Source organism: Salmo trutta, unplaced genomic scaffold (genome assembly GCF_901001165.1).
Source record: "Salmo trutta unplaced genomic scaffold, fSalTru1.1, whole genome shotgun sequence".
NCBI lineage: Eukaryota > Metazoa > Chordata > Actinopteri > Salmoniformes > Salmonidae > Salmo > Salmo trutta.
Window position 1 is genome coordinate 6,350,045 of NW_021822911.1, and position 72,089 is coordinate 6,422,133.

Genomic DNA, 72,089 nt, shown 5'->3' on the forward strand with positions numbered 1-72,089 from the left:
ACTACAAACCTCAGATTTCCTCACTTCCTGGTTGGATTTTTCTCCGGTTTTTGCCTGCCATATGAGTTCTGTTATACTCACAGACATCATTCAAACAGTTCTGGAAACCTCAGAGTGTTTTCTATCCAAATCTACTAATTATATGCATATCCTACATTCTGGGCCTGAGTAGCAGGCAGTTTACTATGGGCACGCTTTTCATCCGGACGTCAAAATACTGCCCCCTATCCCAAAGAAGTTAACTCTCCTCCAAACAAGCTTCAATGCCATACAACACTCCACCCGTGGCCTCCAACTGCTCTTAAACGCTAGTAGAACTAAATGTATGCTCTTAAACCGATCGCTGCCCGCATCCGCCCGTCCAGCATCACTACTCTGGACGTTTCTGACTTAGAATATGTGGACAACTATAAATACCTAGGTGTCTGGCTAGACTGTAAACTCTCCTTCTAGGCTAATATTAAGCATTTCCAATCGAAAATTTAATCTAGAATCGGCTTCCTATTTTGCAAAAAAAAAGCCTCTTTCACTCACGCTGCCAAACATACCCTCGTAAAACTGACTATCCTACCGATCCTTGACTTCGGCGATGTCATTTTCAAAATAGCCTCCAACACTCTACTCAGCAAACTGGATGCAGTCTATCACAGTGCCATCCGTTTTGTCACCAAAGCCCCATATACCACCCACCACTGCAACCTGTATGCTCTCGTCGGCTGGCCCTCGCTACATATTCGTCGCCAAACCCACTGGCTCCAGGTCATCTATAAGTCTTTGCTAGGCCGCCTTCACTCAGCTCACTGGTCACCATAGCAACACCCACCCATAGCACACACTCCAGGAGGTATATGTCACTGGTCATCCCCAAAGCCAACACCTACTTTGGCCGCATTTCCTTCCAGTTCTCTGCTGCCAATCACTGGAACAAATTGCAAAACTTTCTGAAGTTGGAGACTTATATCTATCTACCTCATTACCTTTAAGCATCAGCTATCTGATCAGCTTACCGATCGCTGCAGCTGTACACAGCCCATCTGTAAATAGCCCATCCAACTGCCTACCTCATCCCCATGTTTTTATTTACTTTTTCTGCTCTTTTGCACCCCAGTATTTCTACTTGCACATCATCTGCACATCTATCCCTCAAGTGTTAATTTGTTAAATTGTAATTACTCTGCTTCTATGGCCTATTTATTGCCTTTCCTCTGTACTCCATTTGCACACACTGTATATAGATTTTTCTGTCGTGTTATTGACTGTACGTTTGTTTATCCCACTTGTAACTCTGTGTTGTTTGTGTCGCACTGCTTTGCTTTATCTTGGCCAGGTCGCAGTTGTAAATGAGAACTTGTTCTCAACTGGCCTACCTGGGTAAATAAAGGTGAAATAAAAAAATAGAATCTTAACTTTATTGACAACACCCAAATGGAAACTGTCATTAACGCAGTTCTTCAATAATTACACATAATTCTTAATGCTTTAGCAAACATTTTATTAAACAGGACATTCAAAAATATCCTTACAATTATAATCCAAAGTAGTGTGAAATGAACTCCTAAGCAACCTGGAAATGGAGGTTACTCCCCTGAGTTTTCCCCTATTCACATTCAGAATACATTGTGAAAAACTAAAATCTTTGCTCACCATTTTTGTTCCAGACAGATATAGTACATCCGTAACTATCGTTTTCCTCATTAGCAGGGAGGAGTTTCTACAATCAAATTGCCCTCGTGCCGCAATTTTAGCAAACACAGAAAGGGGCCTATATTGGAGACCAAAAGTCGTCTGGCACACTGCTTAGAGTTTCAACAACATGAATAACTTATTTCTAGCCTACAATCATCGATTTCACTACTAATGTGAAAATAAGACAAAATATGACTTTTCTTGCTCATTTTAAGACAATTGTCAAATTATTTTAACATTCATTACAGACGTCAATTGTTGTCCAACATCATGGCTCCGCTGTTGGCATCACCTTTTACAGTGGGTTACCGCTGTTGTGGGCCTTTAATCATCTGTCTGACTTTGTTGTTCACACAGGAGAGATATGGGACTATCGTGGATCCTCTGGGGAGCCTCAACAACCTCATGATGCTGAAGAGGCAGAGAAGAGTCTCTCCACATTAGGACACCTCAATAAACACCTGCAGACATCCACAGGGAAGAGAACTCACTGCTGCTCTGACTGTGGGAAGAGATTCACCTCCCCATCAGGCATTAAAATTCATCAGAGAATCCACACAGGAGAGAAACCTTATAGCTGTGATCAATGTGGGAAGAGTTTTACTACATTTGGCCATCTGGTATCACACCAGAGAATACACACAGGAGAGAAACCTTATAGCTGTGACCAATGTGGGAAGAGTTTTGGTGGATCTGGAGTGCTGACAGTGCACCAGAGAACACACACAGGAGAGAAATCATATATCTGTGGTCAATGTGGGAAGAGGTTTGCTGCATCTAGAACTCTGACTCTACACCAGAGAACACACACAGGAGAGAAATCTTATAGCTGTGGTCAATGTGGGAAGAGTTTTGCTCTATCTCGCACTCTGACTCAACACCAGATAACACACACAGGAGAGAAACCCTATAGCTGTGGTGAATGTGGGAAGAGTTTTACTACGTCTAGCTGTCGGACTTTACACCAGCGGAGACACACAGGAGAGAAATCTTATAGCTGTGTTCAATGTGGGAAGAGATACTCTGATAAAAGACATCTGATCAAACATCAGAAAATTCATGAATGAGTTGTTTCATGATATCAATGATATAATCTCACAATGTAGAATGTTTTAACATTGTAGTTGGAGTATTTTAATGATGTCACAATGTAGAACCCTAAACGTTTGTCCCCTGTTCTATTGATTTCAACATGATATGGATATTAGCCTCAGGGCGAAAATCCAGGCTCTGAAATGGAAGAGTTACTATTTATGTGATTTAACAAAAAGTGACTAACAAAAAAAGAGTTGTGTTACACTTACCATGTTGGTTACGCACTGGAATCAAAATGCAACACTTCAAAATGTAGCTAGCTGTTTTCTACAAATTGTCCTTTAACCAGTGATGTACACATTATTCCCAGATTCTGGGTGGTTTTTGAGCTGTTACTTTTAACAGGACGTGCAACCTCATCTCCCTCCTCTTGCACAATTGATTTCAACATGATATCGATGAGTGATGACAAATAAGTGTTGTGTTCCTTTGTTTAGCGACCCCTACATTTAAATGCATCACTCCAAAATGTAGCTGACTGTCTTCTGCAGGTTGTCCTCTAACCAGAGAGGTAAACGATATCTCCCATTTCCATGTGTTTTTTTTAGATGTGTTAGTTTCAACATTACATACAACCTGATTTCCCCCCTAATCGATATCAGTGATTTATTGCTACTTGTCAAAACAACAGCGTTTCTGGTGCTTGTGCAGTTTATAAAGTGCTTGTTTAAAAAAATACAAGTAATATGATTATTGTGGCAGATGTTTGTGTATATTGCACATTTTATGTTTAGGTTTTCAATACATCACAAACCGTCTCAAAACTGTGTTTTGACATTGGGGCTATCCCACCTAGCAAAATGTCATTGAAAAGAATACTATGCCCGACGGCCAATAATCAATTTGTCTATAATCAATTTTATTAACAATCCTACATCACTCCAGTATTTCTTTACAACATTCAAATGCTAATTGTCTTTATTCCACTACTGAAGAAGCATGACTCAAATCACCTCATATTTCAAACATCCAGCCTGACAAAAGATACATGTTTTATTATTTCATGCCTCACCATTAAGTTAATTATTGCCAAGGACAACTTGGTTTCTGATTGTCTCAGATGTGGGCAGTCAAAAATATGTGTTTTCCGATCCAAAAACATGCCTATCGAGATATTGCAGGAGTTTGTGTTACGCCCCTGAAAAAGGGGAGAAATAATCACGAGAGTGATACGGTATTGTTTCCTCAACGAGAACTTTTACTGTAATGATCTTACCAAAGTAACACATTTTACACAAGTAACACATTTTACAAAACAACAGATCTACAGGAAAGAGCTAGTGTTGTAGGGTACAAGGCTTATTCACGTCACAACAGTATACACTGTAATTCACTGAAACATACACTCATTTCAATATAACTGTCAAGCACAAAGCTTTAACTCAGTAAACCATAACTCAATTTATCAACAGTCAATCAAGTGTTTGAAAAACCCTTATACACATAACACCGCAACATATCTTATTAGCAACGCACATGTTCATTCACATGTTCATTCACGATCGACATAAAATGGCAGCTACTCTCAGTACGAAGCTAGCCTTAGCTGCAACCGAGCAGGGCTCATATTACTCTGCAAACGTAACTCTAACTTTCTCAAGATGTTACCAAGACACACCTTAAACACTCTTGACATGTTAGCGAATTATTACATTTAAATGACTCAGTTTTATCATCAATATCGTACCTGAAAAAGGGGAGAAATAATCACGAGAGTGATACGGTATTGTTTCCTCAACGAGAACTTTTACTGTAATGAGGAAAAGACCGCGATTTCCCCGTGAACTTGAGTGGAGACCAGAGCAATCGGTCTCAGACTCATGGATTAAAGAGCATTTAGTAGATCACAGATTAACACTTTTCCCCTTCAATTAGGCACCACAAAATAAAGTAATCAATATAACGTTTACACATTCCTTTTACAATTCTTACCTTTTGTACACTTGATGGATTTTAACTTTAACACAATTATATGAATGTTATCCATCTCTATCAACTAATACAGAATGCATGATCTTTTTAACCTTAGATGTTTTAAGATCCTCGCATACTATGAACTTACTAATACTTTTTAATGTATAACAGGCTATTAGTATTTCCTTTAACCTGTCACACTCTCCCCGACAAAATAAATGTTGTCCCAACATTACCAACATTGTCTTCTTCAACAGTCTGTATGCACTGGACCTAGGAAATCCTCTTCTGTAAGGTCGTACTTGAGCAGAGGTCAAGGGTCACAGTTCAAATATAACTAACAAATTATTTTCACAGTCCATATCGGTTGACCAGCTGTATAAACAGTCCATAAGCAGTCTTTTCTCATACTATTGATCAACAGTCCATCACTTTTAATGATCTATATGCATAGTCTGCAAATTGTCTCTTGTGACAGTCTGAAATCAGTCAGTAGTCCATGGTCAAACATGTCAACTCTGTAGCCTCATGTTTGCTGAAGCCCATACATGTAAGGTGGCTGAAAGTAACATTGCTGTAGTGATGGCAGCCATGGAACCATTCCTGGTGCAGAGTAGACAGGGAACAACTGTGGCTGGATACTGTAGCAGGAAGGGATACCAAGATGATCATAGTTGATACGTCTTGGAGGGTGTCTCTCTCTTTGTGGCAGCTGGTAGGCCGGTTCCTCGGGTTCAGCAGCAGCAGTTAATGAAGGAAAGGCACTTGGTGGACGATCATCAGGCAAATTTTCATCAGGCAAGTTCATCTCCTCAACTGTTGTCTCCTCCAGCCGCTTTTCAACCAGAGGCTGTGCTGGTTGCGTATCAGGGACTGGCACGGCAACTGTCTGTTTCACTGGTGGGGGCCTGTGTTCCCACTCTCTCGCTAGTTCAGCATTCCTCCCCTCAGGTACTGTAGATGTGGGAACCTGTAGCGGCTCATGATGAAGGTCATATTCATCACCGCTGTCTTCATCAGAATCTAGAGGCTCTGATTCAGGCTGATGTCTCCTTTTTTTCTGACTTTTGTCATCTTTGGTCATTTCTGGTTGCGTCTCAAAAGGTAAGTGGTCACAGGACATGAGCAGGTTTCTGTGCAGGACCCTGGAGCGTCCCCTACCCTTTTCTGGTCTCAATTCATAAATCGGCAGGTCTGAACCCATTTGTTTCACTACTGTGTGAATTGTATCTTCCCAATAGTTACGGAGTTTTCCTGGTCCTCCTCTTGGTGTCAGGTTTTTAATCAGAACTCGCTCGCCAGGCTGTAGCACTGAACTCCTAACTTTAGCGTCATAGTACTTCTTACTTCTGTCAGCGGCTTTCTGAGCATTTTCATTTGCAATGGCGTATGCTTCTTCCATCCCTCGTTTCCAGTTCTCCACGTAGTCTCGCTGGTTACTGGAACCTGCCTCTGTGCACAATCCAAAGAGCATATCAACTGGAAGCCTGGGTGATCTCCCAAACAGAAGATAAAATGGTGAATAGCCAGTCATTTCGCAACGGGTGCAGTTATAGGCATAAACCAGTTTGTTCAGAGACTCCTTCCAATTTGACTTTTGTGTCTCAGTTAGTGTCTTTAACATTTGCAACACTGTTCTGTTCATGCGTTCCACTTGACCGTTCCCCATCGGGTGATAGGGCGTTGTTCTGGACCCCGCCATGCCACTGAGTTTCTTTAACTGATGGAACAACTGATTTTCAAATTCTCCCCCTTGGTCATGGTGGATGCGGGACGGGAACCCGAACTTCAGGGCAAAGTCATTGAAGATGAGATTTGCAGCAGTTTTACCTGACTTTGATGTGGTGGCGTAGGCTTGAGTGAAACGTGTAAAATGATCAACAATCACGAGGATGTACTCATATCCCCCTTTGCATCTGTCGAGATGAAGGAAGTCTATACATACCAGTTCAAATGGCTGTGTTGTCACAATGTTTGTCAGAGGAGCTCTTGTTTCATGGGCTGGCTTTTTCTGCTTGACACAGCAACAAGTTTTAGTCACATAGTGCTCGATGTCAGATTGCATATATGGCCAGAAGAAGCGGTCACGTACTAGTGATACAGTGCGATCAGTACCTTGGTGTCCCATGTTATTGTGCAACTCTTCCATCACTTTACCTTTGTACTGCTCTGGTAGAACTAACTGCTTGCGGGCTGTAGTGATTCTGTACAGAATGCCATCACTGTCTATTGTCAATTTGTCCCATTCCCTGAATAGGCATTTTGTCTTTGGACTGCATTCCTTTTGCTCTTTAACTGGCGGTTTGGAACCAGACAGTTTGAAATTGAGCACAGGACGGATGACCGGATCAGATTCTTGTGCTTCTCTTATCCCATCTTTTGGGATCGAGCTGATTGTTGCAGTGGTTGTCTCACCTTCAACTGATACTGACATAGATGCAGCTGAAAGTAACCAAGGTACCACAGCCTCTTTCTGTACCTCAACTGCTTGTATCGTGGCGGCAATGGTGTCTGGTGGAAGCTCCTCAGAACATTCTTCCATCAGTGACTCTACATCCAGTGGCATTCTTGACAAAGCATCGGCATCGCCGTTCTCTCTGCCTGGCCTGTACTTTATTGTAAAGTGGAAATCAGCCAATTCTGCAACCCACCTGGAAGTGGTTGCGTTCAGTTTTGCAGTAGACAGAATGTAGCTGAGCGGGTTGTTATCGCTGTATACAGTGAAGGTCGGAGCATAGTACAAATAATCACGGAACTTATCAGTGATTGCCCATTTCAGAGCTAGAAATTCTAGCTTGCCCGAGTGGTAGTGATAGTTCTTCTCAGCTGCTGTTAAGGTTCGAGAGCCATAAGCAATGACCCTAAGCTTCCCATCTTGCTTTTGATACAGAACTGCTCCCAAGCCTTGGTGCGACGCATCAGTGTGTACAACAAATGGCTGAGTGAAATCAGGGAAACCTAAGACTGGTGGGTGAAGCAAACACTCAATCAGCTGTTCAAGTGCCTGTTGATGCTGGTCAGTCCACAGGATTGGCTTGTTTGAGGGCACCACATGACTTGCTTTCTTTGTTTTTGTTTTCCGTGGGTGGTGAGGTAATTTCTCAGAATCTGCTTTCAGGAGGTCATACAGGCAGCTGGCCCTCCTAGAAAAGTCTTTGATGTACTGTCTGTAGTAAGTGAGCAAACCAAGCATTTTTCTGAGCTGGCCCACAGTCTCTGGTCTGATTTCTTTCAATGCTCTTACTGCTTCAAAATCGGCTGGGTCAACTCGGCTGCCCTCTGCAGACACTATTCTTCCCAAATAACGGACCTGGGGTTTAAAGAGATCACACTTACTTGGTTTGAGTTTAATGCCATACTCTCTGAGACGCTGCAAAACTTTTCGCACATCATTCACATGACTGTCGAATGTTTTACTGAAAACTAGCGTGTCGTCCAGATAAGGAATGCAGATGTTATCCCGGAGCCCTTCCAAACACTCCTCCATACACCGCTGAAAAGCTGCAGGAGCGTTCATGAGGCCGAATGGCATACGTATCCACTCATAGAGTCCCCATGGGGTCACAAATGCTGTCAGTGGTCTGCTTTCTTCAGAGATGAACCCCTGGTGATACGCTTTTCCCTGGTCTAAGAGGGAGAACCAGGAATTACCACCTAAACTGTCCATGATGTCTTGGACCCGAGGGATAGGCTGGCGGTCGGGATGTGTCTTTCTGTTCAGGTCTCTGTAATCTATACACAACCGGAGGGTCCCGTCCTTCTTCCGAACGCACACGACAGGTGAAGAATATGAAGAGTTTGACTTCCTAACCCAGCCCTGGGCTATGAGGTCATAAAGGTAACCCTTCATCTCCTGATACAGTGGCCTGGGCACTGACATGTATGTGCGCTTGACTGGTTCAGAGTCCTTTAGAGAAATAGTCATTTTCAATCGTTCAATACAGCCAATGTCATTGTCTGATCTGGAGAAGGAGTGGCACTCTTCTCTAAGCATTTGCCTAACAACTTCTCTCTGCTCTTCGGTGAGGTGATTTAAACCTACTGGTGGATCCCACTGTTCAGTAGCAGTACATGGGGTTTGTACACTGGTGTGATTCACTGTGGCTGGGGTGACAGTTTTTTCAAAGACTTGGGCAGGTAACACAGTCATAATGGTTTGTACTGTACCGATTATTGTGCGTCCTAGCAGGGCAATGTCGTGGTCAGTGGGGTTAGAGACATCAAGCATGACAACTGGAAAAACACCTTTCCTGACTCTGACTAGTGTGTCAAAGAACTCAAGGTCGTCTGGCCACTGCGGGTTCAGGTCTGGCTGGAAAAGCATTGTCATGTCCTCTTTGAAAGGCTGGGAAGCTATACGGCACTCAATCTGGATGCTACTGTGTTTTGGTACAGCAACCTTCTCTTTCTTGGTTTTCACTGCATATTCATCTGTCTGTTCTGCGCTAACAGCCTGTATAAAAGCTCTCACCTTGTTTCTTTTGAGGCTTGGGAAAGCTGTTTTTACTGCACTGTATCGTTTAGTCTTTTCAGTCATTGTCAGGATGTGCTCAATAACATTGAAACCTATGATGGGATGCGATAGGTGACAGCCTTTCATTACCAGCACTGGGATGATCAGTTCCTTTGTTTGGTCAGTTTCAGAGGCTAGCCGAAAAGTTGTTTCAATCCATCCCAGGTACGGCATTTCAGTCCCATTTGCTGCAGTCAACCTTAGACCATCAGGTGAGTCCAGGATTTCTGAAACATCTCTCAGCCTTGCGTTTGGGAGAGATTTCTCTTTCCATCGTTCATCGATGACCGATACCTGAGAACCTGTGTCCCATAGAGCTTGGAGGTGGTGGCGATTCAGGTGACACTCAATAAGGCACTGTCTGCCGACTAGCGAGGTGACCTTACGGGGGTGGCAACCTTGAGCTAGGGATGGTAAAGAGTGGGCATTTTCCTCTGTGCAGGAAAACCTTTCCCTGGTAGAGTCAATTTTCAGGTGAGTGCATTTTTCCCTATGTTTAGTCCAATGTTGGTTTTGACATACTTTGGAACAGTACAGTGTCTCTTTACATGATGAACATTGTTTCAGGTTCTCAAATGAATCTTCTCTGGCACAATTTGCACATTTCTGGGACTTTTTGGTAGCTATGGTTAACACTCGTCCCTCAGCGGTAACCCTTCCCCGTTTAAAGGGGTCTCTCTTGATGGTCTGACTCCCCGGATTTTACATCCAGCTTGGAAATGTTCTCCACTCCCACATCGGAAGCAGTGTGTGCAGCGTGCATCTGTTCTGGCCTGCTGGCAGACAAAACACCTCCTTGGAGCTTGAGCAGAGCGGTTGGTATACAGGTTAGGTGCATATTGCTGCTGCGCAGGGTCAGGTGCTTGGGGCTGACTGTAGTTGCTGTAATACTGCTGCTGGGAAACAGGTGGCTGGGGGTCCCTATCTGGCCTCCTAACTGGAGGTGGGGCATAGACACAAGGCGGGGACTGAAACATAGGCTGCCGTAATGTCTCCTTAATCTGAGCAATCTCTGCACTGAGACCTTTTAGAGAAGCTACACCTGTCTTAAGTTCAGCTAACTCTGTTAACAGTTCTGCGGGTATCTTAGCTTTGGCTTCCTTCACAGGACACTTTGCAGTTGGCGTATCTTCTAACTGGACTACACTTACAGTTGTAACAGGCTGTGGGGCATTAAACCGCTTTTTGTTTCGTCTTTCTATCTCATTAGCACAAGCAATGTTAAGCTTCTCTAGCAAAACCTCATCTGATGTTTCGCTATCTAGCAGGAGAGGCTGCATGTCTATCCTGATACTGTCACTCTGGAGACCTGTAAGGACTGTGTGTAAACACATGCGCTGGACTAGAGCAGGGTCATACTTAAGCCCTGATTCTGACTCCTGGGATGCAAACAGTACTTTCTGCCTCAAATCTAAGACGCGCATCAGGAAGCTTTGAGGGATCTCCTTGCTATGCTGTGCTTCTGAAGCTAGCTGTTTGTAAAGCTCTGTTGCACTCTTCTCTTGGAAGTGGGAACGCAGGATACATCTAAGTGTGGTAAGAGTTAGCTGGGGTTTACCTTCCAAGTAGCTGCGTAGCTGTGAGCCTGGAGAAATAGCCCTGACTACTGCGTCTACTATTTCTACCTCAGGATAGCCTCTGTTAAGTCCATTCTCGATCTGATGGGCAAGGCTGGAAAAAATCAGTTTATCTTTCTGGCCCGGTTCACCTATCTGACCAGAAATTTTAAACTCTTTGCGCCAATATGAGCTGGGCTGTGCACTGGGTGAGAGCGGCACGCTCACCTGAAGATTAGCATGGGGTTGGGGCTGACGCAGAGAATCACTGGCTTTGGCTGCAGTAATCTGCTCAGTTCCCACCCCTTGTTGTGGGGTTGCAGTTCTCAGTTCCTCTATTCTGTGATGTGTTCCGGCTGTTTCAATATCATGGTCAGTTTGCCCTGTTTTGTTATCTATGCCACTGATCATCTCTGTCATTTTGTCTTTAAGTAGCAACAATTCCGACATGCCGCCATCTTCTAACTCTGCAGCTTCCTCTCTTTCAAGGAACATCATAATGTGAGTCATCAATGATATGCGGGATTTGTCTTGAACATCTCTTCTCTGTTCACCTGAGATGTCAAGGAAATCACATATCTCTAGTAACTTGTCTTTAGTCAGGGTGCGCAATTCTCCTACTACCTCTTCCTGTAGTTCTTCCAAGGCGGTCGTCATGTTGACAGAACAGGAGGAACTTTTACTGTGCAGGAGTTGACTCTGAATTAGATGGTCCTTACTGTCTCTGATGGTCGATCAATGGCCTCAGCTGACACGTACTTAACCACCAACTTCCAGCTCTCCTCGAACAGCAACACTTTCCTCACTGCAGCCTGCCTGAGTTGTTATGTGGAGATTTAGCTGGCTCGGAATTCAGCGACCAGGATGTGGAAACTGGACATCTGAGCAGCAATCTCAGCGGAGCCTCCAAAAATGTTACGCCCCTGAAAAAGGGGAGAAATAATCACGAGAGTGATACGGTATTGTTTCCTCAACGAGAACTTTTACTGTAATGATCTTACCAAAGTAACACATTTTACACAAGTAACACATTTTACAAAACAACAGATCTACAGGAAAGAGCTAGTGTTGTAGGGTACAAGGCTTATTCACGTCACAACAGTATACACTGTAATTCACTGAAACATACACTCATTTCAATATAACTGTCAAGCACAAAGCTTTAACTCAGTAAACCATAACTCAATTTATCAACAGTCAATCAAGTGTTTGAAAAACCCTTATACACATAACACCGCAACATATCTTATTAGCAACGCACATGTTCATTCACATGTTCATTCACGATCGACATAAAATGGCAGCTACTCTCAGTACGAAGCTAGCCTTAGCTGCAACCGAGCAGGGCTCATATTACTCTGCAAACGTAACTCTAACTTTCTCAAGATGTTACCAAGACACACCTTAAACACTCTTGACATGTTAGCGAATTATTACATTTAAATGACTCAGTTTTATCATCAATATCGTACCTGAAAAAGGGGAGAAATAATCACGAGAGTGATACGGTATTGTTTCCTCAACGAGAACTTTTACTGTAATGAGGAAAAGACCGCGATTTCCCCGTGAACTTGAGTGGAGACCAGAGCAATCGGTCTCAGACTCATGGATTAAAGAGCATTTAGTAGATCACAGATTAACACTTTTCCCCTTCAATTAGGCACCACAAAATAAAGTAATCAATATAACGTTTACACATTCCTTTTACAATTCTTACCTTTTGTACACTTGATGGATTTTAACTTTAACACAATTATATGAATGTTATCCATCTCTATCAACTAATACAGAATGCATGATCTTTTTAACCTTAGATGTTTTAAGATCCTCGCATACTATGAACTTACTAATACTTTTTAATGTATAACAGGCTATTAGTATTTCCTTTAACCTGTCACATTTGCTCTTGAAATCAGACATCACTAATACAATTTGATTTGATTTTTGTTTGGGCTCGTTCCAAGGGGACGAGAGTTCTAGAAGCTAGTGAGTTTTAGGAAGACGAGAGTTCTAGAAGCTAGTGAGTTTTAGGATTCTATAGTAAGAAAAAGGAGAAAAATGCTATAATTGTATATTATTATTTAGAAATACGTGTTTTTTCTTGTTTTTAATTGTTGACAGCAAGTTGTTTTCTGTTGGTGGTGAGCAAACTTGTCCAACAAAAATATAGGATATATTTGTTGTCTTAAGTGGGAAGGTGTTACAGGCTTTGGTTTCCCCATTTATGTTTTGAAGTTGCTCGTTAGCACGTCTAGCTCGTTAGCTCGTTAGCACGTCTAGCTCGTTAGCACGTCTAGCTCGTTAGCACGTCTAGCTCGTTAGCACGTCTAGCTCGTTAGCACGTCTAGCTCGTTAGCTCGTTAGCACGTCTAGCTCGTTAGCCCGTCTAGCTCGTTAGCCCGTCTAGCTCGTTAGCACGTCTACCTCGTTAGCACGTCTAGCTCGTTAGCACGTAGGACGCACTGATTGGTGTCACCTCGTTAGTCAGTATGTGTTACACCTGTGCTGGCTTGTCCATCTCGTTAGTGGGAAGGTGTTTCACCTGAGCTGGTCCAGGTTCTATTTAAGAGTGTCTGGCCCAGTGCTCCAGTTGTCTTGATACATGTGGAGAGTCAACACCTTTAGTTGCTCCACCTTTTTGGTTTGCTTCCTGTCTTTAAGCTTGGTGTGGGTTTTTCTTTTGTTTTCCTCTTCTTGGCCAGATTTAGTGGGTCTCATGGTGGGTGTCTTTTAGGTCCCAGTTGTTGTTACTAGTCAACTTCCAGTGGACACCCCCATAGTGTCTTTCAGAACCCCTCCTAAAACCCCACCTGTTTAGTTGTGGTTCTTGTCAGTGACTCTTTGTTTGTTCCCCTCTTCTATTTTAGGGATATTTGCTGGGGATCTTAGCAACAAACTATGGACTAAAACATGCTTATATTTTGGGTTGGATATTGCATCCAATTCTTAGTATTTTAATCAATGGCATTTCATCAGAATGCTCATTAGTCTTTCAGTTGTTATTATTCTGTTTGTTGTGTACTAAATATTTGTTTTTTCCTGTGATTTGAACATATTGTAAAACAAATGAACCCAATGACTGACCAATTAACATATGTACAAAAGCAACACGTATCTTGGTCCATCTTAGTATGAAAAACAGTATAAATTCAGTATATCTTCCACTGTCAAAATGTATGATATGTACATTTATTATCCCTTTTTTTTAAATCAACAATACTTCAAAGGATTCAACTATTAAAAAACAAACAAAATTATCAAACAGCTCTGCTTATGTCATGTTCTGTGGCCTTGCTGTTCCATTTCTTGACTGCCCCTGTAACACAGAAACACATTTAGTCATATTATGTAAAACACTCAAAGTAATGGATATGGAGCATCTATGGCCTCAGTTACACCTGGCACCTAAATGTGACTTCTGTCATCCGATCACTCCAAGCTGCATTAGGTTCAGATCTACCAGGATGGGCCTTTGACATCGTCTGGATGCAGCCAGGCAACCAAATATGCATCAGCAATGTAAAGAGATGGGGGGAAAAGTACATTTGACACAAATGACCTTCATAATAACAAAGAACAAATGTGTGTGTCTGAGGGGAAATTAACTTTCAGACAGCCAAAAGGGGTGAGAAATTACACCAATATCAGTGGACAATTTGCACTAATGTAAATAAACATAGATGGAACATATTTAGTTCAACATCAGTTCACCGTCTCACCTCATACTGTATTTTAGCAATACAAACTGAAATGTGTGCAAATGATCTTTTCAGAAATGAATCAGGTCCATGGAATGGATATAGACAAAAATATAATTCAAGGACTATTAGAGGTAGAGAGGCGAGGCAGGGGTGAGGACATCATCCTGCTATTTTGACAGTCCCTGAAGGACAATACAGAAGAGGGATCTGCTCTTATTCCTTCCCTTTCTCTAATGTATTTTGTAATGAAATTAGCAAGTGTAGTAAGATCATTGCTTTACTTTACTAGGACTGGAGACCACAGCAGCGATTCTGCTCTTGCCCAACCTCTTCAATGAGGACACGAGTGGCCTTTATGTCCGTGACAAGGTATGTCTATACACCAATCATCTGTTTCTTCATAAACATAGGTGTGCATACTTATATAAAACTACAGCTGAACTTTTGTTCTGTTCTTTGTTAATTGTTTGTGTATTAATCTTTTCTTACTTTTGTTGACACAGATTTCACCGCTCTTCACTCCTTTACTGCACATCGGTGGAAATCCATTTCACCATGAGAGTGAAATCCCGCTGGCCTTTGATGGGGAGAACATCCAGGCCCTCGAGGACGTCCCCATGGGACTTGAGGCTCTGCTACGACTGGATTTTTATTTTCTGTATAATTTCCCCAAAATGTCAGAAAAACACTTATGTTGTTAAGTTACTGTGTTCTGGGGATCAGAGAAGTTGGGGTGAAGTTACCAGGGCCGGTCATAAAGATGGCGAACTTCCTAACATAACTAAGTGGATACGATATACACACTAAAGCTGAAAAATCTGTATTTAGCATCAAGTCTACAATATTGTTAGTTGACCTATGATTCATTTTTAATGTTGTTTTTATTGTACATCATTATTATTGTTGCAATATTGTAATGTGTTTTGTTTGGTAAATTGTTTTGTAAATATTAATTCATATTTGTGGTGCCACTAAATAAACAATGCATTATTTAAATCCATATTGTCAATATTGTTATTATTATTAAAATGCTTTTATAATGGAGGGAGCGTGGACAGGGAGTTAAAAAATGAACCCCAAAAGGTTCTTTGAGGAACCATGATAAGGGGTTCTTCAAAGAACTTATAGGGGTTCCCACAAAAGGTTCTTCAAATAACTTTTAGGGGTTCCCCCACAGTTCCAATTTCAAGAACCCCTAAAGGATACTCCAGAAATCTTTACTTTTTAGAGTGTATATTGATAAAAGTCACCTTGTCCGAGAGACATTTACATAGTTATACATATATAAACCAATTTGGGGTGAAATAGCGGCCACAACAGACAGACCTCATATCGACCATAATTCGACGTCCTTGGACGTCATGTGCTGACTGGGTATGATCAAAGTTATTCCATTTAGCTACACTTTGTAGTACATTTTAACACTATAATAAATGTTTCTGATGCCACATCGCCCGTTTTCAAAGGGAGTCGTTGGTTTTTAGGGGCAGTCGCTTTTTAGCTTTTTGTTTGAAAGTATTTCCTCAACTGCGATACCAACTCCAGTCAGCAGATGGCGATGTGCGTCTTTCAGGTGATTCTGCCACTGTGACGTATAATCTAGTGGACGGGACACTTCTTCAACATCAACAGCAAGTCAGCCACCTTGGTTCACTCTTACTTTATGGAAAAAGGTTTATTCAATAAATCTAGCAACTCCTCTCATACTGGGAACAACCTCCCCAGGCCTTAAGGGCAGTTTTATTTCAAATGTAGTACCTGGAAGGAGAATAGTTTCATAAGTCCAAAAAGCGTTTTATAGTTTCATCCTTACAGTAACCTAACCTAAAGTGGACACACTCCCATCAGTTTCAGACTTTGTAGACTGTTTAATAATGCTTAAACCTCATCTTTATCAAATGATCCATTAAAGATACCAACTCAACTTTTGTTCGTCTACATATGGGTTGTTTAAATTGTATCTAATTATATTCCCAATATTACTTTATCAAATCTCTAGTAATCGATTCTACACACATACAATTCATCATATATTCACAGAATCCATATAAAACGTAAGAAATTCTCAGGTACTCACGACAACCATTCCATTTGCTTTTTCAAGGACTCTCCATAGCTACGAAGCAGCTCTCCAAACATACTCACAGCAGAACAAAAAAATAAACTTTTTTTTCCCGGACAATGACCATGGGATCCTCAACGGTTCTCTAACCTCCCTGAGACCACGGCAAAATCAAGCCTCCCAGGAACTATAGACCTTCTGCTGCTTTCTAAAATATCATCCCGCTTATTATCCACATTACAATCATCTGATTAAGCATATTTCTATATGTTACTATCCAGACGACAGATTAAGACTCATTTCCAGTCACACAACTCTCATATCACAGTCACACAACTCTCATATCACAGTCACACAATGCTATTCCCAAACATACCTAATCAATTAGTTGTTTTTCAACAATATTTTAACCTGCAGGAGTATTTTCACATTTCTAATGGTTAGTTCCTAGGATAATGTAACTCATACATTTACATCTTTCAATACTTCTAAAATGGGGTACAGGTTTAAAACAATTGCAGATTTAAAATAATTACATGTTTAAAACAATTACAGGGGCACCTTACTATCTTATACTATATCATAGATGGTCTTAACTAGTAAACACAGATTCTAGATTTCATACAGCTCACAGATAGCTGCCTCGGCCCTGTTTACACCTCCAATGTGCCCCCCCCCCCACACAGGAATACACACTGAGTCTACGAGGCTTTTCTAAAAATTCCACTTGTTTCGCTCACCTCATTCTTTATTTTTAAACTACATTCAAGATGTGGTATCCGCTCGCTGCCTCTCAGATCCAATGTGGGTCCATCTGCTCCGCTCCCGAAGTGTGGTCTCCCTGAGATCCCAAGTTAGAGGGATCCCTCGTGCACCATTTACCCAGGTCACCAGGAGCGGTCACCAAGTCTAGATTCACATCCCCAAATGTGGTTGTTAATTTCTTTAATATCAAATGAGAAGAGAAACTTATCACACAAGTCAGAGTTATTCTTAAACTAAACCTTTATTCACTTATTAAGGGAGCAGGTCAATACAACAGACAAATATAAAGTGAATCAATTGGGTGCTCTACGATAATGATGGCTGGTCGACGAATCACCCCCAGATGATTCAGTGAGAGATGAATCACCCCCAGATGATTCGTTGAGAGATGAATCACCCCCAGATGATTCGTTGAGAGATGAATCACCCCCAGATGATTCGTTGAGAGATGAATCACCCCCAGATGATTCGTTGAGAGATGAATCACCCCCAGATGATTCGTTGAGAGATGAATCACCCCCAGATGATTCGTTGAGAGATGAATCACCCCCAGATGATTCATTGAGAGATGAATCACCCCCAGATGATTCATTGAGAGATGAATCACCCCCAGATGATTCATTGAGAGATGAATCACCCCCAGATGATTCGTTGAGAGATGAATCACCCCCAGATGATTCGTTGAGAGCCACGAGACAAAAGTACAAAGGTATTTTACAGCCAAGATACACCCCTTTCAACCTACATGACGAACAACAGATGTATAGAACAGGTCACAAGGTTAAGATTTGTATGAAAGATACTTATAATTCTCAGGAGACAGTATCTGCTGTAAAAACAGTACTCTTTGTGTAGAGACCAGGGTCTGGCCCTGGGGTCATCTCTCCCTGGTACCACACAGAACAGAAACATTAACTCATGCTCTGGAATGCGGTCTCTATATTTTATCACCCAAAAGACATTGTAAATCTCCTGTCAGTGTTTTCTCCCAGAGGCCCATCCTCAGTAGAACACACCGACACAATAGTTATAAGAACCCTCTATTCTGTTGCATAAAACCACCGTTTGATGCAATACAAGTATAATATCATAATCTTGCAATTTTGCTCTCACAGTGTCCACTGAAAGTTGACTAGTAACAACAACTGGGAGCTAAAAGACACCCACCATGAGACCCACTAAATCTGCTCAAGAAGAGGCAAACAAAAGAAAAACCCACACCAAACTTAAAGACAGGAAGTAAACCAAAAAGGTGGAGCAACTAAAGGTGTTGACTCTCCACGTGTATCAAGACAACTGGAGCACTGGGCCAGACACTCTTAAATAGAACCTGGACCAGCTCAGGTGAAACACCTTCCCACTAACGAGATGGACAAGCCAGCACAGGTGTAACACATACTGACTAACGAGGTGACACCAATCAGTGCACCCAAGACACATTTCAGTTGAATGCATTCAGTTGTACAACTGACTAGGTATCCCCCTTTCCCACGTGCTAAAGTCCAACCTCAAAACATAAATGGAAAAACCAAAGCCTGTAACACCTTCCCCCTTATGACAACAAATATATCCTATATTTTTGTTGGACTAGTTTGCTCACCACCAACAGAAAACAACTTCCATTTCACACTATAATCAACTTCAATGCTTCACCTTCACCAATATAAACATGGTGTCTACTGGCTGTCAACAATTAAAAACAAGAAAAAACATTTCTAGAACCTTATATTTTTCCTAGCTCTCGTCTTCCTAAAACTCACTAGCTTCTAGAACTCGCGTCCCCTTGGAACGAGCCCAAACAAAACTCATCTCCAATACGGAAAAACATGCAGTCAAAATAAATTGTGATCCATGGTAAAGCACTGGCTAAACGCAAAACACAAATCTTTTTGACTGCCCAGCCTTGGGACAATCAGCAACCAAGTTGTCCTTACCACGGACATGTCTGATTTCAAGAGGAAACTCCTGCAATATCCGTAGTAACTTTCCACCTCACTGCAGAGCTTCTCTCTCTTTCAGGGTTCACTAGATAGGCATGTTGTTGGATCGGGGTCCAGTCCCCAATGTCATGCTCTAGTACATTTGGGTTGGCACATCTGAGAATGAACCCTGATATTCTAAAAGCAGGGCAACAATGTCAATATAATTGTACCAAAAATTGACAGTTGGTTACATGAAATGTAAATATGAAATATTTGATTGCATAGTCATATTTTCAACATCTTTTCAATGACATTTTGCTAGGTGGGATAGCCCCAATGTCAAAACACAGTTTTAACTTGTGTAAATCAATAACCAATATGCAGAAACAGTTTGTGATATATTGAAAACCTAAACATAAAATGGACTATCTACATTTTACAATTACATTTTAGTCATTTAGCAGACGCTCTTATCCAGAGCGACTTACAGTAGTGAATGCATACATTTCATTCATTTTTTTTCATTTTTTTTTCATACTGGCCCCCGTGGGAATCGAACCCACAACCCTGGCGTTGCAAACACCATGTGTTGCAAACACCATGCTATACCAACTGAGCCACAAACATCTGCCACAATAATCTTATTACATACGTTTTTTAAAACAAGCACCTTGTAAATTGCACAAGCACCAAAAATGCTGTTGTTTTGACAAGTAGCAATAAATCACTGATATCGATTAGGGGGGAAATCAGGTTGTACGAGCTGTTGAAACTAACACAACTAAAAAAACACATGGAAATCGGAGATATCTGTTACTTCACTGGTTAGAGGACAACCTGCAGAAGACAGTCAGCTACATTTTGGAGTGATGAATTTAAATTTAGGCGTCGCTAAACAAAGGAACACAACACTTATTTGTCATAACTCATTGATATCATGTTGAAATCAATTGCAGGAGAGGGGAGATGAGGTTGCATGTCCTGTTAAAAGTAACAGCTCAAAAAACACACAGAATCTGGGAATAATGTGTACATCACTGGTTACAGGACAATTTGTAGAAAACAGCTAGCTACATTTTGAAGTGTTGCATTTTGATTCAAGTGGCTGGCCAAAGTAGTAAGTGTAACACAACTCTGTTTTTGTTAGTCACTTTTTGTTAAATCACATAAATAGTAACTCATCCATTTCAGAGCCTGGATTTTCCCCCTGAGGCTAATATCCATATCATGTTGAAATCAATAGAACAGGGGACAAAAGTTAAGTGTTCTACATTGTGACATCATTAAAATACTGCTACTACAATGTTAAAACATTCTACATTGTGACATTAATTCATTGATATCATGAAACAACTCGTTCATGTATGAACTTTTATCAGATTATCTCTAGTCACAGCTATGAGGTTTCTCTCCTGTGTGTGTTCTCTGGTGTAGAGTTAGATAGCTAGATGCAGCAAAACTCTTTCCACATTGATCACAGCTATAAGATTTCTCTCCTGTGTGTGTTCTCTGGTGCAATGTCAGATGGCCAGATTTAACAAAAGTCTTCCAACATTGATCACAGCCATAAGATTTCTCTCCTGTGTGTATTCTCTGGTGTAGAGTCAGACTGCTAGATGCAGCAAAACTCTTCCCACATTGACCACAGCTATAAGGTTTATTTCCTGTGTGTGTTATCTGGTGTAACTTCAGCTGGCCAGATTGAACAAAACTCTTCCCACATTGACCACAGCTATAAGGTTTCTCTCCTGTGTGTATTCTCTGGTGTACTGTCAGATCTGAAGATTGAACAAAACTCTTCCCACATTGCCCACAGCTATAAGGTTTATCGCCCGTGTGTATTCTCTGGTGTTTAGTCAGACCACTAGAGTCAGTAAAACTCTTCCCACATTGATCACAGCTACATGGTTTCTCTCCTGTGTGTATTCTCTGGTGCACTGTCAGATGGCCAGATCGAACAAAACTCTTCCCACATTGATCACAGCCATAAGGTTTCTCTTCTGTGTGTCTTCTCTGGTGTCGAGTCAGATGGCTAGATGAAGTAAAACTCTTCCCACATTGAGTACAGCTTAAAGATTTCTCTCCTGTGTGTGTTCTCTGATGAATTTTAATGCCTGCTGAGGAGGTGAATATCTTCCCACAGTCAGAGCAGCAGTGAGTTCTCTTCCCTGTGGATCTCTGCTGGTGTTTCTTGAGGTGTTCTGATCTGGAGAGACTCTTCTCTGCCTCGTCAGCATCATGAGGTTGTTGAGGCTCCCCAGAGGATCCACGACTGTCCCGCCTCTCTCCTGTGTGAACGACAAAGTCAGACAGATGGTTAAAGGCCCACAACAGCAGAAATCCATTGTTTATTTGAGGTAAAAGGTGATGCCCAGATCATACCCATGAAGTTGTACAACAATTGACGTCTTAAGTTATTTGACCATTAAGACAAGCAACAATCATATTTTGTCTTGTTTTCACAATAGTGGTAACTAGAAATAAGTTATTCATGTTGTTGAAACTCTAAGCAGTGTGCCAGACGACTTTTGGTCTCCAATACAGGCCCCTTTCTGTGTTTCAACTATAAGGGCGATGCGCACACAATTTGATTGTAGAAACTCCTCCATGCTAATGAGGAAACCACTAGTTATGGATGTAGTATATCTGGTAATGAGGAAACCACTAGTTATGGATGTAGTATATCTGGTAATGAGGAAACCACTAGTTATGGATGTAGTATATCTGCTAATGAGGAAACCACTAGTTATGGATGTAGTATATCTGGTAATGAGGAAACCACTAGTTATGGATGTAGTATATCTGGTAATGAGGAAACCACTAGTTATGGATGTAGTATATCTGGTAATGAGGAAACCACTAGTTATGGATGTAGTATATCTGGTAATGAGGAAACCACTAGTTATGGATGTAGTATATCTGGTAATGAGGAAACCACTAGTTATGGATGTAGTATATCTGCTAATGAGGAAACTACTAGTTATGGATGTAGTATATCTGCTAATGAGGAAACCACTAGTTATGGATGTAGTATATCTGCTAATGAGGAAACCACTAGTTATGGATGTAGTATATCTGCTAATGAGGAAACCACTAGTTATGGATGTAGTATATCTGGTAATGAGGAAACCACTAGTTATGGATGTAGTATATCTGGTAATGAGGAAACCACTAGTTATGGATGTAGTATATCTGGTAATGAGGAAACTACTAGTTATGGATGTAGTATATCTGGTAATGAGGAAACCACTAGTTATAGATGTAGTATATCTGGTAATGAGGAAACCGCTAGTTATGGATGTAGTATATCTGGTAATGAGGAAACCACTAGTTATGGATATAGTATATCTGGTAATGAGGAAACCACTAGTTATGGATGTAGTATATCTGGTAATGAGGAAACCACTAGTTATGGATGTAGTATATCTGCCTGGAGCAAAAATGGTGAGCAAAGATTTTAGTTTTTCACAATGTATTCTGAATGTGAATGGGGGAAAACTCAGGGGAGTAACCTCCATTTCCAGGTTGCTTATGAGTACATTTCACACTACTTTGGATTATAATTGTAAGGCTCGTTTGAATGTCCTGTTTAATATAATGGTTGTGTCATCATCGCAAATCAACCGCTTTATACTTAAAAAACACTTCAAACAGTAAAATGTTCTTTGGCTAGCTTTTCCATCAGCCTGACAATGAGGGGATTGTACACTAAGTGTTTGCCAAATTGGCCCATAACTTCACCTAACAATAACATAGACCTACTGTAGTACCCAAACCTCACATATGTCGTGATGTTTGTCATTTGACTGGCATTCAGAAACTGATTTCCTGGATCAGCTGATGATAGTTGAACATGTGACTATTATTCACCTTTATTTAACCAGGTGGCCAGTTGAGAACAAGTTCTCATTTACAACTGCGACCTGGCCAAGATAAAGCAAAGCAGTGCGACACATAGTTAGAAACACATAGTTAGAAATACTGGTGTGAGCAAGAAAAGCATATAAAAACATGGGGATGAGGTAGGCAGTTGGATGGGCTATTTACAGATGGGCTGTGTACAGCTGCAGCAATTGGTAAGCTGCTCAGATAGCTGATGCTTAAAGTTAGTGAGGGAGATATAAGTCTCCAACTTCAGCGATTTTGCAATTCGTTCCAGTGATTGGCAGCAGAGAACTGGAAGGAAAGGCGGCCAATGTAGGTGTTGGCTTTGGGGATGACCAGTGAGATATACCTCCTGGAGCGCGTGCTGTGTGTGGGTGTTGCTATGGTGACTAGTGAGCTGAGTGAAGGCGGCCTAGCAAAGACTTAGATGACCTGGAGCCAGTGGGTTTGGCGACGAATATGTAGCGAGGGCCAGCCGACGAGAGCATACAGGTCGCAGTGGTGGGTGGTATATGGGGCTTTGGTGACAAAACGGATGGCACTGTGATAGACTGCATCCAGTTTGATGAGTAGAGTGTTGCAGGCTATTTTGAAAATGACATCGCCGAAGTCAAGGATCGGTAGGATAGTCAGTTTTACGAGGGTGTTTGGCAGCGTGAGTGAAGGAGGCTTTGTTGCGAAATAGGAAGCCGATTCTAGATTTCATTTTGGATTGGAAATGCTTAATATTGGTCTGGAAGGAGAGTTCAGTCTAACCAGATACCTAGGTATTTATAGTTGTCCACATATTCTAAGTCAGAACCGTCCAGAGTAGTGATGCTGGACGGGCGGGTGCGGGCAGCGATCGGTTGAAGAGCATACATTTAGTTATACTAGCGTTTAAGAGCAGTTGGAGGCCACGGATGGAGTGTTGTATGGCATTGAAGCTCGTTTGGAGGTTTGTTAACACAGTGTCCAAAGAAGGGCCAGATGTATACAGGATTGTGTCGTCTGCATAGAAGTGGATCAAGGAATCACCCGCAGCAAGAGCAACATCTTTAGTATTTTCAGAGGTTAGAGTCAGTCCGAGAATTTAACCCTGTGGTAGCTCCACAGAGACTGCCAGAGGTCCGGACAACAGGCCCTCCGATTTGACACATTGAACTCTATCTAAGAAGTAGTTGGTGAACCAGGCGAGTCAGTCATTTGAGAAACCAAGGCTATTGAGTCTTCCAATAAGAATATGGTGATTGACAGAGTCGAAAGCCTTGGCCAGGTTGATTAAGACGGCTGCACAGTACTGTCTTTTATTGATGGCGGTTATGATACGTTTAGTACCTTGAGCGTGGCTGAGGTGCACCCGTGACCAGCTCGGAAACCAGATTGCACAGCGGAGAAGGTACAGTGGGATTCAAAAAATGGTCAGTGACCTGTTTGTTAACTTGACTTTCGAATACTTTAGAAAGGCAGGGCAGGATGGATATAGGTCTGTTACAGTTTGGGTCTAGAGTGTCACCCCCTTTGAAAAGGGGGATGACCGCGGAAGCGTTCCAATCTTTAGGAATCTTGGATGATACGAAAGAGAGGTTGAACAGACTAGTAATAGGGGTTAATGGCTGCGGATAATTTGAGAAAGAGAGGGTCCAGATTGTCTAGCCCAGCTGATTTGTACGGGTCCAAGTTTTGCAACTCTTTCAGAACATCAGCTATCTGGATTTGGGTGAAGGAGAAGCTGCTTGGGGGGTGGGGAGCTGTTAGTGCAGTACGCCACAGGATATTTTTGTGCTGGTCGAGGGCAGTCAGGTCTGGAGTGAACCAAGGGCTTTATCTGTTCTTAGTTCTACATTTTTTGAAAGGGTCATGCTTATTTAAGGTGGTGAGGAAATTATAATTACAGAACAACCAGGCATCCTCTACTGACGGGATGAGGTCAATATCCTTCCAGGAGACCCAGGCCAGGTCGATTAGAAAGGCCTGCTTGCAGAAGTGATTTAGGGAGCATTTGACAGTGATGAGGGGTGGTAGTTTGACCGCGGACCCATAACGGATGCAGGCAATGAGGCAGTGATCGCTGAGATCCTGATTGAAAACAGCAGAGGTGTATTTGGAGGGCAAGTTGGTCAGGATAATATTTATGAGGGTGCCCATGTTTACGGATTTAGGGTTGTACCTGGTGGGTTCCTTGATAATTTGAGGGCATCTAGCTTGGATTGTAGGACGGCCGGGGTGTTAAGCATATCCCAGTTTAGGTCACCTAACAGAATGAACTCTGAAGATATATGAATTGATTGCCCCCCATCTATGGTGTCCAGGGCACAGCTGGGAGCTGGGGGGGGGAGGGGGCTGTAACAGGCGGCAATAGTGAGAGACATTTCTGGAGAGATGATTTTTTTAAATTAGAAGCTCAAACTGTTTGGGCATAGACCTGGAAAGTATGACAGAACTATGCAGGCTATCTCTGCAGTAGATTGTAACTCCTCCCCCTTTGGCAGTTCTATCTTGACTGAAAATGTTGTAGTTGGGGATGGAAATTTCAGAATTTTTGGTGGCCTACCAAAGCCAGGATTCAGACACGGCAAAGACATCAAGGTTGGCGGAGTGTGCTGAAGCAGTGAGTAAAATAAACTTAGGGAGGAGGCTTCTGATGTTAACATGCATGTAACCAAGGCTTTTACGGTTACAGAAGTCAACAAATGAGAGCGCCTGGGGACACAGGGCCTGGGTTAACCTCTACATTAGCCAAGGAACAGAGGAGTAGGATGAGGGTTTGGCTAAAGGCTATCAGAACCTGGGGAATGGGAGCGGTGCAGGGCCTGGGTTAACCTCTACATCACCCGAGGAACAGAGGAGTAGGATGAGGGTACGGCTAAAGGCTATCAGAACTGGTCATCTAGTGCGTTGTGAACAGAGAATAAAAGGAGCAGAATTCTGGGGGTGGTAGGATAGATTCAAGGGATAACGTACAGACAGGGGTATGGTAGGGTGCGGGTACAGTGGAGGTAAACCTAGGCATTGAGTGATAAGAGAGGTTGCATCTCTGGAGGCACTAGTTATGCTAGGTGAGGTCACCGCATGTGTGGGAGGTGGGACAAAAGAGTTCTCTGAGGCATGCTGAGTGGGACTAGGGGCTCTGCAGTAAAATAAAACAATGATAACTACCCTAAACAACAGTATACAAGGCATATTGACATTAGAGAGACATAAAGCGAGGCATAAAGCAATCACAGGTGTTGATTGGGAGAGCTAGCAAAGACAATAACAGGTAAGACAACAACAGTTCATCAGCTAAGACAACAACAACAGGTAAAATGGTGATGAATGGGCAGAGAGGGTCAGTTAAATACACACAGGGCCTGAATTCTAGGCTGGGGCCGACAGATAACCAAAACAAACAAAATGGAGTACCGTGATTAATGAACAGTCCAGCAGGCATCAGCTATGTAGCCAAGTGATCATAGGGTTCAGTGAACAGGAATATATGAAACAGGAGGGAAACTAGGTACAACATACTATCAAATCCACGCCTCGCTGGAAGCCCCGCCTTCCACAGGTGATGAGAGTGAGGCTTGGATTTATTCCTTAAATGTAATACCGCTCTTCACCGACCCAGGAAGGTGTTGTACCTCGTTTCCCTCCTTCAGGGAACAGTAATTATAGTCATAAAGTTACACTCCCTTTCAGTCGGTCAACTTCGGTACAACATACTATGGGGAAATAGAATCATTCCCCAACTGACCCAAACAGATACTAAATGAAACGGCCCCTGGCAGACCACCCAGACCTGACCCCGCAAGATTGTTGTCAATTTATTAATTGTCTTTTGTTTGAAACATTCCTGTCGATGTTGAGTAAAGACGCACACCTGGTTACACATATAGAAGTAGGACTAGTCTACCTGGTTACACATATAGAAGTAGGACTAGTCTACCTGGTTACACATATAGAAGTAGGACTAGTCTACCTGGTTACACATATAGAAGTAGGACTAGTCTACCTGGTTACGCATATAGAAGTAGGACTAGTCTACCTGGTTACGCATATAGAAGTAGGACTAGTCTACCTGGTTACGCATATAGAAGTAGGACTAGTCTAATTGGTTACACATATAGAAGTAGGACTAGTCTACCTGGTTACACATATAGAAGTAGGACTAGTCTACCTGGTTACACATATAGAAGTAGGACTAGTCTACCTGGTTACACATATAGAAGTAGGACTAGTCTACCTGGCCTGTGTGCAAATGTAGGCCTATAAATGTGCCCATTTGGGGATGTCTGATAGTATTTCTGATTGTCTTAATGCACCACCACTAATGAGTTGGAGCTTCTCAAAGCTAATTTTTCTTCACCCCAAACAGCAAGTAAACAAAGTCTAATCAAAATCAATTGCAAATGACAATAGTTCCTCAAAGTATTTTCGTTAAATATTTCCAGCAGCAATATTTCCACCTTTCGATAACCACTCAGCATAAAAGGGAAAAATGTAATGCTCTGATCCAGTGGAAATGTCATAAAATACCTGATTACTTCTTATCCTTTGCACAAATAGCCTACAGCTGTGTCTGTCCAGAACTCACTGGAGCAGGAAACTGAGGGCCTAGAATATTTGATACAATGTTGCAAGCTTGCTATCTGAGTTTTGCTGACCCAGTTGATACAATGTTTCAAGTTTGTTGTAGACAGGCCATGTGCAGCCAATGTGATTTCTAGGATATTTATTTTTATCAGGATATTTTCTACATGCAGAATGCAATGTTTTTATTTGTTGGCTTTATGTAGGCTATTTTCACATAGTTGGCAATGGCAATAAAAGTTACTTTTAGATTTGTAAAATTTTCATTTAGATTTAGATAGAATGTAGATTAATCACAGACAATAATTTTGAGATACTATTATAAATTAAATGAAACTGTTCCACGAAAATGTGCATATGAAAATCATAACTGGCACACAGATTGGTAGAAATGGTCAGATAAATTGGCACTCAAACTGGAAACGGTTGCTGATTGCTGGTGTAGTCAATTACTGAAAATTTCAGGAGCAGAACGGCAGAATTTACGAAGTCCAGCAGCAGAGGGGGAAGGGGGGCTCCCTCTAGTCAGGTTATGTTGACGACTGGCTCCCTCTAGTCATTTGTGTGTCTTATTTATTTAATCAAACAGCGTGCTTAAAGCATCAGACAAGTTCAGTACATATAGTTGATTGTATAAAAACACATGGGGTGATTGGTAGAAAGAACAGATGACTCTTGGTTGACCAAGATGTATTTTAGTTGGGGACAGCACTAGAACATGACTTTGGGGCTCCCGCGAAGCACAGCGGACACTGCATCTCAGTGCTTGAGGCGTCACTACAGACACCCTGGTTCAAATCTAGGCTGTATCACAACCGGCCGTGATTGGGAGTCCCATAGGGCGGCGCACAATTGGCCCAGCGTTGTCCGGGGTAGGCAGTCATTGTAAATAAGAATTTGTTCTTAACTGACTTGCCTAGTTAAATAAAGTTTACATTTAAATACATTTAAAAAATAGAGTTTCCTGACAATCCATTTTTTACAAATCCGGCATGGCACCAATTTTGAGAAGGGTTTAAAACAAAGGTTTCAAACCAATTCATGAATGTAATTGAATCTAGGTATGTCTTGCCTTTAATGTAATGGCATGAAAAACAATTGGCTGAATATTATACAATGACTTATCAACAGCTCTAATAATTTGCCTCCACAGGAAATCTACACTGGCAGTTATAGAATATACGATATATCCTAGAAACCTGGTTAAACTATCATTATGACATCATGGATGAATTCTAGAATACACTATATATCCTTGAAACCTGGTTAAACTATCATTATGACATCATGGATGAATTCTAGAATACACTATATAGCCTAGAAACCTGGTTAAACTATCACTATGACATCATGGATGAATTCTAGAATATACTATATAGCCTAGAAACCTGGTTAAACTATCATTATGACATCATGGATGAATTCTAGAATACACTATATAGCCTAGAAACCTGGTTAAACTATCACTATGACATCATGGACGAATTCTAGAATATACTATATAGCCTAGAAACCTGGTTAAACTATCATTATGACATCCTGGATGAATTCTAGAATATATTATATAGCCTAGAAACCTGGTTAAACTATCATTATGACATCATGGATGAATTCTAGAATATACTATATAGCCTAGAAACCTGGTTAAACTATCATTATGACCTCATGGATGAATTCTAGAATATATTATATATCCTAGAAACCTGGTGAAACTATCATTATGACATCCTGGATGAATACATTTGAGTGGTTACAATCCTCCTTCCCCCATCCCTCAGCTGTTTACCAAACCAAGCCTCTGGGCAGCCATTTTGTTACTGTTGAATAAACCCACACAACCCAGCAATCTGCAGTTCATACAATAACAAAGCTGTCATTCCACCACTGTTTTGGTTATAAGATGTTGATGGGGTTGGAGAAATGTAACTACTCTCAAATTCATAGACAGACCTATGGATGCAAGGACTGACCATCCATGATATCAACATTATAGTTTTAACTATGTTGAGGCTATACAGTGTTGGTTTACATTTCTAAACATTGGAGTAAAAAAAAGCTTATTTGGGGTTCTGATGGGGTACAACAGTTGAACTAAGCTCATGAGTAATGTGTTATATTCTTCAACAATCAATGGCTATAAATTATTAATTTAAAAGTCACAATATGGATGTAGCTATTGCATATTTCCGCTTTAACACCACACATCAGTTCAACAACTGCAGAGTTTGTGCCTCTGTATTTAAGACAGTACTTACTAGTGTTAATCAGGGAACGGTTTCTCAAAACCATCTTATTGCTAAGTTCACCGTTAGAACCATTGGACGCCTTAAGATGCGTTTGGGAAACCGGGTCCAGATGTCCAGTTTCCTCCTCTTCTTCCTCCTCCTTTATCGATGTGACAGTGATCTCCTCCTCTTTCACTCCATAAACTGCATCCTCCTCTTGCTCTTCCGCCTCTCCTTTTACTGTAACATCCTCCTCCTCTTTCACAGTAACGGCCTCACCCTCTACTTCTTGTTTTACTGTAACATCCTCCTCCTCTTTCACTCTGAACGCGTCATTTTCTTCTTTCACAGTAACGGCCTCACCCTCTACTTCTTGTTTTACTGTAACATCCTCCTCCTCTTTCACTCTGAACGCGTCTTTTTCTTCTTTCACAGTAACGGCTTCACCCTCTACTTCTTGTTTTACTGTGATGTTCTCTTCTTTAGCAGGAGGAGAGTAGCTCAGTAACCGCATGGTTGTGAATGTTAGCTAGCTAGGCTAATGCTAACTTAACCAGCCCGCTAGCTGACCAATAACAACAACACCGTAAATATGAAATTAAATCGGATAACTAACTAGACGACAGTAGTGGGTTTAAAACACTGTGGCTAATATACACTAACGCGTCTAAAGAGCTTTATTGGTTCGGCTATTTTGTCTAGCAAGCTACCGAGGTGGCTGACGAACTATTGTTGCTGTTGAAAGAAGAGTTCCGTCCACTAGATTATACGTCACACCAACAGCATTGCGTTAAATTCCCACACCGCCATCTGCTGACTGGAGTGGGTAACGCAGTTTAGTAAAATGATTATTTTATTGTCAGACAACAAGTTAAAGTGTAGGAAGCATGAGTTTTTACTCACCAGCGTAACAACACAGTGTGGTTAAAGACTTAGTAAGCTAGTTGTAGTCACGATCTGGTTCCCTATAAGTACAAACAGTTATGTTTTTGCATTATTACAAATGTATTAACTTATTTCGGGAAATCTTCTAAACTACCCACAATGCACTATTTCCCAACGTCATATGTATTATCAACTCTATGCTACCGAGTTTGTATGCCAGTGTAACGGTGTAATGAAGTTACATTAAAAAAAATGTATTTAACATTTATTTAAACATGTCACAGTATCTAACGAAGGTGGCGCCCCTCCTCGGTCGGGCGGCGCTCGCCGGCCTATTAGCTGCAACCGATCGTTGTTTCTGTGTCTTTTGGTTTTGTCTGTCTATCCCGCACCTGTTTTGTGTTTGTCATTCGTGGGGGGTTATTTAGTGTGTATTTTCAGTTGGGGTTCTCGTGCGGGATTGTTTATTGTTACTCAGGACAGTTGTGATTGTATCCTGTTAGTATCCATTATATTGCCGGGCTGTTTTTTTTCAGTGCGCTTATTTTGGGTGTTTTCCGGACTTCGCCACGCGCCCTGTTTGTATGCCAGTGTATTTTCAGTTGGGGTTCTCGTGCGGGATTGTTTATTGTTACTCATTGTATCCTGTTAGTATACATTATATTGCCGGGATTCGCCCCGTGCGCTGTTTTTTTTCAGTGCGCTTATTTTGGGTGTTTTCCCCAGGCGGACTTCGCCACGCGCCCTGTGCCCTACGGCTATTGCATTTCTCTATTATTATTAAAACACAGTTGCTCCGGCCCTCTGTCTCCTGCTCCTGATTCCACATCTCCACTGGTCCTAGACAACCGTGACAAAACAGGCAAGCCAGCTAAGGACAAATTCTTATTTACAATGACGGCCAAACCCTAACCCAGACGATGCTGGGCTACTGTGCGTTGCCCTATGGGACTCCCAATCCCGGCCTGTTATGATACAGCCTAGTTTTGAACCAGGCTCTGTAGTGACGCCTCTAGCACTGAGATGCAGGGCCTTAGACTGCTGCTCGTGTGTTTACATTACATTCAGTGATAAAGGTGTGGGATTCTGGGTAATCCACAGCAGATTTATGGAGAATTTGGAAATTGAGTGGTCCTGGGATAGAAATGTATAAAGTTGACATTAGATCATCAAATCCACCTTTTACATCATAAATTAGCAATTTATGTTTTAGTAACTACTGTTGTTGGTTTGGCCTCTCTTTATATGTTATTTGCCGAATCTCAGTTTTCCATGTGGGTTTTATGCTAAAGTTCCCTTTCAAGTTGGTAGCAAACTGGAAAATGCATCTTCTTTAGGAGTGCTATTTATATCCTGATCATTCATCCACACTGCATCTTCTATAGGAGTGCTATTTATATCCTGATCATTCATCCACACTGCATCTTCTATAGGAGTGCTATTTATATCCTGATCATTCATCCTCACTGCATCTTCTATAGGAGTGCTATTTATATCCTGATCATTCATCCACACTGCATCTTCTATAGGAGTGCTATTTATATCCTGATCATTCATCCACACTGCACCTTCTATAGGAGTGCTATTTATATCCTGATCATTCATCCACACTGCATCTTCTATAGGAGTGCTATTTATATCCTGATCATTCATCCACACTGCATCTTCTATAGGAGTGCTATTTATATCCTGATCATTCATCCTCACAAATCTTCTATAGGAGTGCTATTTAAATCCCGTCACTATTGATCATTCATCCACACTGTGTGTCTCATCAATGCAGGTAATTTATGAGGCTAATAGCTAGTTGGCTAAATAGCTAATGTTAGCTGGCTGGCTAAGATAACTGCATATAGCTAACATTCTTTGATTAGATGGCGTTATGTATTTCCAAAACGTTGGTTAACTTTAGTCACTCAAGTCATGAGTGGAAACGATTGGTTTAATTTGAAGTTCTACATTTGAAGTTCTTTCTGTTGTTGTTTACATCACAGGGAATAGACCGGTCTTCCATATTACATCACACCTGACTTTGGCATTCTTCTGAATTCTGATTGGTTTAATGTAATAAAACCAAAAATAGAACAGGGAGGTTAACTTTGCATTGGGACTTTATTTGATATTTTATAAACAATACAAAACATACACACAACAACATCATACAAACATTAACTACATCACACCTGCCCAGACCAACTAGAACACACCTCCATCAACTACATCACACCTGTCCAGACCCACTAGAACACACCTCCATCTCCATTAACTACATCACACCTGTCCAGACCCACTAGAACACATCTCCATCTCCATTAACTACATCACACCTGTCCACTAGAACACACCTCCATCTCCATTAACTACATCACACCTGTCCACTAGAACACACCTCCATCTCCATTAACTACATCACACCTGCCCAGAAACACTAGAACACACCTCCATCTCCACCACATGGCTTCAAACTGAACCTTTTTATTTCTCTCTATCGCCCAGTACTTTACATTTTTAAATAATAAAGCATTTGACCTTTCCACTGTGTTAACAACGGAGGATTAGTTGATTTCCAGTTTTAAGTATAGAATTTATGTCACAATAGTTGAAGCCGTGTTGTATGGACCAAACTGCAGACGGAATGTGGATACTCATCTTTTTAATATATAAGAGCAAAGCATCCACAGGAAAAACACTAATTACTAACGACAGTCTAACAGGCTACGTACAAACAAAAGACTAGCAGTGTTAGCACAACCACCCACAAACCCAAGTGACAAACATACTCCTAAATATATGACTCCCAATCAGGAACAACGATCCCCAGCTGTTCCTGATCAGGAGTCACAAGACTAACACAGAAACAGACATTCTAGACAACACATACAGACTTCTTCCGCCACGTCCTGACCAAAATACTACACCACTACTCCCTCTGCTGGTCAGGACGTGACAGTACCCCCCCCCCCCTAAAGGTGCAGACCCCGGAATGCACCTTAAAAGAAAACACAAAAATCCCCAATACCACAACAAAAATTAATACCCCCTAAACAAAAAAGGGAGGGAAGGGAGGGTGGCTGCCGTCAACGACGGCACTGTTCTACACCCTCCCTCCCCAACCCACCTATCCTGGAGGTGGCTCTGGTTCCGGCCTCCTGCCCTCCAGGTTGTAGGCAGACTCATTGGGGTCCGGGTCGTAGACAGACTCAATTTGTTGTGGCTCGTGGGCAGGTTCCCTCATTTCCACACTGTAGGCAGACTCATTTACAACACAGTTAGTCACATTCAGTTCTGAGTCATAGGTAGCCTCCCTCGGTTCCGGGTCGCAGGCAGACCCCTCCGGTTCCGGGTCGCAGGTAGGCTCCCTTCGGTTCCGGGTCGCAGGCAGGCTCCCTTCGGTTCCGGGTCGCAGGCAGGCTCCCTTCGGTTCCGGGTCGCAGGCAGGCTCCCTCAGTTCCGGGTCGCAGGCAGGCTCCCTCGGTTCCGGGTTGCAGGCAGACCCCTCTGGTTCCGGGTCGCAGGCAGTCTCCCTCGGTTCCGGACTAGACTCTGTTGCCGGATACTCTAGACTGCACACTGTTGCCGGATACTCTGGACTGCACACTGGTGCCGGATACTCTGGACTGCACACTGGTGCCGGATACTCTGGACTGCACACTGGTGCCGGGCTCTTGAGGCTGGGCCGACGCACTGGAAGCCTGGTGCATGGGGCTGGTAGAGGTGGTACCAGGCTGAAGACACGCACCCTAGGGCTAGTGCGAGGAGCGGGAACAGGCTGAATAGGACTAGGCCGACTCATGGGAAGCTTGGTCCGGGTTGCTGGTACTGGTCGTGCCATATTGGAGGTACTCACTTCCGGGATAGCACGAGAGGCGGGAACCGGAAAGACGGGGCCATGGAGGCGCACAGGTGGCCTTGACCGCACCGCCTGCACAACCCGTCCTGGCTGGATGGAACTAGCAGCCCTGCATGAGCGGGGTGCTGGTACAGGGCGAACTGGGCTGTGCAGGGGCCTGATGGTTGCCGTGCATAGAGCGGGAGTAGGGTAGCCTGGTCCTAGGAGGTGTACCGGCGACCAGATGCGCTGCGCAGGCATCCTCCTACCAGGCTGGATGCCCACTCTAGCACGGCATCTGCGAGGGGCTGGAATGGCGCGCACCGGACTGTGCGTGCGTATGGGTGAGATAGTGCGCACCTCAGCAAAACACGGCGCCCTCCACTCCATACGCTCCTCCACATAATCATGGGTAGCTGGCTTATGGCTCTTCCTTGGCCTAGCCAAACTACCCATGTGCCCCCCAAATTTTTTTATTGGGGTGCCTCTCCGGCTTCCTCACCAGTCGTGTACCCCGGTAGCGTTCCCGGTCCTCACCAGCCTTTCTCCACGGGCCCTCTCCGGCCAGAATCTGGTCCCAAGTCCATTTCTCACGAGTGTCCATGTCGAAGTCTATTTCCTCAGAATAGTCCATATATTCAGCGTCCTGCTCCTTTTTCCGCTGCTTGGTCTTGTTGTGGTGGGTGGTTCTGTCACAATAGTTGAAACCGTGTTGTATGGACCAAACTGCAGACGGAATGTGGATACTCATCTTTTTAATATATAAGAGCAAAGCATCCACAGGAAAAAACAATAATTACTAACGACAGTCTAACAGGCTAAGTACAAACAAAAGACTAGCAGTGTTAGCATAACCACCCACAAACCCAAGTGACAAACATACTCCTAAATATATGACTCCCAATCAGAAACAACGATCCCCAGCTGTTCCTGATCAGGAGTCACAAGACTAACACAGAAACAGACATACTAGACAACACATACAGACTTCTTCTGCCACGTCCTGACCAAAATACTACACCACTACTCCCTCTGCTGGTCAGGACGTGACAATTTAAGATAATTGACGAGAAAAGTCTCGTCCAACCATCGAGTATCTCATTGCACCCTCAAATGCCATGTCTTGAAATATGCAGACAGACAGATTAAAAGTAATTTTACGTTGTATAACTGTACTTCTGACAGCCAACTTTCTAACTCCGCCCATAACTTTATGACGTCATAACATTCCCAGAAGGATTATTGAGTCATTGTTAGTTTTACACTGAAGACATGACTCTGCCGTTGTGCTGTAGAATTAGGGGATTTTGTCTCTTGTATAATAAGGGACTATCATTTGTCCCAACATCACAGGCAACAGACTTTGTTATAGTTAAAGACTTCCAAAAGTGTTTTAATGGGGTTTCTCCCTGTGCACCTGCCAATGTAAATCCATTGAACGAGACAAGTTACCAGACAGGACATATTGCTAATGCTCTTCCTATTGATAACCCGAATGACAATTAACTAGTGGTTGGTGGTGGTGATGACGGCCTATTGGATTACGTCGTCCATCGGGATTCCCCCCAAAAAAGAAGACGCTCTGGATTGATCATTGGAGTCAGATGTGAAGGAGGAGGTTGATCATCAGGAGTCAGATGTGAAGGAGGAGGTTGATCATCAGGAGTCAGATGTGAAGGAGGAGGTTGATCATCAGGAGTCAGATGTGAAGGAGGAGGTTGATCATCAGGAGTCAGATGTGAAGGAGGAGGTTGATCATCAGTGAACCTCTAGGATTGTGGTTGGGCTGGCGTTTACACTTCCAGCTTGGTCATATATTTTGATACATTGAATGTTGATATTGTGAACCTATGTTATATATTTGTACCTCATGTTTAATGAAGTGATGTCACTAAGTACTTCCCCAATATATACAGTGCAGTCGGAAAGTATTCAGACCCGTTCACTTTTTCTACATTTTGTTACATTACAGCCTTATTCTAAAATGGATTAAATCATTTTTTCCCTCATCAATCTACACACAATACCCCATAAGACATCACATTGCCCCATAATGACATCACGTTGCCCCATAATGACATCACAAAACCCTATAATGACATCACAATACCCCATAATGACAAAGCAAAAACAGGTAAATAAATGAAACATTTTGATTTTCTTTCAAAAACAAGGACATTTCTAAGTGACCCCAAACTTTTTGTATAGACCTAGGCTGTTCATTATATACATCTACATGATGTATTGTTACACCATGTAGGAGCAGTATAGACCTAGTCTGTTCATTATATACATCTACATGATGTATTGTTACACCATGTAGGAGCAGTATAGACCTAGTCTGTTCATTATATACATCTACATGATGTATTGTTACACCATGTAGGAGCAGTATAGACCTAGTCTGTTCATTATATACATCTACATGATGTATTGTTACACCATGTAGGAGCAGTATAGACCTAGTCTGTTCATTATATACATCTAAATGATGTATTGTTACACCATGTAGGAGCAGTATAGACCTAGTCCTATACCTAGTCCTATATTATTTTATACTAATACAATTGCTCAGAGAAAGAGATTTAGTGTAACATGTAATTCTCAAAAGGTAGGGGTCTGAATTATTGCCACCCATGTTTTCAATACTCCAGCACCCTCCCCTTTGGAGGATAATGACACTGAAATGTTTCATGAGATTAGAGAACACATTGGAAAGGATCTTAGACCATTCCTCCAAACAGAATCTCTACAGGTCCTCAATTTCTTTTGTCTGCGCTTGTGGACTGCCCTGTTCAATTCAAACCACAGGTTTTTAATGGAGTTCAAGTCCGAAGACTGAGATGGCCATTGAAAATTTTGATTTTGTACCCAATTAACCATTTCTTCGTGGATGTTGATGTGTCTTGCTGGAAGATCCACTTATGGCCAAGTTTCAGCCTCCTAGCAGAGAGGTAACTAGGTTTTGGGCTAAAATATCCTGGTAATGGGTAAAGTTAATTTATTTATTTTATACAGTAATTTTTGCTAATCTTTATCAAGGGTATCAATAACTAGGTGCTTATTTTGATATCTAGTTATTTGACTGAATCTGAAATACAGATGTGGAGTAGATGTAGAGTTTTAAATTCTCACAAAAAATCTGAACTAATCAAACAACACTTGTTGCTCTTTATACGTGTTGATATAATATTAATATTTAATGGAGAGAAAAAAAGGTTTCCATAAACTGCTTTATAACATTATAATTCAATGAAGAATAAAAATAGTTTTCCCTCCTCAACTGCGTTTCCTCCCTCCAGACAGCAGATGGCGATATGTGTCTTTCAGGCGATGTTTCTAGTGTGACGTATAATCTAGTGGACGGAACGCTTCTTCAACAACTGCAGCCACCTCGGTAGCTCGCTAGCCAACAAAGTCGGAACATTCAAGTTCTTTAGACAATTTCGTGGTATAATTGCCACTATGATTTAAACATACTTATGTGTAAACAACTAGCTACCCCATTTCATTTCATATTTACGTTGTAAGTCAACTATCTGGCTGGTTAAGTTAGCATTAGCCTAGTCGCTAATGATAGCTAGCTAGCTAACATCCCCGACCATGCGCTCACTAAGCTACTCTCCTCCTGATAAAGAAGAAAAGGTCTGTTGGACGGAGAAAGAAGCTCTGGGGCTGAACATTGTCGTGAAAGAGGAAGAGGAGGATGTCACATTACAAAGACAAGTAGAAGGTGAGGCTGTTACCGTGAAAGAAGAAGAGAAAGACGTTTCAGTGAAAGAAGAGGAAGACGCCTTCAGAGTGAAAGAGGAGGAGGAAGATGCAGTTTTTGGAGTGAAAGTGGAGGATGAAGAGGGGGAGATTACTGTCACATTAGAGGAGGACGAAGAAGAGAAGACTGGAGAACTGATTAACATTAGTAAATACAGTGAGTACTATCTTATAAAACAGGGACATTGATCTGATTAACACCAGTAAATACAGTGAGTACTATCTTATAAAACAGGGACATTGATCTGATTAACACCAGTAAATACAGTGAGTACTATCTTATAAAACAGGGACATTGATCTGATTAACACCAGTAAATAAAGTGAGTACTATCTTATAAAACAGGGACATTGATCTGATTAACACCAATAAATACAGTGAGTACTATCTTATAAAACAGGGACATTGATCTGATTAACACCAGTAAATACAGTGAGTACTATCTTATAAAACAGGGACATTGATCTGATTAACACCAGTAAATACAGTGAGTACTATCTTATAAAACAGGGACACAAACTCTGCAGTTGTTGAACTAATGTGTGATTTTTAAAAGGGCATTCTACACTCATATATGTTTTTGTACTGTCGGAATTGTTCATGACGTCGTGATGTCATCCAATAGGCGACTGATCTTCATGTGAATATTCATTATTCTTTTTAAAATCCTTCCTGTTCTGTCAAGTTGGTTGTTGATCATTGCTAGAAAGCCATTTTCTCGTCTTGCATTGACTTTCAAGACGATTTAAGTCCAAACTGTAACTAGGCCACTCAGGAACATTCAATGTCATCTTGGTAAGCTCCTCCAGTGTTGATTTGGCCTTGTGGTTTAGGTTATTGTCCTGTTAGGACAGTTTGTTGTATTCAGATCTCTGAAATGCTCTCTACCTACGTAACATTTATTGTCTCCTTATGTTACGCTGGGAAAACAGTTTTCATGGGCACAGAAATCCTAAATCATTTCAGAGTTTGCTAAATCCAATGGTTCTAACCGAGAGTCACCTTAACTTTATTGACACCCAAATGGATACTGTCATTAACGCGGATCTTCAATAATTACACATAATACTTAATACTGTAGCTGTTTAGTTACAGTCACATGTTCAACTATCATCAGCTGGTCCAGGAAATCATTTTCTGAATGACAGTAACATGACAAACATCACGACATGCAACAACAACCAAAGTGCTTCTTCATTCATTACTCTGGTAAAGACAGTTATGCTGTGCTCCATGTTGGATCCAACATCCCTAACAAATTGATGTTTATAATGTGTTATTGTCTGCTTGATTTACTGTAGAGTCTCGTTAGTCTGTTTGGAAACGGAAATACTTAGCTCATAATGTGTAGAGAACTGTTCCTTGATGGATAGGCTATTGTACAACACACAGAGCTATTTTCCTTCATTCAGGACATTTAGAATGACAACACATTACAGAGTAGCCTAGTGGGATTATTCACAAAATTATCTGGTGATCAGGTTATGAAATGTCATGACAAAGACATTTTAGTTTCCATGTTTCACCTGAAATATTAAATGATTTCTAGTCCTAGGTCTATGTTATTGTTAGGTGAAGTTATGGGTCCTACAGTAGGTCTATGTTGTTGTTAGGTGAAGTTATGGGTCCTACAGTAGGTCTATGTTGTTAGGAGAAGTTATGTTAAACACTTAGTGGACAAACACTCATTGTCAGGCTGATGGCAAAGCGCAATATTAGCAAACACAGAAAGGGGCCTACATTGAAGACCAAAAGTCATCTGGCACACTGCTTAGGATTTCAACAACTTTAACTTATTTCTAGCCTACAATCATCGATACTACTAATGTGAAAACAAGACAAAATATGATTATTGTTGCTCACTGTATTAAGACAATTGTCAAATTTAACAGACGTCAGTTGTTGTACGACTTCGCTCTTGGCATCGCCTTTTACTGTGGATTTCTGCTGTTGTGGGCATTTAACCATCTGTATGACTTTGTTGTTCACACAGGAGAGAGACATGACCATCTTGGATCCTCTGGGGAGCTTCAACAACGTCATGAGAAGAGTCTCTCCAGTTCAGAACACCTCAAGAAACAGCAGCAGAGACCCACAGGGAAGAAATCTCACCACTGCTCTCACTGTGGGAAAAGTTGCAAATCTTCATCAGAACTTAAAATACACCTGAGAATTCACACAGGAGAGAAACCTTTTGTCTGTGATCAATGTGGGAAGAGTTTTACTCGGCAACAAACTCTGAAATCACACCAGAGAATACACACTGGAGAGAAACCTTATAGCTGTAATCAATGTGGGAAAAGTTTTACTACATCTAGCTATCTAACTATTCACCAGAGAACACACACAGGAGAGAAACCATATAACTGTAATCAATGTGGTAATAGTTTAACTACATCTAGCTATCTGACTATTCACCAGAGAACACACACAGGAGAGAAACCTTATAGCTGTGATCAATGTGGGAAGAGTTTTACTCAGCCAGACAGCCTGATATTACACCAGAGAATACACACAGGAGAGAAACCATATAGCTGTACTCAATGTGGGAAGAGTTTTTCTACATCTAGCGTTCTCACTATACACCAGCGAACACATACAGGAGAGAAACCATATAGCTGTACTCAATGTGGGAAGAGTTTTTCTACGTCTAGCTATCTCACTATACACCAGAGAACACACACAGGAGAGAAACCATATAGCTGTAATCAATGTGGGAAGAGTTTTTGTCAGCTAAACAGCCTGATAGTACACCAGCGGACACACACGGGAGAGAAACCTTATGGCTGTGATCAATGTGGAAAGAGTTTTGGTACATCTGGCTGTCTGAAGACACACCAGAGAACACACACAGGAGATAAACCTTATAGCTGTGATCAATGTGGGAAGAGTTTTTCTACATCTAGCTATCTCACTATACACCGGAGAATACACATAGGAGAGAAACCTCATGGCTGTGATCAATGGGGGAAGAAATACTCTGATAAAAGATCTCTGATTAAACTTCAGAAAATACATGAAGGAGTTGTTTCATGATATCAATGAATTAATGTCACAATGTAGAATGTTTAACATTGTAGTAGGAGTATTTTAATGATGTCACAATGTAGAAGGATTATTAGCCTCAGAGGAAAGATACAGGCTCTGAAATGGAAGAGTTACTATTTATGAGATTTAACAAAAAGTGACTAACAAAAAAAGTTGTTACACTTACCATGTTGGTGACGCACTGGAATCAAAATGCAACACTTCAAAATGTATCTGGCTGTTTTCTACCAGTTGTCCTCTAACCAGGGATGTACACATTATTCCCAGATTCCGTGTGGTTTTTGAGCTGTTAGTTTTAACAGGACGTGCAACCTCATCTCCCTCCTCTCGCACAATTGATTTCAACATGATATCGATGAGTGATGACAAATAAGTGTTGTGTTCCTTTGTTCAGCGACCCCTAAATGTAAATGCATCACTGTTGCCCTGCTTTTAGAATATCAGGGTTAATTCTCAGATGTGCCAACCCAAGTGTACTAGAGCATGACATTGGGGACTGGGCCCCGATCCAACAACATGCCTATCTAGTGAACACTGAAAAGAGAGAGAAGCTCTGCAATGAGGTGGAAAGTTACTACGGATATTGCAGGAGTTTCCTCTTGAAATCAGACATGTCTGTGGTCAGGACAACTTGGTTGCTGATTGTCTCAAGGGTGGGCAGTTAAAAAGTTTTATGTTTTGCGTTTAGCCAGTCCGTTGCCATGGATCACAATTTATTTTGACTACACGTTTTTCCGTATTGGAGATGAGTTTTGTTTGGGCTCGTTCCAAGGGGACGAGAGTTCTAGAAGCTAGTGAGTTCTAGGATTCTATAGAAAGAAAAAGGAGAAAAAAATTATACTATTGTATATTATTATTTAGAAATGTTTTTTTCTTGTTTTTAATTGTTGACAGCCAGTAGACACCATGTTTATTTGTAGAAGGTGAAGCTTTGTAGTTGATTATAACATGAAATGGAAGTTGTTTTCTGTTGGTGGTGACCAAACTTGTCCAACAAAAACATAGGATATATTTGTTGTCTTAAGGGGGAAGGTGTTACAGGCTTTGTTTTTCCATTAATGTTTTGAGGTTGGACTTTAGCACGTCTAGCTCGTTAGCAGGTCTAGCTCGTTAGCCCGTTAGCCCGTCTAGCTCGTTAGCTCGTAGGACGCACTGATTGGTGTTACCTCGTTAGTCAGTATGTGTTACACCTGTGCTGGCTTGTCCATCTCGTTAGTGGGAAGGTGTTTCACCTGAGCTGGTCCAGGTTCTATTTAAGAGTGTCTGGCCCAGTGCTCCAGTTGTCTTGATACATGTGGAGAGTCAACACCTTTAGTTGCTCCACCTTTTTGGTTTGCTTCCTGTCTTTAAGTTTGGTGTGGGTTTTTCTTTTGTTTGTCTCTTCTTGGGCAGATTTAGTGGGTCTCATGGTGGGTGTCTTTTAGGTCCCAGTTGTTGTTACTAGTCAACTTTCAGTGGACACCCCCATAGTGTCTTTCAGAGCCCTCCTAAAACCCCACCTGTTTAGTTTTTGTTGTTGTCAGTGACTCTTTGTTTGTTCCCTCTTCTGTTTAAGGGATATTTCTGATTTTTTTGCTGGGGAATGTAACAAACAATGTAGTAAAACAAGCTGATATTTTGGGTTGGATGTTGCATCCAATTGTTAATATTTTAATCAATGGCATTTCCTTAGAATGATCACTAGTCTTTCAGTTGTTAGTCTTCTGTTTTTTATCATATATTTGTTTATTTTCATTTATTTGGTTTTTCCTGTGAACCCATTGTGTTGCATCCATGTCTGAAATGTGCTGTATAAATAAAGCTTGATTTGATTTCAACATATTGTAAAACAAATGAACCCAATGACTGACAATCAACAGACTCTTGTCAAACCAATGAACAAATCTGTGCAAAAGCAACAAGTATCTTGGTCCATCTTAGTATAAATTCAGTATTTCTTCCACTATCTCAAAATAGTGCATGATCTGTACGTTTAGTATCACTTTTCAACCAACCCAGTTAATTTGTTGAAAATGAAATGTTTACATCAAAGGATTCAACTACTGGAAACGGAAACAAACAAATGGATCAACCAGATCAATCCCACTTTTCCAGCCTGCTGAAGGCGTGGTGGAGTGGTAAACACCACCCCCGGCTCTACCAGGGGCTTGAGGTGGTCTCCCACAGCTCTGCTTATGTCATGTTCTGTGGATGTTTAGTCTGGTACACAACACACTCTGATGGATGAGACAATGTAAACCATGTTTAGTCTGGTACACAACACACTCTGATGGATGAGACAATGTAAACCATGTTTAGTCTGGTACACAACACACTCTGATGGATGAGACAATGTAAAACAACCTGCTGACCAGGCCCCTGTGTCTGTCCACCATAGCAGGAGTCCATCAGAAACCTCTGTCCACCATAGCTGGAGTCCATCAGAAACCTCTGTCCACCATAGCAGGAGTCCATCAGAAACCTCTGTCCACCATAGCAGGAGTCCATCAGAAACCTCTGTCCACCATAGCAGGAGTCCATCAGAAACCTCTGTCCACCATAGCAGGAGTCCATCAGAAACCTCTGTCCACCATAGCAGGAGTCCATCAGAAACCTCTGTCCACCATAGCAGGAGTCCATCAGAAACCTCTGTCCTCTATAGCAGGAGTCCATCAGAAACCTCTGTCCACCATAGCAGGAGTCCATCAGAAACCTCTGTCCACCATAGCAGGAGTCCATCAGAAACCTCTGTCCACCATAGCAGGAGTCCATCAGAAACCTCTGTCCACCATAGCAGGAGTCCATCATAAACCTCTGCCCACCATAGCAGGAGTCCATCAGAAACCTCTGTCCACCATAGCAGGAGTCCATCAGAAACCTCTGTCCACCATAGCAGGAGTCCATCAGAAACCTCTGTCCACCGTAGCAGGAGCCCCATCAGAAACCTCTGTCCACCATAGCAGGAGTCCATCAGAAACCTCTGTCCACCGTAGCAGGAGCCCCATCAGAAACCTCTGTCTACCATAGCAGGAGTCCATCAGAAACCTCTGTCCACCGTAGCAGGAGTCCATTAGAAACCTCTGTCCACCATAGCAGGAGTTCATCAGAAACCTCTGTCCACCGTAGCAGGAGTCCATTAGAAACCTCTGTCCACCATAGCAGGAGTCCCATCAGAAACCTCTGTCCACCATAGCAGGAGTCCCATCAGAAACCTCTGTCCACCATAGAAGGAGTCCATCAGAAACCTCTGTCCACCATAGAAGGAGTCCATCAGAAACCTCTGTCCACCATAGCAGGAGTCCATCAGAAACCTCTGTCCACCATAGCAGGAGTCCCATCAGAAACCTCTGTCCACCATAGCAGGAGTCCATCAGAAACCTCTGTCCACCATAGCAGGACTCCATCAGAAACCTCTGTCCACCATAGCAGGAGTCCATCAGAAACCTCCGTCCACCATAGCAGGAGTCCATCAGAAACCTCTGTCCACCATTGCAGGAGTCCATCAGAAACCTCTGTCCACCATAGCAGGAGTCCATCAGAAACCTCTGCCCACCATAGCAGGAGCCCCGTCGGAGACCACAGAGTTGACTTCTTCGAATGACAAGCCATGCTGAGTAAACAATTCTTGCAGCTTTGTGAATAGGACGTCCCCGGTGGTGTGTCCTTTCAGGGGAACGTCCCCAGCGGTGTGTCCTTCCAGGGGAACGTCCCCGGCGGTGTGTCCTTCCAGGGGAACGTCCCCGGCGGTGTGTCCTTCCAGGGGAACGTCCCCGGTGGTGTGTCCTTCCAGGGGAACGTCCCCGGCGGTGTGTCCTTCCAGGGGAACGTCCCCGGTGGTGTGTCCTTCCAGGGGAACGTCCCCGGTGGTGTGTCCTTCCAGGGGAACGTCCCCGGAGGTGTGTCCTTCCAGGGGAATCAGTGCCAGTAGCTCTTCTTTAAAGTCATTTCCATGAAAATAACGGACATATACACACAACTGTGCTACATCAGTGTTGTCAGTACTCTCATCAATAGCCAGGGGAAAATGCTCAGCCTGACTGAGTCCCTCCAGAACAATCCTATGCACATCATCCGCCAGAGCACAGACACGGCGTCCGGCTGATGTCACAGACAGGGGCACCTGTTTGACAGACGCAATTATGCTATCCATAGACTGGTCTGTAGCCAATTCCTCCAAAACTGTCACCATGCACTTTTTAAATAGCTCTGCGTCTGTGAAGGGCATGTTGTGTTTGGTTAGAACCCAGGATGCTTTTAGGAAAGCACTTGTGACCTTCTGTTGTTGGGTCAGGCCACGAAGGAGGATTCTACTGCCGTGTTTGTAGCTTGTAGTTAATGCTTCAGTGTTTCTGCATCGGGCCTCTGTCTGGGGCGGGAAGGCCACTTTGAAAGTACAATGTTTAGATTCATAATGCCGTCTGAGATTGAATTCTTTGCAAACAATGACATTTTCATTGCAAACAAGACACTCTGGCTTGGCATTGGAGAAAGATGGTCAGATGAATGGATATCTCTGTGTCCGTTCTTTCCTGAAACTTTGATTTTCATTATCTACCTTTTGTTACTTTTTGAGAGCGACATGTTCTCTTGCTATCAAGCTAATTGTTCTGAATGAATGTTGACATTAATAAAGTAGTGTAGACTACAGTAGGCTACGTAGACCTGTTTTTACCACCAATCAACGCACAGAGAAATAAACAAAAAGTTATAATTGAATAGAGATATTGGTGATTTTATGAACTTAATCAGATCTAAATTATTTTAATGTCACTCAATGTACTATGTACTAATCAAATGTGTTAAGCATGTTGTTAAATTTGTAGTGTAGGCCTATTAATTGTGCTAATATTATATGCTAAATATGTTCTGGCCCGCCGACTTTAACTCAGAAACAAATTCTCCCGATGTCACGTCCTGACCATAGAAAGCTGTTCTTTTCTATGGTAGAGTAGGTCAGGGCGTGACAGGGGGGTTTTCTAGTTTAGTTTTTCTATGTTGTTTTCTAGTTTTGTATTTCTATGTTGGGTTTTGTTTGGGATGATCTCCAATTAGAGGCAGCTGGTCATCGTTGTCTCTAATTGGAGATCATACTTAAGTAGGTGTTTTTCCCACCTGGGTTTGTGGGAGATTGTTTTTGAGTAGTGGTATGTTTCACCTCTGCATCACGGTTTGTTGTTTTTTTGTTCTTTAATTTATGTGTATGTATTGCATAGTTTCACAGTTCAATAAAATATGTGGAACGATAATCACGCTGCACTGGTCCGCTCCTCTCTATGACAACCGTGACACCCGAAGCCACATCTAGTTGACAAACCCTGTTTCATAGTATGTCATGGCCTTTTCTGGCCAACTGCTGTTATGTTTATGATATACTATGGTGTTGTGTCACTAGACTTTGACCAGATATTATTGCATCCAAAGATCAACTGTACCTAGAACATAGATACAGAGCCACTTGTCATCAGGAAGCTGCTCTCTCAGCACAATGGAAAATATCTCAATGACTTGACATGTTCTGGTTGTGAATTCAGGCTACAAGGTAAGAATCTTCCCAGTGATTATTGTAAAGTGTGTAGAGAAATTAAATGTATGGTGTTATTTTAGTATAGTGACTGACAGTAAAACCCTCAGATCTAAAAGTCCATTTCACCTGGGACAGCTATGTGACAGTTCAATCATACAAAATGGCGCTAACTGGGCGTAGGCAAGTCACATTCAATAACATATTCTTCATATATTCCTATATTGTGGTTATTTTACAATTTGTATATTTTTATGTATAAGTTGTAAATCGTCTTTCAAAATATCGTAAAATTTGTTTTCAAAATTACAATGAGCTCTTTCCTGTGTAATTTGGTTTGAAACCACTGAACATACTTTTATTAACATTGTTATTATGAACTGAGTTCAGTAACAGCATAATAATATCATACCTGCTGAACAAAGCAACACACTAGAATGAGAGAAATTATTAAAAGAGAAAGTGAGACATTATTATTATTATTATTATTATTATTATTATTAGTTCCACTACATGGAGAAAAGGTGAAAAATATCAGACTACATGTTCATGTGATGCATTAAATCACCTGACTGTTTGGATGTATCTGTTAGTAAATGTTTTATTTCTAAGAGATAATGAATAAAATACAACAAATGACTTTCAATAATTAGTTGTCACTGTGTTAACCACAACCAACATGCTGGATCTCTGTTTAGTTGTCACTGTGTTAACCACAACCAACATGCTGGATCTCTGTTTAGGGGTCACTGCTCTAAAATGAGTCTCTCTTGGAAGAGAGAGGAGGGCCCTGCCTCTAAAATGAGTCTCTCTGGGGAACATGGCACCAAATCTAAGAGGTGAGATTAGTTTTGTAAAGAATTTATGAAGAGTTTATATCCAAAACACTATATCCACCATTTCTTCTCATTTGTGTTTTTTTCTTCAGAAATTAAGGCTTATGGGTGTGTAAAATATTACTGTTCTAACATTTAAAATTAATAGATTTTAGCGTATGATATTTTACTGAGAACATCACAGCAAGATGAAACAAATATTGTTGCATTCTCTAGATTCTGCATTCACCAGATTCTCACATTTCATTTGTGTTATAGAGCCCCACAGTGGAGGTGTCATAATACCCATAACACCTAGTGGTCAAACAGGGAAATGGTTCCAATAGTTTTATAGAGCCCCACAGTGGAGGTGTCATAGTACCCATAAAACCTAGCGGTCAAACAGGGAAATGGTTCCAATAGTTTTTCCAATAAAAAACATGAGCTGTCGCACCCCCAGATAATGTTTATTTATGTGGAGGTTCTGACTAACGGCTAAACTATAAGCTATAAAATATAGAGTCCCACACTCCATATATAAACTCCCAGTAATTTATTGGGTATTTACCAACGTTTCAGCATCACTGTGCCTTCTTCAGGGTGATGTCATCAATACTTGAACCAGGTTATGTAGACAAACAATGCAGTTTGTGCAACCAATGACAATAGAGAGGGGTGTGTCATAATGATTAAGTTAATTACAATGAATTAATGAAACTGTTAAAAAACAATAGTTTATGGCATATTGAATATATCAGGCTATTGTTATCATATAGAAACATAACTGATAATTGTACATAACATTAGCGTCAACATACATTATTGTTTTATTCAATTTCACATATTTAATTGTTTCCTATTTCAATAAAAACATTTGTTACATGTAATGTTTTGGTTCAACCATAATGCATAATGAGCATCATCAACAGGGGAACATATTGGATGTACTCTGATAAGCTGTAGAAAGAATATATCCATTTAAAAGAGAGAACTGTTCATAAGGGCCTGAGATCAAAGTCAATATTCAGACCACTAGGGGTCCATGTTTTTAGACAGGATCTCCAGTAAGCCTCCCTTTGTAGTAGTAGGATCTCCATGTTACCTCCTCTCCTTGGTAGAGCAACATGCTCAATGCCTGTGTATTTGAGGGAGGAGATTGGATGGTCAGCTTCAACAAAGTGAGCTGCTATTGGACAGTCAATGTTCTTACACCTGATTGAGCTGCGGTGTTCAGCTATGTGTTGTTTTAATTGTCTTTTCGTTTGTCCTACGTAGGCTTTCCCACATGAACAGGTGATGAGATAGATTACTCCCTTGGTATTGCATGAGATGACCCCCCTAACAGGGATTTTTCTACCTGTATGTGGGTGTCTGAAGAAGGATGTTTTTATAGTGCTGTTGCACTGTGCTCATGAGCCACGTTTGTAGTTCCCATTTGGGATGGGTGTCAAGAGTGTCTGAATGGGCTCAGGGGGCAGGTCAGATCTCACCAAGTTATCTCCAATATTGTGACCACGCTTATAGACCACCAGTGGGGGTTCCTTATAGACCACCAGTGGGGGTTCCTTATAGACCACCAGTGGGGGTTCCTTATAGACCACCAGTGGGGGTTCCTTATAGACTACCAGTGGGGGTTCCTTATAGACTACCAGTGGGGGTTCCTTATAGACCACCAGTGGGGGTTCCTTATAGACCACCAGTGGGGGTTCCTTATAGACCACCAGTGGGGGTTCCTTAAAGACCACCAGTGGAGGTTCCTTGAAGAGGTGTGCGTTTATTTTTGTCTGATTGTAGAATATTCCAGTATTGCTATCTATCAGAATACTTGGTGCAAAAGACGGTTGTTTTTCTTCTTTGGTTGAGTTGTTAGTAATTCCTCTGTTGGTTTTTGAGATATTTTCATCATTGCTGCATCAAGAGTTCTGTCCTTTTAGCCTCTCATTTTGAATTTATCTGTAACTTTTTAGCATTGCTGTCAAAATCCAAACATGTTTCTACCATACAGTTTTCCTATAGGGAATTGTAGAAACACTTCAAATAAGGGATGTGTTTCGTATAGGGTGGGGTGGTGCGGCGGTCCTTGTGGGCAAATTTTGTCATCAAAGTATGTCATTCTCTGGATTTATGGTGCTTTCAAGACAACTGGGAAATGGGAAGTTCTAATGATGACGTCAGTGATCTTCAGGTCGGAGCTCTAGAAAGAGGCCGAGATCCCCACTTGGAATTTCGAGATGGATGACCGTTCAAACCGTATTTTCTCAGTTGGAGCTCGTTTTTTTCAGAGTTGTCCTGAACTCACTGAAGTCTGATATTTCCCAGGTTCCAGTTGTTTTGAACGTTGCAGAAGTCATGCTGGATTCACAGCATGGCCAATGTATTCAACCTTTTCTGTCCCTTGGTGTTGCATGTGAATGTTTATCCTTTTAAGTTTGGAAAAGAGACCCTTAACTTCTCAGGGCTGCCTGGGGCGCTACCGTCCCACCCATGGTTCACACTATTCAACAGCCAGTGAAATGTCAGGGTACCAAATTCAAAACAACAAAATCTCATAATTCAAAGTTCTCAAACATATGACTATTTTACACCATTTTAAAGATACACTTCTCCTTAATGTAACCACGTTGTCCGATTTCAAAAAGGCTTTACGGCATAAGCATAAAGTTAGATTATGTTAGGACAGTGAAAACACAAGAAAAACCACACAGCCATTTTCCAAGCAGGAGAGGGTCACAAAAACCATAAATTCAGCTAAAATGAAGCACTAACCTTTGACGATCTTCATCAGATGACACTCCTAGAACTCAATGTTAGACAATATATGTATGTTTTGTTCGATAAAGTTCATATTTATATCCAAAAACAGCATTTTACATTGGCGCGTGATGTTAAGTAAATATTTTGCCTCCAATACTACCGGTGAATCAGTACAACAATTTACAAAAATACTCATCATAAACGTCGATAAAATATTAAACTGTTATTCAAGGAATTATAGATGAACATCTCCTTTATGCAACCGCTGTGACAGATTTCAAAAAAGCTTCATGGGGAAAGCACACTTTGCAATAATCTGAGTACTGCGCTCAGAAAAAGACATCAAGCAAAACAGATACCCGCCATTTTGGAGTCATCTAAAATCACATTCGAAATATTCACTTACCTTTGATGATCTTCATCAGAAGGCACTTCCAGGAATCCCAGGTCCAGAATAAATGTTGTTTTGTTCGATAAAGTCCATCATTTATGTCCAAATACCTCATTGTTTGCGCCTTCAGTAAGCAACTCCAAATGTAGGAAGCGCGGCCAAAATGTCACGACGAAAAGTAAAAAGAAGTTATATTTACGTTCGTTCAAACATGTCAAACGTTGTATAGCATCAATCTTTAGGGCCTTTTTATTAACTTAGAACTTCAATAATATTCCAACCGGACGATTCCAATGTCTTGAAAAACGTTATGGAACACAGCTACCTCATCACGTGAATGTGCGTTACAAAACCCATGTCATTTTCTGAGTCACCTAATTCCAGGTCCTCTTGTTCGCTCTGTGTTCACCGCAAAAGCCTGAAACTAGGTTCTAAAGACTGTTGACATCTAGTGGAAGCCTTAGGAAGTGCAAAATGAACCCTAAGTCACTGTGTGTTAGATAGGCAATGACTTGAAAATACTACATGCATCAGATTTCCCACTTCCTGGTTGTATTTTTCTCAGGTTTTTGCCTGCCATATGAGTTCTGTTATACTCACAGACATCATTAAAACAGTTTTAGAAAATTCAGAGTGGTTTCTATCCAAATATACTAATAATATGCATATCCTACCTTCTGAGCCCTAGTAGCAGGCAGTTTTATTTGGGCACATTTTTCATCCGAAATCGAAAATACTGCCCAACAGGTTAACCTCTTACATCTAGACGTTCCGCTAGCAGAACACCTGCTCCAATATCCAATGATGGGCGTGGCGCGAAATACAAACTCCTCTAAAATCCGAAAACGTCCATTTTTCAAACATATGACTATTTTACAGCATTTTAAAGACAAGACTCTCGTTAATCTAACCACACTGTCCGATTTCAAAAAGGCTTTACAGCGAAAGCAAAACATTAGATTATGTCAGCAGAGTCCCCAGCCAGAAATAATCACACACCCATTTTTCAAGCTAGCATATAATGTCACATAAACCCAAACCATAGCTAAATGCAGCACTAACCTTTGATGATCTTCATCAGATGACACACCTAGGACATTGTGTTATACAATACATGCATGTCTGTTCAATCAAGTTCATATTTATATCAAAAACCAGCTTTTTACATTAGCATGTGACGTTCAGAACTAGCATTCCCACCGAACACTTCCGGTGATTTTACTAAATTACTCACGATAAACGTTCACAAAAAGCATAACAATTATTTTAAGAATTATAGATACAGAACTCCTCTATGCACTCGATATGTCCGATTTTAAAATAGCTTTTCGGATGAAGCACATTTTGCAATAATCTAAGTACATAGCCCGGCGTTACAGGGCTAGCTATTTAGACACCCTGCAAGTTTAGCCTTCACCAAAATCACATTTCCTATAAGAAAAATGTTCTTACCTTGCTTGTTCTTCATCAGAATACACTGCCAGGACTTCTACTTCAATAACAAATGTAGGTTTGGTCCCAAATAATCCATCGTTATATCCAAACAGCGACGTTTTGTTCGTGCGTTCTAGACACTATCCCAACGCTAAATCTCGGCCACGAGCATGACGCAAAATATGACAAAAAATTTCTAAATATTCCATTACCGTACTTCGAAGCATGTCAACCGCTGTTTAAAACCAATATTTATGCAATTTATCTCGTAGAGAAGCGATAATATTCCGACCGGGAATCTGCCTGTCTGTAAACTGAGGAAAAAACCGAAAGCCGGGGGCGGGGCGTGTCACGCGCCTAAGGCTTAGACCATTGAGTGACCACTTAGCTTTTGCTCTCCTTTGTTTCAGCCAGGGCTTTGAATTACGTCATTCCTGTTTTTCCCGGGCTATGAGACCTCATTGGAGACGTGTGAATTGTCACGTAAGAGCAGAGATCCTTTGTAAACGATAGAGATAATAAAGAAGGGCAAGAAATGTTCAGACAGGGTACTTCCTGAACAGAAGCATCTCAGGTTTTTGCCTGCCATAGGAGTTCTGTTATACTCACAGACACCATTCAAACAGTTTCAGAAACTTTGGAGTGTTTTCTCTCCAAAGCTAATAATTATATGCATATTCCAGTTTCTGGGCAGGACTAATAATCAGATTAAATCGGGTACGTTTTTTATCCAGCCGTGAAAATACTGCCCCCTAGCCATAACAGGTTAATCATCTAATATGGACTATGTTCTATATATGTCCAAGGTCTAGGCTAAATAGCTCTATCATGGCATTGTCTCTAATGTCATGTCTAGGGTGATCCTACTTGCAGGTGGGTAGTTAAGGCACTTGGAAAACTTGGCCCCTGAAGGCCAAAGCTTACATTAGGGACATTACTGGGCTGACCTAGCGAGTTCGGGAGAGGAGGCTGGGACTGGGCCCTGTAAGAGGGTTTCCGGATCCATTGCCAACTTTCCAAAAATCGGGATCGCTTCCGTCCCACGGATGATCCTAGTATAAGACCTCATTAGGTCTTCCATTGCACGTGTGCGCCTGTGTACGTAGTAGGTGCACACGCCAAGGGAAATGAGACCAAGGATCATAGTCACAGTCAGGATACTGTCCGGCACCGTCCAAGAGCGGGCGACAGACCAATCTTTTGGTCTGTAGTCAGTCGGGTCGACTAACAGTGCCTCATCCAGTACGCTAAGATCAACAGTCATGGGTCCCTCGTACTGGATTTGGTATTGAATGGCTTTGGTAACTCAAGGGAACGTTTAGCAAAAGCGTCCGGCATTTCAATCTCTGTGTCTATCCGGTCGTCGGGAAGGTGGTATAGAGCGAGGTCGTCTACGTGAATAATCGCCCCCTCTGGTACCGTAACAAAAACAGTCTGGTTGGGGAGGTTTAATTGGGTGATGGAGTCATGGCGTTCGTAAGTCATAGTGGCGGACGCGAACGGTGTGTTGACCAACCATCGGTTCCCTTCCACCTCCACTTGTGTGGTGGTGGCCCCATCCCTGGCTGTTAGTTTGGCTCTACAGCGTTCTTCGCTGGTGATAGCTTTAATACCACAAAGACGCTCGGTGTTATCCCTGACAAATGGTTTGCTAGGACAAAGGTAGTGGACATCTTTGGTTAGAGTGCACATTAGCAGGTTAGGGGTGAGATAGAAATCTGGGTTGTTTTCCTGGTAAGCTACAACTGGGGGCGTGGCAATCTTTACGTGGGTACCGTCGCGCCAAAATCCTACATTGAGAACCGTTTTCAATCTATAGATATTCTCCAGTTCAACAACCGGCAGCGTCAGTAGAAAACTCACTTCATTACGATCAACATCAACGTGTATTGGGATGGCCGACCCCAGACTATAGGCCAAATGTGACTGTAACGGCCTTATCGTGGTTGAAGTAGCTGAGGTCAATATGTCGTGCACCATTGAGAGGGGCACTAGATATGAGGGGATTCTATTCATGGCCAAGTGGTGTCATGACGTTGGCCTGTGGGTAAGGTTTATGACCCCCCCCCATAAATACCTTTCTCCCTTCCCCTCTCTGAGTCTACTGAAGGACTTGAATAGCCTGTGTTAAATATAGAGAGTCTGGGAACATCAAACAAATGGGGAAAGGAACCATATTTTGGTAATAAAACCAGTTGGAAATATGCTTGATAACGTAATGAGTATGGATTTCATTTCAGTTGTCATCTGAGACATTATGATTGATGACAGGACGACATAAACTGTACCTGAGAAAGTATACGCCCTCTAGTTATCAGAGTCACATGGAATTTTTATGCAATTGAAATGTTTGATATTGAAAATGTTTGTTAAGAGATGAAATGTAATTTTATCTTCAAAATGAGAAAATTGGGTTTTCATAAGGAAAGTGCCCTGCTCGATCAGTGGCCCAACCCTGTGAAGAGACAGGGGTTATAAACGATGAAACACCTCCCTCCCCCTCTCCACTATATAAGCCTTTGACGAAAAGATAACCAGTGGTTCCAGTACGGGAGGTCTGCAGCCTCTACGTTAGAAGGACACACATGTCAAGAACAGAACTAAGCCAACCTCGGCGTGAGCTCTGGTATGAACTGGTATGAACTTTGAGCTTATTCACTACAGAAGTGCTACTTCCTAGCCGTTGAGTTAGCAGCGGCCGCTGCTAACGTGGGTTAGGAAAGGACGGACGACGGATCCAGTCTAACAACCAGACGAAGATACCACCACGTATCCAATGGACCACCATTGACATTCTTCCGAAAACAGGGAGATCTGTTGGCCAACCCGGCCAGCATCTACGACCAATCTACCGAAGCGCAGCTCAGAGTAAATATTTATTGCATTTTCCTTTTCCAAATGGGCGGTAATTTAGAATGCATAAGATAATGTATTTATGATAGCATAGCTGCTGTTTCTGTGTTCCTAAATCTTCCCGCTCTTTCATTCAAGCCCAACCCCCTTTCCTTTGTGTAACCAGCTTTCATACAGGTTCCGTCCACCAGGACGTTTTCTGTATGACATCATTGTATTCTGTGTATTTGTAATTCTGTGTGATTAGTTAGGTATTTAGTAAATAAATAATTAAACCCAATTTTACAGTGCCTTCTCCACTTGTTAGCCCAGAGTATACTCTGCTTCCTAAGAATTTAACATTATTCAATGATCCGAAAAGGGTCTGAACAGACATTTTTGGCGCACCCTGTGTGGACTCTAAAACTAGGCCGCACGTTTGGGTAATTTCGATAACAACATATGACGCCCCGTGCGAGGAATCTAAAATAGGATGAAGCTTTTATTTTGATTCAGCATATATAAAATTGAAAAGCAGAGTACATAATATACCAAGTTTATGATTACATTATGGGAATTGTAGACCGGAATTATTGGTGCGTGTGTGTTCCGGAGAATAGCCTCCGTGTTGTGCTCTGACGTAGTCAGTGGGTAGCATAAACTATACATGTATGTATGATGGCTGATAAAGCTATCTGAGAAATAGCGCGTTTGGCCAAACGCTGGGCTATTTGTGCCTCGCGCGTTTCAGACGCGTGTTGGCTAGGTCATTATTAATTTCTCGAGCGAGGACAAAGAGCCAGCCGATTGAAATTTAGGAGAGATTAGCTTGACCAGCGATAAGTATCTCTCTGTCTCTCGCGTTTCGATGCGAGTAGACCACGGTGCATTTCGTTGTTTCCCGCGAGTTCCGGTTAAAACATCGTCAAATATCGCCGAAAAGGGTTTGAACATAATACGTTATAAGTAAAACCTTTCCCTTGCCAAGGGAATCCTATGTTGAGCATTTTTCAGGCATAAAGTAGCATTAGCTTGCTCGAGATGCTAAGCTAACAAAAGGGAAAACAGCCATTTTGTTTGTGCCACATTGTAATTCATCCGACTTGAGTTGGATTTCAGCGTGTGCCAGCAGGGACCTTTGAAGAAGTCACCAGTACTTTCCTTCAAGAATAATTAGTCAGGTGACACTCAAGTCGTTACTCGTGATATCCAGACGGATATCGATGTCTAATTCAATTGAACTAATAAGTGAAATTGCCAGATTTACATTCTCAAGTTTAACAGGGAGTCAACACTGAGACCAGGGTCTCTTCCACCTTTATAACACTGTTAACAGGGAGTCAACATTGAGACCAGGGTCTCTTCCACCTTTATAACCCTGTTAACAGGGAGTCAACACTGAGACCAGGGTCTCTTCCACCTTTATAACCCTGTTAACAGGGAGTCAACACTGAGACCAGGGTCTCTTCCACCTTTATAACCCTGTTAACAGGGAGTCAACACTGAGACCAGGGTCTCTTCCACCTTTATAACACTGTTAACAGGGAGTCAACACTGAGACCGGGGTCTCTTCCACCTTTATAACACTGTTAACAGGGAGTCAACACTGAGACCAGGGTCTCTTCCACCTTATAACACTGTTAACAGGGAGTCAACACTGAGACCAGGGTCTCTTCCACCTTTATAACACTGTTAACAGGGAGTCAACACTGAGACCAGGGTCTCTTCCACCTTTATAACACTGTTAACAGGGAGTCAACACTGAGACCAGGGTCTCTTCCACCTTTATAACACTGTTAACAGGGAGTCAACACTGAGACCAGGGTCTCTTCCACCTTTATAACACTGTTAACAGGGAGTCAACACTGAGACCAGGGTCTCTTCCACCTTTATAACACTGTTAACAGGGAGTCAACACTGAGACCAGGGTCTCTTCCACCTTTATAACACTGTTAACAGGGAGTCAACACTGAGACCAGGGTCTCTTCCACCTTTATAACACTGTTAACAGGGAGTCAACACTGAGACCAGGGTCTCTTCCACCTTTATAACACTGTTAACAGGGAGTCAACACTGAGACCAGGGTCTCTTCCACCTTTATAACACTGTTAACAGGGAGTCAACACTGAGACCAGGGTCTCTTCCACCTTTATAACACTGTTAACAGGGAGTCAACACTGAGACCAGGGTCTCTTCCACCTTTATAACACTGTTAACAGGGAGTCAACATTGAGACCAGGGTCTCTTCCACCTTTATAACACTGTTAACAGGGAGTCAACACTGAGACCAGGGTCTCTTCCACCTTTATAACACTGTTACCAGGGAGTCAACACTGAGACCAGGGTCTCTTCCACCTTTATAACACTGTTAACAGGGAGTCAACACTGAGACCAGGGTCTCTTCCACCTTTATAACACTGTTAACAGGGAGTCAACATTGAGACCAGGGTCTCTTCCACCTTTATAACACTGTTAACAAGGAGTCAACATTGAGACCAGGGTCTCTTCCACCTTTATAACACTGTTAACAGGGAGTCAACATTGAGACCAGGGTCTCTTCCACCTTTATAACACTGTTAACAGGGAGTCAACACTGAGACCAGGGTCTCTTCCACCTTTATAACACTGTTAACAGGGAGTCAACACTGAGACCAGGGTCTCTTCCACCTTTATAACCCTGTTAACAGGGAGTCAACACTGAGACCAGGGTCTCTTCCACCTTTATAACACTGTTAACAGGGAGTCAACACTGAGACCAGGGTCTCTTCCACAAGGGAGACCTGCACATACAATACATAGACATACACATACAATACATAGACAAACAGTAAAGAAAAACACATTCCTCCCTAATCAATATTTGAAATTTGCCCAATCGTCCAATTGCAGTGTATTTTGTAGTTGGTTCCAGCTATGAGGTGGTGTTGTAAAACTGATGTTGACCTCACACACGTGTTGTTCTGCAGACTGATGGGGAACAGTGGAATGGGCTGTAAGGACTTATGTTACATGTATCTATATTAATCCACTAGTGTTGTTCTGCAGACTGATGGGGAACAGTGGAATGGGCTGTAGGGACTTATGTTACATGTATCTATATTAATCCACTGGTGTTGTTCTGGAGACTGATGGGGAACAGTGGAATGGGCTGTAGGGACTTATGTTACATGTATCTATATTAATCCACTAGTGTTGTTCTGCAGACTGATGGGGAACAGTGGAATGGGCTGTAGGGACTTATGTTACATGTATCTATATTAATCCACTGGTGTTGTTCTGGAGACTGATGGGGAACAGTGGAATGGGCTGTAGGGACTTATGTTACATGTATCTATATTAATCCACTAGTGTTGTTCTGGAGACTGATGGAGAACAGTGGAATGGGCTGTAGGGACTTATGTTACATGTATCTATATTAATCCACTAGTGTTGTTCTGCAGACTGATGGGGAACAGTGGAATGGGCTGTAGGGACTTTTGCAACACAGCTGTGGTTTAGCACAATCTCCTGATTTATTCCGCTTTCAAGTTGTCTTTGAACTTTCAGTTCTCCTTTGTGCAGTTAACTGAGAATACTCAGCAGTAAATTAATGTGGTTTCATTAGTATCTCTCTGCCTTCCCATTGGCTGTCTCTGGATTCTGACCCTCCCTCACAGACCACCATTTCGATGTCACATATCGATGTGTGTGTGTGTGTGTGTGTGTGTGTGTGTGTGTGTGTGTGTGTGTGTGTGTGTGTGTGTGTGTGTGTGTGTGTGTGTGTGTGTGTGCGCGTGATGCAGAAGCCTAATGGATTATTATGTGTCCATTTTCCATTTAAAATGTGTTTTGTCAGAATTTTGGGCACAGCATTTGTCTCCATAGCAACATGGACAATACTGGTTAAAGCTGAATAGTTTAAGGATCTGAGATCATTTATTGTCTTCACCTCAAACTAACCAGAGTTTCAGTAAACCAGTTTATAATCTACAGAACACAGCTTTATAAGAACACTATAAGAAGGAGAAAACATGTATGCAGTCAAATTCACTGTTATCTTTCTACCTTCCTCCATGTCTCATATTCACTGTTATCTTTCTACCTTCCCCCATGTCTCATATTCACTGTTATCTTTCTACCTTCCCCCATGTCTCATATTCACTGTTATCTTTCAGCCTTCCCAATACCTTCCCCCAGTTTAGAGATGGCTTAATGCAGTGTGCAGCATAAATTGCATAGTCCTTTAATCTCTATGGGCCAGATGGCCAGTTGGTGATGGCCACAGCATAGTCCTTTAGTCTCTATGGGCCAGATAGCCAGTTGGTGAGGGCCACAGCATAGTCCTTTAGTCTCTATGGGCCAGATGGCCAGTTGGTGAGGGCCACAGCATAGTCATTTAATCTCTATGGGCCAGATGCCTAGTTGGTGAGGGCCACAGCATAGTCCTTTAGTCTCTATAGACCAGGTGGCCAGTTGGTGAGGGCCACAGCATAGTCCTTTAGTCTCTATGGGCCAGATAGCCAGTTGGTGAGGGCCACAGCATAGTCATTTAATCTCTATGGGCCAGATGCCTAGTTGGTGAGGGCCACAGCATAAGGATATAAACTTTTCAGATGGGGGTCATAACATCCAGTCACATAGGTTTACAGCAGCTGACAGTTGCACCTTCATTGCTAATAACTCAAACGGTCTTATTCAGATTAAAACAATCTCTGTACAGATGTAGGATCTGAATTTGACCATCCTGTTGCAGGACAACGATGCTGCAATGCAGTTCATTTTAAACTTGTATTGTATTTGAGATTTAAAAAGGCTTTTGGAGTCTGTAATAGAGGCTACTTCCTCTGCAAGAAAACAGGCGTCCGCATCACATGACTGTCAGGAGTTATGTGATTTCCTCATATGAAACTAAAAGTAGCCTCCGCAGTTACAAAAAGGCTGTTGAAACTGTGGCAAACACTTGTCAGCAACATTAGAAGTTGGATAAATGTGTTGATTTGAAGGAAAGACGGGCAGACTGGTAAGTCTACTGTAGGCTAAATATAACTATTATAAAGTTATGTTGTGGTCAGACAAAGCTTGAGATATGATCCTTTATCATGCTGACTGACCTGAAGGTCTCTGTAGGAAATGAGATATGATCCTTTATCATGCTGACTGACCTGAAGGTCTCTGTAGGAAATGTTGTGAACATATCAGGTCTAGGCTACATGCTCTGGTATTTAGACTGAAAACTGATTTGTAGGTGATCAGTCCTGCTACTGATAGTTTATGTGAACAGATCTGAACAGGTTTAAACTGGTCATCTATGATATCTTGGCTATAGCTGAGGTATAGACCTTGATCTGCATATCACTAACAAACTACTACTATACATTATAACCTAGTCTACTTTACATAATATAACTTCTACATATCACTAACAAACCACTACTATACATTATAACCTAGTCTACTTTACATAATATAACATCTACATATCACTAACAACCCACTACTATACATTATAACCTAGACTACTTTACATAATATAACATCTACATATCACTAACAACCCACTACTATACATTATAACCTAGCCTACTTTACATAATATAACATCTACATATCACTAACAACCCACTACTATACATTATAACCTAGCCTACCTTACATAATATAACATCTACATATCACTAACAAACCACTACTTTACATTATAACCTAGCCTACTTTACATAATATAACATCTACATATCACTAACAACCCACTACTATACATTATAACCTAGCCTACTATACATAATATAACATCTACATATCACTAACAACCCACTACTATACATTATAACCTAGCCTACTATACATAATATAACATCTACATATCACTAACAACCCACTACTATACATTATAACCTAGCCTACTATACATAATATAACATCTACATATCACTAACAACCCACTACTATACATTATAACCTAGCCTACTTTACATAATATAACATCTACATATCACTAACAACCCACTACTATACATTATAACCTAGCCTACTATACATAATATAACATCTACATATCACTAACAACCCACTACTATACATTATAACCTAGCCTACTATACATAATATAACATCTACATATCACTAACAACCACTACTATACATTATAACCTAGCCTACTTACATAATATAACATCTACATATCACTAACAACCCACTACTATACATTATAACCTAGCCTACCTTACATAATATAACATCTACATATCACAAACAACCCACTACTATACATTATAACCTAGCCTACTTTACATAATATAACATCTACATATCACTACTATACATTATAACCTAGCCTACTTTACATAATATAACATCTACATATCACTAACAACCCACTACTATACATTATAACCTAGACTACTTTACATAATATAACATCTACATATCACTAACAACCCACTACTATACATTATAACCTAGCCTACTTTACATAATATAACATCTACATATCACTAACAACCCACTACTATACATTATAACCTAGCCTACTTTACATAATATAACATCTACACATCACTAACAACCACTACTATACATTATAACCTAGTCTACTTTACATATCACTAACAACCCACTACTATACATTATAACCTAGCCTACATTACATAATATACAATCTCTTACTTGTTGCAAAAAACCTTTCTGAATGGATCAATGATTTCCCCCTCAGATCAATCATGTCCGTTTTAGCCCTTCTGTCTACATTCTCAGATACGTTTAGAAAAGAACAGATTGAAAGACAATAAATATCCTAATTTTAATGAATAAAAATAAGTGTGAGACATGGCCTTGTGTTGCTGTACTGTCTATAACTACCTTAACAAACAGTGACTTATTATTATTATTATTATTATTATTATTGTTGTTGCTGTACTGTCTAGAACTACCTTAACAAACAGTGACTTATTATTATTATTATTATTATTATTATTGTTATTGTTGTTGTTCTGTCTATAACTACCTTAACAAACATAGACTTATTATTATTATTATTATTATTGTTGTTATTACCATTATAGTTATTATTATTATTATTATTATTATTATAGTTATAATTATTATTATTATTAATATAATTATTAATATTATTATTATTATTATTATTATTATTGTTGCTGTACTGTCTATAACTTCCTTAACAAACAGTGACTTATTATTATTATTATTATTATTATTATTATTATTTGTATTATTGTTATTGTTGCTGTACTGTCTATAACTACCTTAACAAACAGTAACTTATTATTATTATTATTGTTATTAATATTATTATTGTTGTTGTACTGTCTATAACTACCTTAACAAACAGTAACTTATTATTATTATTATTATTATTATTATTATTATTATTGTTATTGTTGTTGTTCTGTCTATAACTACCTTAACAAACAGTAACTTATTATTATTATTGACAGTTACCATGGAGATGAAATGTCATTACAACATGTTCATGTGATGCTTTAAATCACCTGACTGTTTTTATGTCTGTTAGTAAATGTTTTATTTCTCAAATAGATAATGAATAAATGAGAACAATTGACAATCAATAATTAGTTGTCACTGTGTTAACCACAACCAACATGCTGGATCTCTGTTTAGTTGTCACTGTGTTAACCACAACCAACATGTTGGATCTCTGTTTAGTTGTCACTGTGTTAACCACAACCAACATGCTGGATCTCTGTTAAGTTGTCACTGTGTTAACCACAACCAACATGCTGGATCTCTGTTTAGTTGTCACTGTGTTAACCACAACCAACATGCTGGATCTCTGTTTAGTTGTCACTGTGTTAACCACAACCAACATGTTGGATCTCTGTTTAGTTGTCACTGTGTTAACCACAACCAACATGCTGGATCTCTGTTTAGTTGCTACTGTGTTAACCACAACCAACATGCTGGATCTCTGTTTAGTTGTCACTGTGTTAACCACAACCAACATGTTGGATCTCTGTTTAGTTGTTACTGTGTTAACCACAACCAACATGCTGGATCTCTGTTTAGTTGTCACTGTGTTAACCACAACCAACATGCTGGATCTCTGTTTAGTTGTTACTGTGTTGACCACAACCAACATGCTGGATCTCTGTTTAGTTGTCCCTGTGTTAACCACAACCAACATGCTGGATCTCTGTTTAGGGGTCAGTTCTCTAAAATGAGTCTCTCTGGGGAGAGAGAGGAGGGGGACCCTGTCTCTAAAATGAGTCTCTCTGGGGAACATGACACCAAATCAAAGAGGTGAGATGACAATTTTGTTTAAGAATTATTAATAGTTTATTTCAAAAATGATATTTCCAAAAATGTTCACTTTTGTTTTTTAATCAGAAATGGTTGCTTATGGGTACCTTCAATATTACTGTTCTCAGATTTTTAATTAATAGCTTTAGATTGTGTATAATTTGTATTTTTATTGCAAAACGCTATATATCCATTGTTTAGCTGGAACACCCTAGATGCCTTCAATTACCCATTTTAAAGCCATGCCCAATTTAGGATAATTTTTTAACAACGTGATGTTGCACTCCAAAGGGATAACTTGAAATAACATGATGTAGATAATTAAATAATCAAAAGAAAACGTGTTTATTATACAATCTTAGAAAATAAGGTTCCTTATAGAACCAAAAAGGCTTCTATCACTTCCTTAATATATGGAATCACTAAAAGTTATATATATTTGTGGGTTCAGTGAAGAAGAACCTCTCGAGTTATGATCAACAAAAGGTTAATGTTTTGAGGATGTGAACCCAGCAGCTCTCCAGTGGTCAGATCAATTCCACCTGTTTTTTCCAGCGCTCGGACCGGGATTCAAACCAGCCACAGGTCCAACTCCTGCCACAGCTCGTTAATCTGCCAAAATGAAGACAAAATGCTATGCAGACATACATGGTATCACTTGTGATACATAAATATTATGCATAAATCATTGCCAAAAGCACAAGACATACTGTTGCATGTAGGTCTATATTATTTGTGGATTGATTATATAGAAATATGAAAACATTATTTTTAACTACTCCAAAGCAATTACATGTGGAGCAGGAACCACTGACTCGCTGCATTATTCTATAGTATTATCAAGACACCTGCTGTTAACTCTTAACTACTTAGGACAGCTCACGAGGTGTCCTAAATATCTGCCGACTAGGTGGGACTAGAGACTTCATGCATTGCTTTCATTTATACCCATAAGTGTAAAATGTCTTTATTCTCAGCACTTATACTACCAATTTTCTACTCTGAGACACTTTGTGGATATGGGCCCAGATCTCAAAATATTGTTATAAAAAAATGTTTGTTTAAACATAAAGAAAAATGAATATTACTAATGTAACCTACTGTAAAGACTGGGTTTAGTTGATTGTGTGGCACTGCTCATGTCCGCGTTCTGGACCTTCCCGCGTCCCCGTACGGTGTGGCGCCAAGGATATTGTCTGGTTACGCGCAGAGTTGGCTGAGGTGATCTTGGGGAATAACGATGGAGTTCACTACAGTGTTGAGACGCCGAAGTTTATTGTTCAATTAGCTTTTTGCTTTACGGTCAGGGACAGTATGAGTGTAGCCAGATCCTTTTCACTCTCTATCCTTGTTTCATTTTGTGGTTCACCGGATTCGTCATCATCATCGAGACAAACGACAGATGAACGTCCTGCTAGCTAGCCAAGCTAGTCGGTACAGCTAGGTAAGATAGCTAGCTACTCTACCAGCAGCATCCTAGTTATCCTAGCTAGTCGGTACAGCTAGGTAAGCTAGCTAGCTACTCTACCAGCAGCATCCTAGTTATCCTAGCTAGTCGGTACAGCTAGGTAAGCTAGCTAGCTAGCTACTCTACCAGCAGCACCCTAGTTATCCTATCCTCCCTCTCTCGTTGACGGATGCTGGCTACCTCTGTCCGGTTCTCCTCTCTTCACTAGGTGGACGGTAACTTTAGTGTTTAACCCCTCTGTATCCAAGGACCAATCTTTTGAATATTATTTTCGGCGCGCCTCAAGTAGGCTGGACACATTCTATTTTCTTTTTATTCTCAGCTGCCTCACCAACGTCTGAATGTGCATTAATAACTTTTAATTGCTAAATATTTCCAATAGATGGCAGCATAAGACCACGAAGCATCAGTTATAGGCTACAAGCAGCAATATGATTGACATAAAATAACATGCAACCACTGACTATATGTCCCACGATTTTCTAAAACGGTCACTCATTACTTTAGTTAGCTATATATCTGATATTAGGGCTGTGTTGCTTTTGGGAGAGAAAATAATAGTGACTATAGCAGGTATTGAACCCCGGGTAAATTATCACTAGTCAGAACCTCAACCTCAGTATACATGCATTATAAAAAATCATTTTCATATCTGATATTGGGAGTAAACAACCTCGGAATAGAAAAGACAAGAGTGCGTCTTCCAGCCCACCAATAAATTGCATAATTCAACCCTCCCGGTTAGTAAATTTACCTCAACATGCCCCTGGAGAAGGCAGAGCGACGACACCAGCTTTTTACTGGGGCTGAGTTGACTACTAGAGAGAGAAGGCAGAGCGACAACACCAGCTTTTTACCAGGGCTGAGTTGACTACTAGAGAGAGAAGGCAGAGTGACGACACCAGCTTTTTACTGGGGCTGAGTTGACTACTAGAGAGAGAAGGCAGAGTGATGACACCAGCTTTTTACCGGGGCTGAGTTGACTACTAGAGAGAGAAGGCAGAGTGACGACACCAGCTTTTTACCGGGGCTGAGTTGACTACTAGAGAGAGAAGGCAGAGTGGCTCGATGCTGGTTGATGAATTTGACAATGAATGTACCTGGAAAATAGATTTTTCTCAACTAGAGGTGACTAAATTAATGTTCAGACATTGATAATCGTTATATTAATGAAGTATAATTTCAAAACATGAGCATAAAAACATGTAATAATAAACATGAATCATCATTATATTACTTCACAGTAGTCTGTTAAATGCTTTTTCAGTCCTTCCTCTTGCGTTAGCAGTGTGGAAAGGGACAGAAATAAGCGCGGGGAGTGGTGGTGTATCCAGGGAGAACTAAACTAATCTTCTGAAATGTCATTGTGGTCTTATGCTGCCATCTATTGGAATTATGTAACAACTGCAGTAGTACTAAAAAATATGTAATTCTTTACTAAAGTAGTAATTACTCAGAATTGCAAAATATAACATTTTCTAGTTCCTTTTACCACTTATAATAAAATAAAATGTTTATAGCATAACAAACAATTAAACTGACATAAAACAAAAACACCATACATTTAGTTAATTATATATATAACAACTATTTATTTAGATGGGTGACATTATTTGCCAAAGTAACAGCCCTGTAGACAAAGAAGAGCTCTCCAGTAGGAACCAAAACATTCAAAGGACATTTTCTCAAAAGTGATGTTACAAGTTGATCAACTTTCAAAGCAGAATTACTTTCCCATTGTTCCTCTACTGTAGTGTATGATATACCATTTATATAGCTCTGAGTCTCTACTTTTATCCAACGTAAAAAACACAATTTCAAATTTTGCTACATATGACCGAATTGAAACGGTCGGTCACAGTTGAGAGGCAGATGTATAGCATTTTGTAAAAAAATATTATTATTTGTCTCTCTGAAATGAAATTAAGTGATAGATTTTAAACAAATACATGTCTGTCATTGAACAACCCCATGTCATGATTAGATAGTGAAAAAACGCTCTCTGGGCCAGTGGGACGCTTGCGTCCCACCCTAATCAACAGCCAGTGGAATCGCGTCACGCTAAATGCAAAACCTCATAAATGCTATAACTTCAATTTCTCAAACATATGACTATTTTACACCGTTTTATAGATACACCTCTCCTGAATCGAACCACGTTGTCCGATTTCAAAAAGGCTTTACAGCAAAAGCAAAACATTAGATTATGTCAGCAGAGTACCCAGCCAGAAATAATCACACAGCCATTTTCAAAGCAACTAGCATGCATCACAAATATCCAAAACACAGCTAAATGCACCACTAACCTTTGACAACCTACATCAGATGACACTCCTAGGACATTATGTTACACAACACATGCATTTTTTGTTCGATAAAGTTCATATTTATATATAAAAACAGCATTTTACATCGGCGCATGACGTTCAGAAAATCTTTTGCCTCAAATGCTTCCGGTTTATTAGCGCTACAATTTACAAAATTACTATTCGAAAACATTGTTAAAATGTAATATTGTCATTCAAAGACTTATAGATTAACATGTCTTGAATGCCATCTCTTTGCCAGATTTAAAAATAACTTTACTGGGAAATCACACTTTGCAATAAACGACGTGGTATGCCCAGAAAAATTGTCTAGGCTATACATGTTTTGAGCCATCTTGGAACGATCAACCATCAAAAATACTATTGTAAATAATCCCTTACCTTTGATTATCTTTATCAGAAGGCACTTCTAGGAATCCCAGGTCCATAACAAATGTAGTTTTGTTAAAAAAAGTTAATAATTTATCGTTAGCGCGCTCCGAAGGCTAGTGAAAATGTACCATCTGCGTCTGACTTGTCGTCAGGAATGAGCAAAAAATATATATTTAAGTTCGTTCAAACATGCCAAACGTTGTATAACATAAATCTTTAGGGGCTTTTTCAACCAGGGCTTCAATAATATTCCATTGGGATGGTTGCATTGTCTTTCAAAACGTTTCGAAAAGGGAGAGTACATCAGATTTCAGTTTCCTGTCAGGATTTGTCTCAGGGTTTTGACTGCCATATGAGTTCTGTTATACTCACAGACACCATTCAAACAGTTTTAGAAACTTTAGGGTGTTTTCTATCCAAAGCCAATAATTATATGCATATTCTAGTTTCTGGGCAGTAGTAATAACCAGATTAAATCGGGTACGTTTTTTTATCCGGCCGTGCAAATACTGCTCCCTAGCCCTAACAGGTTTAAACAATAAAAGCTAATTTACCAACATTTCTGAAAATGGATATGTAGCGTTTTGGAATTAAACTCTTCTTATGTTTCCCCATCTGAGCTCTGTCTGTCTGTCTGTCTGTCTGTCTGTCTGTCTGTCTGTCTGTCTGTCTGTCTGTCTGTCTGTCTGTCTGTCTGTCTGTCTGTCTGTCTGTCTGTCTGTCTGTCTGTCTGTCTGTCTGTCTGTCTGTCTGTCTGTCTGTCTGTCTGTCTGTCTGTCTGTCTGTCTGTCTGTTTCCGTCTGTCTGTCTGTCTGATCCAGAGCTCTTCTTATGTTTCCCATCTGAGCTCAGAGTAGATGAGAGATGTAATGTTTGTCTCTGTTGTGTTGAAGTCCAATCAAGCAGGAGAGACCAGCCTCCCCTGTTCCCAGCTGTGTGTCCATGAAGAGTGACTGGTCTATGAATTGTCCTATATTCTTTAGAGAGGGAGACTTTTCTACTGAACAAAGGTAAGAAGAACTCATGGGTCATGGTCAGTGAGTTAAACATCACTGTCTCCAGTCATTTCTCCTCTCCCATTTTCACATTTATTTTGGTTGTTTTCATAATCCATAGGCTAATCCTTTAGTCCATTTTCATAGTCCTAAAACAATATTAAACAAACACAACGTTCCCTCCCTGTGTGTGTGTGTGTGTGTGTGTGTGTGTGTGTGTGTGTGTGTGTGTGTGTGTGTGTGTGTGTGTGTACTGTAATCGCATGTTTTGTCCACAGAAACCAACAGGAGAGATCAGAGTCAGAGATTCTCAGTGGTCAGTCTTCCCAGAGTCATCAAACAGACCTGGCCTCCATATTCAGTGTATGTGATCTTGTTATGAACATTTGTTTTCCTCAAGTAAAGTTGATCTGTCAATTATTCATTATTGTGTTAATGAGAAAGCATTTCTTCTCTTGCTAAACTTAATTACTTTATTTATTTCAGTTGCTTGAAGAGAAAATTATGACATTTGTGAAGAACGAGCTGAAGATGTTCAAGAGGATTCTTAGTCTAGAACTCCCAGAATGCTTTGAGAGTCAGAAGCAGGATGAGGAAGTGGTGGATGCTGAAGATGAGAAGCAGGAGAGCAGTGCCAGAGAGGGAGCTCTGAAGATCACACTCCACGTCCTGAGGAAAATGAACCAGAAGGAGCTTGCTGACATACTGGAGAAATGTAAGATCTGTCTGCCTCATGTTGAATGCTGTTTTATAACATTTAAAAGCTGTAGCTAAAGTACAGCTAAAGTAGCTGTGTAACTCAATGATATTGTAGCAGCCTTAACACAACACCTAGTGACCTCATCAAGTAGCAGAAGGGATGTGTTGTGGTGATTAATTTAGAGAGAGAGACAGAGAGAGACAACAATAATAATACCATCAATAACACCAATAATAATATAATCAGTCACACCAGTCTGTAATGCATTATGAAAACATTTACACATTTATACAGTCAGTTAAGAGAATAAATGATTATAATGTAACTTTATAACAGTCCTACAATACTGTAGGCATTAAAACAGATGTAATATTAATATTGTGTTATTTCTTCATTCAGATGAGCTTGCTGTGATTTGCCAACGTGAACTCAAATCTAATCTAAAGAAGAAGTTTCAATGTGTATTTGAGGGGATCGCTAAACAAGGAAACCCAACACTTCTCAATAAGATCTACACAGAGCTCTACATCACAGAGGGAGGAACAGGAGAGGTCAATAATGAACATGAGCTGAGACAGATTGAGACAACAACCAGGAAACAAGCAAAACCAGAGACTGCAGTCAAATGTAACGACATCTTCAAACCCTTAACTGGACAAGACAAACGTATCAGAACTGTGCTGACAAAGGGAGTCGCTGGCATTGGAAAAACAGTCTCTGTGCAGAAGTTCATTCTGGACTGGGCTGAAGGAAAAGCAAATCAGGATGTCCAATTTGTGTTTTCATTCCCTTTCCGGGAACTGAATTTGATGAAAGGGGACAAACACACTTTCATTGAACTTCTCAATATCTTCTCAATGGAAACCAAACAATCAAGAATCTCCAACTTCGACAAGTACAAAGTTGTGTTCATCTTTGATGGTCTGGATGAGTGCCGACTGCCCCTAGACTTCCAGAAGAACAAGATCTGTTGTGACGTCACAGAGTCAACCTCAGTGGATGTTCTGCTGACAAATCTCATCAAGGGAAATCTGCTTCCCTCTGCTCTCCTCTGGATAACTACCCGACCTGCAGCAGCCAATAAGATCCCTTCAGGGTGTGTTGACCAGGTGACAGAGGTACGAGGGTTCAATGACCCACAGAAGGAGGAGTACTTCAGGAAGAGATTCAGTGATGAGGACCTGGCCAGCAGAATCATCTCACACATAAAGACATCAAGGAGCCTCCACATCATGTGCCACATTCCAGTCTTCTGTTGGATTTCTGCAACAGTCCTTGAACACATGCTGAAACATAAGAGAGAAGAGATGCCAAAGACTTTGACTGAGATGTACACACACCTTGTGGTGTTTCATACCAAACAGAAGAATGAAAAGTATCTTGGGAAAGAAGAGACAGGTCCACACTGGAATAAAGAGAGCATTCTGTCACTGGGAAAACTGGCTTTTCAACAGCTTGTGAATGGCAATCTGATTTTCTATGAAGAAGACCTGAAAGAGGCTGGCATTGATGTCAATGAAGCCTCTGTGTACTCAGGATTGTGCACACAGATCTTTAAAGAGGAATGTGGGCTGTACCAGGACAAGGTGTACTGCTTTGTGCATCTGACCATTCAGGAGTTTCTGGCTGCTGTATATGTGTTCCTCTCATTCATCAACAACAATGAGAATCTAATGGACAAACCGCAATCAACGTCCAGGAACCTTTCTGCTCTGTTCAGAGACAAGCCTGAAGTTTCTTTCTACAAGAGTGCTGTGGATAAAGCCTTACACAGTGAGACGGGAAACCTGGACCTTTTCCTCCGCTTCCTTCTGGGCCTCTCACTGGAGTCCAATCAGAAGCACTTACGAGGTCTACTGACAAAGACAAGAAGCAGCTCACAGAGCAATGAAGAGACAGTCAAGTACATCAAGGAGAAGATCAGGGAGAATCCCTCTCCAGAGAGGAGCATCAATCTGTTCCACTGTCTGAATGAACTGAATGACTATTCTCTAGTGGAGGAGATCCAAAGCTTCCTGAGCTCAGGAAGTCTCTCAAAACCCAACCTGTTACCTGCACAGTGGTCAGCTCTGGTCTTTGTGTTGCTGACTTCAGAAAAGGAGCTGGATGTGTTTGACCTGAAGAAATACTCCAGATCAGAGGAAGGTCTTCTGAGGCTGTTGCCAGTGGTCAAAGCCACCAGAGCTGTTCTGTGAGTACATAAAATGACAGATAAGAACTAATCATCAGGAAGAAATATTCTGTTTAGATAAAAATATGTATTATAATATGTATATAATATTTTGTTGAATAACATATTGAATAAATGCTTTGATTTTCACATTAGTATAACAATATGACCATACAATTCTAGGAGACGGAAGATGAATCTATATGTTGTTTGGGAATATGAACCAAATGCATCTTCCATTGTCCTTCTAACTACTCGTTAAATTAACAGTGTGTTTGTGAAGTCATGATGATCTCTTTGTCAGGCTGTCAGGCTGTGGAGTCACAGAGGAAGGCTGTGCTTCTCTGGTCTCAGCTCTGACGTCAAACCCCTCACACCTGAGAGAGCTGGACCTGAGTAACAATGACCTGAAGGATTCAGGAGTGAAGCTGCTCTCTGCTGGACTGGGGAATCCCCACTGTAAACTGGAGACTCTGAGGTCAGTATTATCACATATGAAAGTACTTTATGTATGTAGTTAGTGATTCCAGGGTGGTTTATGAGTAGTTAGTGATCCCAGGGTGCTTTATGAGTAGTTAGTGATCCCAGGGTGCTTTATGAGTAGTTAGTGATCCCAGGGTGCTTTATGAGTAGTTAGTGATCCCAGGGTGCTTTATGAGTAGTT

General features: G+C 41.2%; 1 long non-coding RNA gene and 1 pseudogene across 1 annotated transcript; both read left to right on the plus strand.

Annotated features, from left to right (window-relative positions):
* The first annotated feature begins 2,324 nt into the window (after positions 1 to 2,324).
* LOC115186433 (zinc finger protein 135-like) lies at positions 2,325 to 50,235 on the plus strand (annotated as a pseudogene).
* Positions 50,236 to 59,647: 9,412 nt separating this feature from the next.
* On the plus strand, positions 59,648 to 68,867 carry LOC115186630 (uncharacterized). The gene is made up of 4 exons (XR_003875810.1): positions 59,648 to 60,133; positions 63,295 to 63,393; positions 68,454 to 68,570; positions 68,834 to 68,867. It is a non-coding gene; the product is annotated as an uncharacterized LOC115186630 (long non-coding RNA).
* The last annotated feature ends 3,222 nt before the right edge of the window (positions 68,868 to 72,089 follow it).